At 35.7% G+C, this 71,541-nt stretch overlaps 6 protein-coding genes across 9 annotated transcripts; 2 read left to right on the top strand and 4 right to left on the bottom strand.

Annotated features, from left to right (window-relative positions):
• Positions 1-9,605: 9,605 nt before the first annotated feature.
• Positions 9,606-14,152, bottom strand: LOC110715794. Of its 2 annotated transcripts, none has more exons than XM_021894406.1 (5): positions 13,814-14,152; positions 12,168-12,252; positions 11,254-11,738; positions 10,916-11,096; positions 9,606-10,050 (listed from the first exon to the last, which is right to left on the bottom strand). In XM_021894406.1, the coding sequence occupies exons 1-5, from the start codon at positions 13,829-13,831 to the stop codon at positions 10,031-10,033; spliced, it is 789 nt and encodes a 262-aa protein (XP_021750098.1). In that variant the 5' UTR covers positions 13,832-14,152; the 3' UTR covers positions 9,606-10,030. The 2 variants fall into 2 exon arrangements, with proteins under 2 accessions (XP_021750098.1, XP_021750099.1); XM_021894407.1 differs by lacking the exon at positions 13,814-14,152 and adding an exon at positions 12,392-12,522.
• Positions 14,153-22,693: 8,541 nt separating this feature from the next.
• LOC110715852 (protein LAZ1 homolog 2) lies at positions 22,694-27,820 on the top strand. 2 transcript variants are annotated; one of them, XM_021894470.1, is made up of 9 exons: positions 22,694-22,775; positions 23,977-24,191; positions 24,774-24,830; positions 25,110-25,218; positions 25,590-25,777; positions 25,848-25,936; positions 26,211-26,460; positions 26,679-26,912; positions 27,028-27,820. In XM_021894470.1, exons 2-9 carry the CDS (start codon positions 23,991-23,993, stop codon positions 27,253-27,255), a joined length of 1,356 nt encoding a protein of 451 aa, XP_021750162.1. In that variant the 5' UTR covers positions 22,694-22,775; positions 23,977-23,990; the 3' UTR covers positions 27,256-27,820. The 2 variants fall into 2 exon arrangements, with proteins under 2 accessions (XP_021750162.1, XP_021750163.1); XM_021894471.1 differs by lacking the exon at positions 22,694-22,775 and having other exon boundaries at positions 23,475-24,191.
• Positions 27,821-27,929: 109 nt separating this feature from the next.
• On the bottom strand, positions 27,930-41,951 carry LOC110715851 (inter alpha-trypsin inhibitor, heavy chain 4-like). Of its 2 annotated transcripts, none has more exons than XM_021894469.1 (13): positions 41,359-41,951; positions 39,036-39,185; positions 38,740-38,952; positions 38,574-38,663; positions 38,263-38,379; positions 37,806-38,075; positions 36,696-36,852; positions 35,927-36,004; positions 32,699-32,799; positions 31,723-31,893; positions 30,975-31,049; positions 29,104-29,187; positions 27,930-28,542 (listed from the first exon to the last, which is right to left on the bottom strand). In XM_021894469.1, the coding sequence occupies exons 1-13, from the start codon at positions 41,755-41,757 to the stop codon at positions 28,192-28,194; spliced, it is 2,256 nt and encodes a 751-aa protein (XP_021750161.1). In that variant the 5' UTR covers positions 41,758-41,951; the 3' UTR covers positions 27,930-28,191. The 2 variants fall into 2 exon arrangements, with proteins under 2 accessions (XP_021750161.1, XP_021750160.1); XM_021894468.1 differs by having other exon boundaries at positions 29,083-29,187; positions 41,359-41,950.
• Positions 41,952-45,854: 3,903 nt separating this feature from the next.
• On the bottom strand, positions 45,855-54,205 carry LOC110715752 (protein trichome birefringence-like 14). The gene is made up of 6 exons (XM_021894360.1): positions 53,802-54,205; positions 52,639-52,861; positions 50,598-50,729; positions 49,914-50,036; positions 48,974-49,169; positions 45,855-47,340 (listed from the first exon to the last, which is right to left on the bottom strand). The coding sequence occupies exons 2-6, from the start codon at positions 52,787-52,789 to the stop codon at positions 46,500-46,502; spliced, it is 1,443 nt and encodes a 480-aa protein (XP_021750052.1). The 5' UTR covers positions 52,790-52,861; positions 53,802-54,205; the 3' UTR covers positions 45,855-46,499.
• Positions 54,206-54,855: 650 nt separating this feature from the next.
• LOC110715895 lies at positions 54,856-55,959 on the bottom strand. Its single transcript, XM_021894515.1, has one exon. The coding sequence runs from the start codon at positions 55,957-55,959 to the stop codon at positions 54,856-54,858; it is 1,104 nt and encodes a 367-aa protein (XP_021750207.1).
• A 6,468-nt stretch (positions 55,960-62,427) lies between these two features.
• Positions 62,428-65,882, top strand: LOC110715893 (methylthioribose-1-phosphate isomerase-like). The gene is made up of 10 exons (XM_021894514.1): positions 62,428-62,671; positions 62,787-62,842; positions 63,527-63,685; positions 63,810-63,909; positions 63,991-64,133; positions 64,313-64,451; positions 64,549-64,551; positions 65,011-65,230; positions 65,311-65,579; positions 65,672-65,882. The coding sequence occupies exons 1-10, from the start codon at positions 62,588-62,590 to the stop codon at positions 65,741-65,743; spliced, it is 1,245 nt and encodes a 414-aa protein (XP_021750206.1). The 5' UTR covers positions 62,428-62,587; the 3' UTR covers positions 65,744-65,882.
• The last annotated feature ends 5,659 nt before the right edge of the window (positions 65,883-71,541 follow it).

Here is a 71,541-nt window from a genome sequence, read left to right as displayed (position 1 = left end):
TTTTTTTTTTTAAAAAAAAAAAACAATTTTTCCGGGTTTCAGGTCCGGACCTGAAAACCCCGGGTTTAGACCGGGTCCGGACCGGAACCGGGAACCTTGATTTTTAAGGACCGGGACCGGACCTGAATCAACAGGTCCGGGTCAGGTCCGGTCCGGATCAGGTCGGTTCAGGTCCGGTTTCAGGTCCGGTCCAGTTTTTGTACACCCCTACTCCCATCACAAGGAACGAACTCATGACCTTCATGAGGGACTTCAAGGGAGAAATTCAAGAGTTGATCAACAAGAAGCCGCCTGCTCTGGACAAGGAGCAGTCGGCTAAGAAACCCTCCACTTCACAGAAGAGGAAGCCAGTTCAAGGGCGAGAGGCGACCCCTCATCCTAAATCTAGGAAGTGGGAGCCACCTGCCCTTGATTTCACAAAATACCGTTTTCCTACTCCAGGAAATAGGAAACCTGTTCGTCATATTCAGGCGGACGGGTCGAGGAAAACATACACAGACGCTCGGCTACTGTTAGAGAAGAAGAAGAGTGACCGATTGTCAGAGTCGGCCTCTACTTCAAACTTCCAAGATAGTCTGCGAAATACCTCGATGAGGCATACTCAGTCGTATCATGAGGGCTAGTCAGGCGGCACCTCCCGTCAGTCCGGCTTTCATAGAGACCAGGCGGTACCAAACTTACCGTTTGTACCGCAACAACAGTATTTTTTACAGCCACCTCCGTTTGGTGGACATGCAGCAAAAAATGTCCAACCTATGGACTGGCAGCTACGGTTGCTTAGACTTGGTGAACAGCCGTCGGCCTTCTCTAAGGAAATTATTGAAGCCGCTCAGCCGGCCAAAGTGAAAAATGTATTAGTAGGCGCCTATGACGACACTACTAACCCAGAAGACCATCTAATGGCATTCACCAACCTGATGTACCTTCAAGGGTTGGATGATCCCACTTGGTGCAAGTGTTTCCCAGCGACTCTCAAAGGAATCGCACAACAATGGTTCAGCAACCTGCCGACTGGTTGTGTAAATAACTTCAAGACGCTTTCTTACTCATTCACCTCCAACTTCGCCATGAACATCCCTGCGAAGAAGACGACCCTTGATTTAGGAACAATTCAGCAGGGCGAGAAGGAGGGGCTTCGTTCTTACATCAGGCGATTTAACCTGATGAGAATACAGATTCAAGGGTTACCGGATGAAGTAGCCTATACTGACTTTTTCAGAGGTCTCAAAGACGGGTCGACCTTCAAATTTGATTTGGTCCGAAAGAGGGTGGCGACTCTTCAAGAGGCCTTGATTGAAGCGGAAGCCTATATACAGGCGACTGATCTTTGTAGTACGGTAAAACAGTTAGACGGGAAAAGATCCGACAAAAGAGAAGGACGACAGAAGCAGTCGTCAAACAAAGACAAGAAGAGAAAAGAGGTCTGGGCAACTGATTCCTCTAAACAGCCGTCCCATAAGAAGAAAAAAGAATTCAAACCATACTCCCCAAAGTATGTGTTTAACAAGGATAGCCAATTTATCCTAAAGGAAATCAAGGGACGGATCTCAATTGAGAAGCCGGTCCCCATGAAGGGTTCTGCAAACAATCGGAACCAAGAAAAATTCTGTGATTATCATGAAGATGTTGGTCATCACACCAATGAATGCATCAGTCTCATGCGGTATCTGGACCGCCTGGCTGAGCAAGGTGACCTTGACACTTATGTCAAGAAATCTACGGGGAACACTTCCTCGAAAAAGCAGTCGACCAAAAAGAATCAACAGGCCGACAGCTCCGATACAGATGATGCAGTCGTCTACACCATTGCAGGCGGCTTCTCAGGAGGCGGCCCCACTATTAGGGGCAACAAAGACAATATCAGACGGTTAGATGTAAATTCCGTTCACCAAGAACGACCCTCCAAATATTCATTTCCTGAGATTGTCATCACTGAAGAAGATCTAGGAGGGGTAAGAGGGCCGCATGACGACCCTATCGTTATTGAATGTAAAGTGGCCAACTAGAGAGTTGGCCGAATCCTCATAGATACCGGAAGCTCCTCAGATCTCATCAGTAGAAAAAGTCTGTCGAAACTAAAATATCAGACTGATTTCATACATCCGGCATCCTACCCTTTAGTAGGGTTTGGAGGAGGAGTCGTCCACCCAGTGGGACGAGTGGATTTACCCATCCGCCTGAGCGAAAAAGGGGAAGGACGACACATGGTAGTCCGGTTCCTGGTAGTAGAAGAACTCTCGGCCTACAACATGATTTTGGGACGACCAACCCTGAATAATTCCAAGGCTGTTATAATCTCATCTCTTATGTTGCTCAAGTTTGAGAGGGATAATGGAACAGTCGGGTCCCTAAGGGGAGATCAGAGGATGGCCCGAGAGTGCTATCTCTCGGATGTCAAGCCCACTGTTATGGCCACTATGTCGAGCGGTGGAAAAATAGACCTTGACAATGTCAAGGAGAGTGCGCCTGTTCAAGAAGCAGGCGGCAAGAAGAGAAAGGCATCCCAGACAGGGGCCGCAAGAAAAGACAGAAAATAGCAATCATTGGCAGAGGAGCGGTCGGATGAATTCCGCCCTCAGCCAGCTGGTGAGCATACGGACCTGATCTTAGATGACTCGCGTCCTGACAGAACAATCAAGGTTGGGACGACTGCTCTAAGGGACCTGGGTGACGACTTTCACAAACTATTGAAAGAATACAAGGACATCTTTGCATTCGAAGTCCATGAAATGCCAGGCATTAGTCCTGATCTGGCGGTACATAAACTGGCCGTGGATCCGAAAAAGAAGCCGGTACGGCAGAAGAAGCGGAACCATGGCGAAGAAAGAAGTCACGCGGCAGCCGCCGAAGTTAAAAAATTACTTGATGCAGGGTTCATTCGGCAATGTTACTTCCCAGACTGGGTTGCAAATGTGGTGCTTGTTAAAAAGCCGAATGGCACCTGGCGAATGTGTGTAGACTACACAGACTTAAACAAGGCGTGCCCCAAAGACAGTTACCCTCTGCCTAAAATTGATAACCTGGTCGACTCAACAGCCGGCCATGCTTTGATGAGCTTTATGGACGCCTACTCTGGTTTCCATCAAATTCCTTTATGGAAGAAAGATCAGGAGAAGACGGCCTTCGTCACTGATCAGGGGTTATACTGTTACACGGTCATGCCGTTTGGTCTTAAGAATGCCCCGACCACTTTCCAGCGAATGATAAACACTGTGTTCTTTGATCAGATTGAGAGAAATGTCGAGGCATATATTGATGATATGATTGTCAAGTTTAAACTTCAGAAAGATAATCTGTCGGACCTCCGAGAAACTTTCGCCACACTCAGGCGGCACCATGTCATGCTCAATCCCAGGAAATGTTTCTTTGGAGTTGAGTCTGGGAAATTTCTCGGATTCCTTATCAATCAGAGAGGAATAAAGGCGAACCCTGAGAATGACTAGATCATACAACAAAAAAGTACACAGGCGTCCACTCAAAGTGGGGGACTTTGTACTTAGAAAAATGGAAGCAGTTGGAAGGGCTAATGAGTCTGGCAAACTAACTCCCAACTGGGAAGGACCCTACCGAATCTGTGAAGAGGTCAGGGACGGTACCTACCGTCTAGAAACACCAGACGGCCAACCGTTGCCTCGAACTTGGAATGTAGATAATCTTAAGAAATATTTCTTTTGAATGATATAAATAGTCAAGGGCTACTTAATAAAAGTTTGCATACTTAATATTCAATTTTGTACTAAGAGGGGCACGCCTACTAACAAACACTCGGCTACTCTCCATACTGGATTTTCATTTTTACTTAAGAGGGGCATGCCTACTGACAAACAGTCGGCTACTCTCCATGTTTAATTTTTATTCTTACTTAAGAGGGGCAGGCCGCCTATACATTTACAGTCTCCTACTCTCCATTGAGTATTTCACTTTATCATTAGAGGGGCATGCCGTCTGTACCTTTACAGTCGGCTACTCTCCATTGAGTATTTTACTCTATCATCAGAGGGGCATGCCGTCTGTACCTTTACAGTCGGCTACTCTCCATTGAGTATTTTACTCTATCTTCAGAGGGGCATGCCGTCTGTACCTTTACAGTCGGCTACTCTCCCTTGAGTATTTTACTCTATCTTCAGAGGGGCATGACGCCTGTACCTTTACAGTCGGCTACTCTCCATTGAATATTTTACTCTATCACCATAGGGGCATGCTGTCTGGACATATAGTCGATTCCAAGACAGAAGACCACCCTCCTATACTTAGCTAAAAAATGATGGTGGCCTGGCCGACCCTGTGCCTAAATAGGCAGCTGCCCTCCTCTTACTTAGCATCTGCGTCCACCAAAGGACTAACCAAGGCCACAGACCGAATGATCAGACCAGGCGCCAAGCCAACTGATCCAATCTTCAAAACTAATACGACCTGTCCCAACATCATAACAGGCGTCCGGCGGCATCCCTCCGGATGAAATTCGTCGCAGAGAGCATCTCCCTTTTGGGTGGAACATTGCTCTATAAACTAATTACACGGCACCTATACGACTGTCCCCAAGGGCAACCACGTAGCCGTTTTTGAGACAAGGATAACTCTATCACTAACCAAACCAGTGGTAGCAGTTGACATCTGAGTCAGATGACCGCCTGTATTACTTGGGATAAATGCAGGGGGTACCTCTTGAGTTAATAGCCAACAAACATTGGCGAATCAAAAGGTTCAGCCGGCCTCCGCCGCCTGGTACCTTTACTACTCAAGCAGGAGTGACGGCGACTGAGTAACAACAAAGTTAACTCATAGTCACTCTCTCAAACTTAGTATGGAGCCTAAAAGGTATGAGTCGTCCGCCTGTTTTTAGCAAACACGGGCTCTCAACCACTACTCCTGCTAGGTTAACAACCTATGAGTTAAAAGCCAACAAACATTGGCGAATAAAGGGGAACAACCGGTACCCACCGCTTGATACCTCTACTACTCAGTTACTTGGCGACTAGGTAACAATCATGTTTACTTGGTCACTCCTTAAAAATTTAGTATGAAACTAAAAAGGTGTTCATACAGCACCTGTTCACACTAGATTAAATATGGCGGGGAACAGTCGGCCTAGACGGCCTAAAGTCTCTAGCCTAAAAACATGACAAGTAGGAAACCACTTTCCTACTTGGTTAATTTTACAAATGACAGAACCGCCTGCCTAAAGGGGATCCAGTCTTTAAAATGGTTCGAATACCGATTGGATAAATGGCCGACTGATCGTCTAGCCTGGAAACAGACAACCAGTCGTCCAGGGGCATAGGCGGCGTGACTAACTATCCGTACCTGTCTGCAACTATCGGCCATGTAAAACAATCGGTATAATGTACAATTGGATATCAGAATATTCAATACTTGAACAAATTTGAAGCAAAACAAAAATATTCATTAAAAGGAAGCCGGTCATTAAAGACCGGCAAAATATTCAGAGCCCCGGTCCCCTGGCCGGGTAAATACAAACAAACGGCACGCAGGCCGGGGAAAGAAGACATAAAGCTTATGAAGGGGGCAGATCTTCAATATTAGCAGCTGCCGCCTGGTCAGCACTCTTTTTGCTGGACTTGGCTTCAGCTGCATCCTTCTTCGATGTATTACCCCCAAGCGGCACAAGCGCCACTACCGGCTGCTCCTCCTCCTCCAGCGCCTCTTCCTTAGCAGCCGCCAGGATCTCTTGATTATATCTATCAGAACACTGGCGGTACGTTTTTTCCCAGGAGGCAAAGTCGGCATTGGGGAAGAGGCGGCCCCAAGTCATGCGTTGGATTTGAGCAGAGTCTTCCATCATCTCCCGGACCAGCTCTTTCTTTTCTTGCTCGACCTTTTCCGAGAGCTCCTGAGTAAGACTCTTCTCCTGGGTCACCAGGCGTTCCTTTACGCTCGCCAAGGATTTCTCCAAGGTTTCGTATGAGGACATCTTTTGGCGAAGAGGTCTCAGCTCGGTCTTGAGGTTGTTGATGGTCGCCTCCAGCTCGCTATTCCTCTTCTGGGCCGCCTCTAACTGAGCCCGGATAGCGGCGGTAGCCTGCGCCTGATAATAAAGAATATCAATTGTCAGAACTTCATTTTGGGCAATTTGAAACATTGCCTTATCACAGTCAGAGGCGACCATAGCTTTTGCAGCCTTTACCTCTTTGTTCTTCCGGTCAAGCGGCTTGCGAAGGCCGTTCACTCGGAGCAGGGCCTAAGTAAAAAGGGGAACATGCGTCAATTTCCAAACAAAAAAGAAAACAGGCGTCCTGGAATTCAAATACTCAAAAATATGCTAAGTATACCTCAGCAAGGACCCCTGCAATCCCGTCTAGGTCAAGGGTGCCGACACCCCTGACCGCCTCCCTTTCAGCTGGAGGTACGGCCTTGATCATAGACTTGGCCACTTCGACCAAGTCAGGCTCCTGAGGGCCGGCTGCATCAAGCATAAACAAACGGATTAGACCTAGTAAAGGAGGGAGCAAGTCTAAAATTTACAAGGACAATTTCATACTTCTAGGTGGCCCAGGTGGAGTTTTTGAAGAAGTGGCCGGCTGTTTCTCAGCCGCCGCATGTTTCCTGGCAGAACCAGGAGAGCTCGCAACAGTCGTCCTCCGGGCCTTGGGGTCCGGCTGTTGGGAAGAAGAAGCTCTTGGAGCGCCCGTCTAAAAAAGAAGAAAAGAGTCAGTATATGCATAAACACAACTCCAAAAAGAGGGTGAAAGGTTCGAAGCCCACCAAGGGTGCCCCCTTGTTGGGGGAGTCGGTTGAAGACTGTTACATGATGGAGGCCCGCAACATGGCCGCCGCAGTCTTGGAGGCGGTAATTTTGCTCATGGCGTCCGCTGCAAAAACAAATAGCAAAGTTAATAAAAGTCATAACAAGAAATGCACGGAACAACAGAGTATTCGACAGGCCGGCTACTTCTTGAGCACCGACTGCTGAGGCCACATGCGGCCAAAAATTACTCGTCGTAGAGCCATTTGAAGCTCGGGACGCAGTGCAGGGGTACTTGCTCTCGTACCCCTGAAGTAGAGTTCACCTTCGACTCTACTTTAAAGAGTCCTTTATCTAGGATCTCTTTCTTAGCCTTGGGGGAACAGGCGGCATGCTGCGGCCGCCTGCAAGAAGAGGCGGATTCTTGTTCCACCTGTTGAAGCGCTTGTTCAGCTCTGTGTCTGAACTCTCAATGATAAGGAAGGTGCTCCGCCAGACCTTCCATTTGTTTGCTTTACCTCTCGTCATGAGGTAGCCCCTGTGGCTCGTCAATTGATACCAGCCGGTACCGCCTGCCTTAGGGGTCCGGCTGAGGTAGTTCATGTGGGCGAAAGCCTCGAAGTTCGGCTCCACCCCGTGCAGTTCGCACCCGGCCACATAGCCGAGTACGTTGACCCAGGAGTTCGGGGCTAACTGCCATAACCCCAACTCATACCCATCCAAGATCCGCTGAACAGCCGGATGTAGTGGGAAGCGCAGCCCAGCCTTAATGGCCGCCTCGTAGCAGCCAAAGCAGGCGCCATCATAACTGGTACCAGCCGGCCAGACGACCGTGTCCTCTGGATCTGGCACGAACACTAAAAAGCCGGGGCCCATTGTGTGGTTTGCGATAAAGCTCCCCACTTTCTCTTGCATGGCCGTGATCCGGCCCCGAGGTACCGTGCAGTAGTAGGGGGTATTTTGCTCTCGGTGAGAGGCGGATGGCTCCGCCCAATCGTCCCCCTTCTCAACTGCGTGAGAAAGCCTCGCCTCTTGTAGGCGACTGTTTTTCTCTTCTGTGTCCAGAGAAGCATGGCCAGAAGAGCTAGACTCGGATTCGTCCTCTGACGAGTCCGAAGAGAACGACTCCTCTCCTCTCCCGGAGGGGCCCGCCTCCTCTCCTTTCAAAGGAGCAGGAGAGAATGTAGAATTGTCAACTGTAAAATGGGAAGGGGTCACTTTGACTCCTCCCTCAGAACTGCCGGCTTTCAAGCTGCTTTGTTTCACTTCCACATCTGGCGCCTGGTCAGATGTTTCACTAATCGACACCCTGTGGGAGGAGCCGTCTGAGTTTGAGATCCTGGCAGTCTTTTTTGTTCTGGCCATCATGCTCTGCATAGACACAGATACAGTCGGACTTTGTATAAAGGGCAAAGATGGGTCCAGAAAAGGGCAGGCGGCACTCCTAGTCCTAGATTCAGCCATCCCCGGTGACCGGCTGATCACTAACCTAGGTTGGGTCGTGTGCTTCCGTGGTGCCATTTCAAAAAAGAATAAAGTAAAGAGAAAATTAAGAGTAAGAGAACCGACGGTTACCTGAACGAGTGACGATTGATGAAGTTCTGAAAATCCTTTGCAATCGGCTTGTCAGAGCAGGCGGTAGGCAGAAAGGGTCCAAAATGTCAGAGCAAGTTCAGGGGTCCGAATGTTCTCTCGCAAAGTTTTCAAGTGTGAAAATGACCGAAGTCAACACTCCTTTATATAGGCGAAGTGAGAAGGCGAAGGGTCACTTCCAGAATTCCAAATTTTGGCGGGAGAATCTCTCGGCCTCTCGCCGAGTGACACTTGTAGCAGGTCGTCGCCTGTTACAGGGCGATACCTGTCACAGGTAACACGTGACCAGTCACGTGCCACCTGTGAGGGGCAAATGATTAGGGGATTTTGCTCCCACCAATCGGAATGCGCCACGTGGGCCAATCAGGTCCTGCCAAGTGTCCCCCAGTTGGACCTCTCAGGGCTTGCCACGTGGCACACGCTTATTCGTCCATCCTGGACTTATTATGTCATGACACGTGGCATACTCCATGCCTAATGGAGAAGCCGGTCACCTAGGCCCAACTTCCGAGGGAAGCCCAATCAGCCCAAGGTTAACCTAAACCTAGATTGGCACGTTTCCCGAGGTTATAAATACCTCCCTTAATCCTCATTAAGGGGGAGGACGCAGATTACACACATTAAACACTCTCACCTAGAGAGACCCAATCACTTTAATTTCCGCATTAATTACTCCTTAATCAAGTACTAACTTGACCGTCGGAGGCGGATCTCCAATCATCCGGAGCATCCGTTTGTTTTGCAGGTACAGGCGTCCGGTTCCAGTCTCGGAATTGTAAGTCTCCCGCAGGACATCAGAAAACCCCGAAACAGTAGTGATGGGGTGGGGTGAGAGAGATAAAAAGGAGATGGAATAAAATGTACAAATGATCGGATCATTATCATTAGGCATTAGAAATCTTACATACAACGACAATTTGTGTTACGCTTCTCAATTTATCTTTAACATTCAATTTTAATTCCATACATATTATACTAAGTCTAAACGAGTAATATGAGACATTTTTACTAACAAAATTATGATACTCTTTTCAATTTGCTTGATCCATAACCAATGAATGGAGAAGCTTAGCTCACTCATAACTTTGAAGTGAATTCAGTCTTCATCAACGTAGCTAAATAAGTTCAACCTCAATTAACGTGAAAAAATTAAGGTCAATTGATATAACCTCATTTAGTGTGAAGGAAGCTTAGATTGAATGTTGTACTAATCTATAGGACTTTTTGTTCAAATTTGACTATGGTCAATTTTGTGTTACACGATAATTATTATTTTTTAATCAAAATGATTTAACCTAACAATTTAGAATTAGTCACTACTCAATCATTACACTACGTACTAGTTATTATTACCTTGAGAGGTTCAACTCATTCAAGTTTAGAAATACAATTGTTTGCATTATTTTGCAATACTCAATTTCTCATGTAATATTTGATAAGAATAGATCGAGTTTAATAATAATTCATATACACGAATACTCCTTATTTGCTCTTGAACAACCCCCGTCCTCCAAAAAAACGAAAAGATAAAGAACCTTCTTGTACATATATATATCAATCCCATGCATGGTCAAAATGATGCTTCATAATCCAAGATAAAATGACCAAATTTCATCTTTGCATATGAATGAAAGAACCAAAAGATGTTGCATTTTCTTTTGGTATAAGGTCTCTTCGAATAGAATCAATTGATTCGTTGAAAACGTAAGAATCGCCTTTCATAATATGAATAGGTTAAATTTCTAGAACAATAACTGCAACAAAGAGAAAAATCCAGTCATGGTCACATATTGTAATCATTTGCTTTTGTTCATAAATCTAAGGCAAATTAAAGCAAGGAAGTATAAAGTAAAATACCTATTTTGTCCATAAATAAACAGAAAATTTATAAATTGAATTCCAATTAGTGCATTTAAAATTATTGTGACTATATATATGAGTGGTGTATCATTCATCTTTTGCAAAAAGTTTGAAGCATGTAAAGTTGTAATGTACTGGTCAAGTAACCCTTTAATCAATATAAAGGTGATATTAATTGGCTAAAACACCCCTGTTAACTTGTGATAAGGATTTTTAAAAGCCAAAAATATACGGAGGAATAAAATACATTTAAGGGCTTCATATAAGCATTTAATGCATTTTCTAAATTAGCATTAATTTGAAAATATGACAAAGTTCCTCATAAATTAATGTAGCTACTCCGTAATATTCAATTTAACTTAATTATATTTCAATTTTTTAGGATTCTTATGACCTACATATGTCATTTTTCAATTTTATGTATTAGGGCTTAGGCCTTGTTCTATTCATCTTATTTTTGCTGAATTGAAATTCTTTTTACTAAACTGAAATTATTTTTGTTGAACTATAATTATTTTTATTAAAATGAAATTCTTTTTACCGAACTAAGATAATTATTTTTGTTGAACGAAACTTATTTTTACTGAACTAAAATTATTTTTACCGAACATTATTTATTTAAGGTGAAGTGAACAAGACCTTACATCATTGAGAGAAAAAAAAAGAATAAAAGCCTTTTTATTATCTTAATCATATGTAAAATCTAAAATCTTACTAGATACATTAATGTAATTATACGGAGTATTTAGCAACACTTACATTCTGTATCACTTTTGTCCCACTTGATTCTGTTCTCTCTTTCGATGTCAAGTTCATCTTCTTCTTCTTCTTCATCATAGTTGCTACTTTCTGTTTGTAAATTCCCCAAATACCTCTTTTTTGACATATTTGGACAAGAGCTTTGAGGATATATCTTCTTTCGAAGCATTGCTCTCAAGATCTACAAGATTTATCGAACAATCATTATTCATAAATCCCTAGTCACATAAACGTATTTTACTTTTTATAAAATAGTTTAAACTGACAAGTAATAATACATTGATATTTTTTAATTGACAGATTATAGAATAAATAATAAAAGTGTTGTGTATGGTTACCTTACTAATTCTCGACTTAGGGACCATAAGAGTTGGATCTTTTAGACTACGTGTTGGACCCATCCCTCCAACACCACAAATGAACGCCTTCTTAAGGAGGAATGTCAATGACTTTTTACCAATAAGTTTACTACCATTGTTGTCTATGTACACATCTTTGGCTTTATTGTTGTTAGACACGACCATTGTATCATCATGTTCATAGTCCGGTTTGTCTTCGTCCTCATCTTCGTCGTCCTCTTTTCTATTAGCATCTAAACTAGATAAACAATTGAGATCATTTGAGGACATTAACGCGTTCAACTCCTTTTGAAGCTCTTTAACCTCTTCCAATGTGAAGTCAAGAATAGGGTTTTGAGATGAAGGAGAATTCTCTTTAACATTATCATCTTTTGATGATTTATTAAAAAGTGTACCAATTGATAGAAATCCTTGAGGCCAATCACTAAACTCCTCTTTTTGAGCTCCTAATCGTGGAGTTTGATCTATAGAAATGGGACAATATAATTGGTTAGTGAAGTATTTTTCCCAAAAACATGGCAAAAGATCTAACTATATACTACTAGAAAAGTACATGTAATTAAACAAGGATTAGGACATGAAATTAAATCTAGGACCACCTTAACTATCTACATTGCCCAACACTACTGTACCAGGGAAAAAAATAGAAAAAATAAATAAATAAAATGGATATGTTTGTACAAAAATCTTGTAAATTTCTTATAGATCAGATGTATATGTCAACGCATGTCAGCAATGCAACTCTCTCAGAACCCCTGAAATATGATGGGTTTAATAGATTAAATTATTAGACACGCCTTGATCAAAAGCTAAAAATTGATTACTCGTAACTTGATCCACATAAGATATATACAACAGATACACTAGATATATCCAGGGGTGGAGGAACTCACTTTTGTTAGATGCATGAACCTTTGTATTACTAGTATTGTTGCTTTGTGATCTTCCATTGAACTTGCCATGCATCCAGCCGAAAAGCTACATAAACAAGTAAAACAACAACACAAACAAAAATACTGATTTATAAGAATAAAATCTACACACAATATATAAAATTAATTCAACATTCCAAAATTTGGTACATGCATTTAAATTTATAAATATTTTAACAACATACCTTCATTATTATTAGGACAAATGATATTCTTGAATTGAAGCAATAAGAAATATATAGTTGAAAGTAGGCTTACAAAAGAAAAAAGTGTTTGAAAATAAATATAGAGTTTTGTTAAGCCAATGTGAGCTAAATAAGTAGGACAACATTATATAGAAGTGAGCTTTCATGGGAAAATTCCATAGCCAAATCACTAGTTGCTAATTTGGTTCAAGTTCCCATGTCATGCATTTTGTCGCTTTCCAGCTTTCTCTAAACTCTTTCTTTAATTAATTATCATAATATCATTTTTTTTGTAAAGAAATATCTTTTTTTTTGGAGGAATATATCTTAATATCTTAATTAATTTAACTAGTTCCATCTCAATTGTCTCACCTAAAAAAATAAAATACAAGAAAATTACTAGTATTTGATCACCTCAATCGTCTACATGATCCTTATGGTATTTCATTTTCCAATTATTATAAGTTTTTAATTAATTACCACCATTTTTACAACATTGGATTGGTTGTATTGTGATAAGCCCGGCCCCTTGTATTCTATAACCACTTATAAACTTGTCAACATATAACATAATATATTATTCTATTTGTATCTAATTTTTAATAGTCAATCAAATCACCATCTAAACTAATATAAGTAACTTGAGATATAAGGAGTAAAAGTTTAAATAAAGTTTGGGATATGATCCCTTAGCTTACCATTTACCATCTTCTTTGATTTTTTTTGCTATTTCTATTCTCCTGTACGCAAAAACCCTAATTCCTATTTTTGATAAAATTCTCAATCATAATTGATTGATCATAACTATCATATTTTTTGCTAGAGATACATAATAATATAATTTTGGATCTTGAAATTGGATGCCGGCATCTTAAAATGAATGAGCTATGGCAAAATTATTAAATATATGTCATATCCTTAATTATGAGGGATTGAGCCAATGTTCATTAGCAAGTTTAATTCAAGCCCTTTGTCACATGTATACATTTAAGCATTAATAGTCTAATCTCTCTCGTTTTAAATTATATTTTGGCTATATATTAAGGGTGTGTTCTATCACCTAATTTTCACTTATCTAAACTTATCTTATCTTATCTGAACTTACCTATATAAACTTATGTGAACTTATTAAAACTAAATAGTTTAGTTGTAATTTGAACTTGATAGCCCTTACTAACACTTACTTTATTTTTCCTCAACTAGACTTATATGAACTTAGTTGAGCTTATTAGACCTGAAAGACCGAAATAAATAAGCTAAGTGAAAATAAGATAAACAAAACAGATCCTTACTAGCTAGTAGTCCTTGCTTTTATAACTACCAAACCTAATGCATGCAATCTTTACCATTAGAAAAAATCAATCTTACATTTCCAATATAAAAAAGTATTTGAAAAAAAAAAACTAATTAAATTATTATTACCTTACTATTTGAACCCATGCATTCACAATCCACTTTGCATAGACAATAAACATAAGCTAGCTACTAAGCATTTACTTCCACAGAGTTTCTTGCTAGTTTCCGATCCAAAACTTCAACTTTTTGTTCAAAAAACAATATCTTGCTCATAGTATGAAGACAAACAGAAAGAGTTTGCAAACTAAGGAGAATATTTTTGAGGGAATTTGATTAATTTTGATGAACAAGATGAGGTAACCCTAATGTTTATGGTATGGACAGAAATAAAGGAAGTGGGGGTGTGTACTATTTCACAGCTCATGGGACTTCTAATTTGGGGGGTGCATGCCCCATGCTCAATTATCATGAAAACAACCCTAAGTTGTCCACCAAAAATGCTCAATAATTGTGTGCTACACCTTGCTTTCTATGCATTTTCCTACTCCATCATTTATATGATCTTGTCTATGATCAAGACAAGAATGTAATGTTCATACATATAATAATATACTATTGTGGTCAATTATATCCAAGGGTCCAGGAAACTTTAATTATATAAATTTGTGAATAGCTAGCTAGTAGAGTGAGATGTCAATTCATCTTACGAGTGTTATTGTTGACTTTATTTTACTGATAGATGATACTCCCTCCGTCCCTAAATTAGATTCCTCTTTCTAGCATTTATTCCTCACATAATAGAGAGAAAGAGGAATGTAATTTAGGGACGGAGGGAGTAGCATTGTTTGATTAATGATTTTTAAAAGTGTAATTGGATGAAGACACTTTATTTAATGTGATCAAATAACGAAAATTCATGTTTGGTTACGATTCTCAATTGGGTGGTGATTTGTGTGTGATAGATAGTTATGGATTAGAAGGTGGTTTGTTTTTTATTTGTGTAGAACATAGACAACAAACTACATATAGATGATAACTAAAATTATTTTTTTTGTTCTGCCCATAACCTTGGAAAAGCAGTCGAGTTGAGCACGGAATATAGTCCCAAAAAAGCTAACTAAACCATCCTTTTACAGGCCGGAACGGACTAGATTTGATTAGGTCTAGCTCTAATTAGATAATAAAAAATGAATAAAGGTGAACATGACTTAAAAAAACAGATGAAAACGAAACATGAGTAAAATTCACAAAAAAGAAGGAATTATTTGTTACATTAGTTATAATTACTTTTCTCTTTTAGCCCTATTATTTCTCTTTGACAACTTCATGGATTGTTACATCAATTGATCTAGCTTGTGATTGCTACATTAGAGGTACTTTATTTCTTCTCTATTACTCCCTACGTCCCTTTACTTTTGCTCCATTTCCATTTAATTTTAAGGTCAAACTTTAAAAACTTTGACCATTAATTATTACTGCTAATTTATAAAAGATTATATAGTCATGAATAGTCTTGTTAAATTTGTCTCAATGTAATTTTATTAAATATTATATTTTTTATAATTTTTACGTGTAAGGAAATAAAGATATAGACGTTTTAATACGCGTCTTGTAGATCGTGCACAGTCAAATGGGGCAAAAAAATAGGGACAGGGAGTATTTATTTAACTTTTAATTAATTTCTTACACAAAAATCTTCTAAGAGGGTGTATGGTTCACATGATGGTATGAGTTTGGAATCACGAATGACACTAAGGTGGTGTAGGGCGTGAAACTTGATTTTTAATACCTTGTGTTTGGTTATTATTCGAGAATGTTTTTTTTTTTCCTTTCATTTGGAATCCAGAGGTTTGGTATGAGTAGGGATGGCAATGGATGAGAGGTGGGTCGGTAATGTTTTATCCGCCTCCATCCACCAAAGATCCATCCATCACCCAATCCATCTATCACTTAATTTACCTTTATCCACATGCATCAATCCATGGATAAATCGAGAGGTACTTTGGATGAAATAATATATAATACAATTTTGCACTTTCTTGATTAAAATAAAGATTTTTTAAAAAAATAAAGATTTAAAAAATAAAAAAAAAAGGTGATTTTACATACTAAATACCCTTAAGTACCTTTCAAAGTTGGTTCCCACTGAGAAACTAATTAAAATTCAAAAACTTTAAGAGCTTGTTCGGTATGTCAAAAAACAGGAAACAAGAAAAAGGTGTTTACACTTTTTTTATTGTCAATTTTTATAATTATCATGATTTTAATAAGTTTGACTAATATTTTATTCATTATATGACATGTATCATATGATTTTGAAAATTAAAAAAATGAAAAAACAGAAAACCACAATTATGCCAAATAGACCCTAACATTCTCAATTATTTTACACATAATTTTAAATTCCATCTACTTATCTTAATTTCAATGCAAAATACTGTAAAAAACAGACATATGGTTTTGACACGAACAAAACACTACCTCCGTTTCATTTTTTGCAACTTTGGAATATTTTATATCTCACAAATAATGCTCAAAGTTGCAAAAAAACATAAAATAGAGAAAGTAGTAAATTTTTAATATTTTTTTGTAATATTAAAAAAAAATAGAAACAATAATTTCCTTAATAAGTGAAAATAATTAGAGGAATTGGTGTAAAATCACATGGTGTTCATCCTGTAGTCTAGACAAAGAAGGCCAAGAAACAGTCTAACCATACTATTGGAGGATTAAAAAATTAATAAATGACATCAGCAAATCCAGGTGTTAAACGACAGTACTGTTGATGGATTCTTAATCATGATATCAAATCAACACGTGTGTCCAAGATTTATCTTGCCGTACAATTTGTTAGGTTGTCTGTCTATTCAATACAAATTTAGAAACAACTACCCTACTTTATTCCCTAATTTCTTCATTTTATTTTCTATTTTTAACATTTTTCATTAATTAATTTTTTTACTGTACAATCTACAGTGTTACTCAGGTTTTTAACCACGTTGATTCATGGGATTAGGGTGTGTCTTTACGCAAATGTTTCACTTTATGCTGATACAATTGGTCAATTGACTAATAACATTAGTTTTACAATTCCAATTATCAAAAGAATTTTTATAACATAATTAAATGATTAATAACATTGATCCACTTAAAAATATGTTTCAATTGTACTTTTGAAATTATACTTGACAAGTTTTTACTGTTGCTAATGATTCCACTAACATTTGACTAATTAAAACTATGGTATGCACAAGATTTTAAGGATTATTTTAACAAAATACACAGGTGTATGAATAAGAAGTTGTTAGGTTAGTGTGACCCAAATTCTATAAGGGTTTGTTCTCATTGACTGAACTCAGCTGAATTGAACTTCAACATAAGAGAACAGGCCCTAAGTCTAACTAATTACATCTCAATTCTTCAAAAAAAAAAAAAATAATTACATCTCAAGATTTCTAGAAAATATTACCACGTTGAGAAATGGCGGAAATTTGTGGAAGATTCTAGAATGCTAATGAGATTCTAGATTTATGTTACAATTTTAAAGAGCAAATATGTAGAAGTTTCTACACACTTCATTCACCTATGTATATCATCTATAAATATAAATATTGGACATTTAAATAAAGTATCTCTAACATTTAGTTATATAGGGTAACTTTTATTTATTGTGGGTAATTTTTAATTATTTAAGAGCAACTTTATAATGGATGCACAATTTTTATTGTCTCCCTAATTTTTTAAATGTTTGTAACTGTACGTGATAGTTCAGTGATTTGATCTTGCAAGTATGTTGCCATTTGAATGGCTACTCTATCTATAGAATACAATTCCATATTAAAACTAAGTTAAATCCTAGGATATGAAGCATGGTGCCATTGATAATCTCACAAATTATTAAATGAAACTAGTTCAAACTAATTTATTGTGGATCACTAGTATTATAGAAAATATGGTTATTTTATTAATAAAAAAAGTCACTATAATAAAAACAAGGTCACTATGTTGAAATAAAAGTCATTTGGTAATATATAGGCTATATGAGGTTATTTTTTTTACTGAAATATTTATATACTGGTTAATATGAATCATAAAGGTCACTATGTTCAAATTAGGGTCATAACACTGTATTCAAATTCACAATAATATTAAACGTTATACAACTATACAAGTTTTAATAAAGGTTATTATCTATAAAATAAGGTTACTATGTTAAAAATAAGGGTCATTATGTTCAAGGATGACTTTTGAGTGGCTACAATAAAATTGTGGCTATTATATTAAATCAAATTACAACCGTTTATTTTTATTAACTAATGTAAATCGTTGATCTAGCTTACTTTTTATTTTATTTGTAAAAAAATTAAAAAATAAAAAACTTCCACGTTTATTTTTCAGTTTCTTCTCTATAATCTTTATTCATTGGTTTCTTTGTTTTGAAGTGGATACAAGTAATTTAATCTTCATTGTTCTTTTGCAAACCAGTTGTCTATTTAAATTACTTGCAGTTAAAGTATTTTTAAAGACCAAACTATCCACTGTATCCTTTCAATACCAGTAGATCTCTAATCAAGCAAAAAATTAAAGCAATCTTGAATTCAAGCAACTCTATTTGAATGGTTGGACTTGGAGCCAATTGTTATACTACGTATACATGGATCGCTAACAAAGATTGAAGAGAAGTAATTAAAGAAGAAACTTATAAGACCGTAAATTTTTATTTTTATTATTTTCTTAAAAAAAAATTTTTGTCAAAGTTTTATAAATATAAAATAAAAATAAATCATATCAAAGGTCCACATTAGTCAATAAAAATAAACGCTTGTGATTTGATATAATACAATGGCCACAATTTTATTGTGGCCATTTGAAAGCTGTCCATGTTTAATATAATGTCAGTTGCGTGTGTATAAATCTCGGGTTCACAATAATATTATTGTAGAACAGGTCCACGCAAGTCTTTCTGTGATAAGTTTAGACTTGGATTTGGGAGCTAGTCACAAATTTACTATCAAATTAATCCCATTATATAACCATTGTATTCTTTTATTATTGTTTTAAAAAGGATCTATTAATTTTATTTGACAAACAAATAACTAAACATTATCCAATCTATCTTTTGATCAAAGGTTACGTATCTTGATCAACTCAACCAGTAATTTAAACTAAGAGTTGAAACCCAAAATTTTGTTTTATATATTGTATTATGATATCTCATTATAAGATCTAGATTCCAATGACATTGAATATAATGGAGTGTGGATAAAGAATGAGACCCGTCATATCTAGAATTTATTATATACATCCAGTAGTACCGTACACCAAAGGTCATTTGCTCATTCTACCAACAAATGAGCAAATAATATTTGTATTCGTTTATTGGTTGAATGAGTAAATGACATTGGGTATTCGGTACATCTGGTGTACATAATAGAGTCTCTGTCATACCATATCAAATGACCAAGTTAACCTTAAGTTAAAGTTGATGGTTGGATCTCATGATTAATTTATATATTTTATCAAAAGATATGATACATAGTATCAACGTGTAAGTTTATTGGGATTAATTTGATAGATCAATAGCTCTCTTTTAATGAAGAATTGAAGAAATAAAGAAAAATGAGGATTATTATATACTAGTTTTGTGCCCGTGCAATGCCCGGGTTGTTTATTGAATTTTAAGATAAATTTTTAATCTATATGTCAAATTTTAAAATATATCGTTGATACAAAATTAGTTAGCAATTGATGTGTTTTTGTGACAATTTAAACTATGTAGTAGACATGTAATGATTAATAATAATAATAATATTGGTGAAAAATATTTCTTGACCCGTAACCTGAAATAATGACCCTGTTTGAAATGACTTGTGACCAGATGCGATTGACAATGACTGGTTGACACACAGTAATAAAATTATATTAGATTGTGAAGTATATATTATTTAAATTGATTAGGATATATTATAAATAATGGATGTGGTGCATTTTGAACTAACTCATTCTCTCTAAAAAAAATATTATGATACAAAAAATAAATTTATATGATATTTTATGAAAGTTATAATCTAATTATTTTTTAATAAAATAATAATTCAATTTGTACATATGAAATATTGGTACTTTATCGAAAATAAAAATCTAAATTAACAATTTTATCCTAAAATTCTATCAAAATTTGATTGAAAATAGAATTATAAACTAATTTTTTTTATCCTACAAATTGAATTCTATATAACTCTATCCTACGTGGCGCGACACTTAGCGTAAAGTTGAAACGCCAAGTGTCACTGTCTCGTTGCTTGGCTAAAAGTTTAGCTTTATATATTAGTTATTATTAGAATATATTATAAATAATGGATGTGGTGCATTTTGAACTAATTCCTTCTCTCTAAAAAATATTATGATACGAAAATAAATTTATATGATAATTTATGAGAGTTATAATCTAATTATTTTTGAATAAAATAATAATTCAATTTGTACTTATGAAATATTGGTACTTTATCGACAATAAAACTCTAAATTAACTATTTTATCCTAAAATTCTATCAAAATTTGATTGAAAATAGAATTATAAACTAATTTTTTTTATCCTACAAATTGAATTCTATATAACTCTATCCTACGTGGCGCGACTTGGTGAAAAGTTGAAACACCAAGTGTCATTGTCTCGTCACTTGACTAAAAGTTTAGCTTTATATATTAGTTATATGATTGATATGGTTCATATTTGGACTAATCTCTTGTGTATTCTAGAATTTAATGTGGGATTAAAGAGTATTCATATTGCATTGGCCTCACATTTGGTTAATTTGGGATTAAAGTCAAAACAATATTCTACTATTAGAAACAATATGGAGTAATTAAATAAGCAAAATGAAATAATTTTTGAATTGCAAGTAACCAATACAAAATTTGAGATCTTATTAAACGTTCAAATAATGATAGCCTGTTTAACCTCGTGTACATAAAAAAGCAAAAATTAAAAGGATCTTGCTAACGAGCGCCCCGTGGCGTTAGATAAGGATAAATTATATTGGTTGAAATGATATTAAGTTAGGAATTCATGACAAATCATGCGTCGTTCGGTGTAATTAATGTTAATTTTAGTCTAATATTTGCATTTTAATTCTCCTATGTATCATCATAGTTATCAATACTAGTATTTGTCTTCCTTTTTCTCACTAATTTTAGCAATCTCAAGATGAACCAAAACTTTGGTAAATCTTGATCAATTTTCTATAAAAATAACACTACCTCTTTAGTTTGCCCATCAAGAAAGCAATGAAAGACTCAAAATATCTCGATAAGTACGTTAAATTAGCTTAGCTTGCATCATTCATGCCTTATTTAGAATCATAGGAAGAATAAATAATTTGATACTTTCCAAAATTAGAAGGTTTATCCCTCGGAAATTACCAAGTATAGAAAGTTGGTAATGTCAAAACAACTCACGCCAAATTTAGGTTAATAATTTGAAAATCCTACCGCCCATTTCACTATATTATGGGCATGCATCTCAAAAAAGGAAAGACTTTTCCAATACTATATGCTCCGTACACATAATACGTAAACATTATTCTATAATCTATACTATACCTCTTTCTTAGAAAGAGTGAACCCATTATTTTGCTTAGAACTTCAACTAATGCAAATGATAGGTTGAACTACATAAATATATACGAGTATATAATGTTATGGCTCACCTTTCATTGAAAAAAAAAAGTTTAATTAAATTTGCAAACATTCCGATAGTTTAGAGGTACATGTTGAATTTTTAGGTTTAGGAAGTATGTCACAAAAGATGCGCAAATAAATTCTTTTGCAGAATTATGTATCATAAATATGATGGGCAGAAAATCAAATGGCCCACGTCCATTAGTTGGGCATGGGTCACCCACCTTGATGGGTTACATACACACTCTACTGATCTACTCCACTTCACATTAGTATGATATTGTCCGCTTTGAGCTTAGTCCATTCGGATTTGTTTTTTGAACACCTCTTCAAAATACCTCATATTATTTGGAGTATGCACTTATTGTCCTTTCTTCCATGTGGGACTTGGGATGAACTACCTTAACACCATCATGTGACAATGTGTCATGCAAACGAGCCCTACCAATTTTCATATAACTAGATAATTGGTAAAATATACTTCCTTTGCTCTTTTTTACTTGACCTGTTTCTTTTATCGCGCTTGTCAAAGTTTAACCATCAATAATTTTAATACTCTATAAGTAAAAAATTATACGAAGTAAAAGTTATACATTGTGATAGTACTTATTTAGACGATTCTAACAAGATCATACATGAATATGTTTTTCTTTACCTATAATTCACAAAAGACGGTCAAAGATGGGTTGATGAATAGTGTAAAAGTCAAAGCGAGTCAACTACAAAAAAACGGAGGAAGTAAGTAGAGTAAATTATAGTGCCAATTGTTGAAAAGGTTGCTCATGGCTCATGCACCACCCATGACCCACCGTCGAGCTGAGCCTCTTGTGCCATGACGAGCTTGTGGAACGCCCATGCCCAGTTCGGTCACTCGACCCATGCCCAACTCGTTTTACTCTCGGATAGAAGATGTAAAATAATAATGTACTTTCTCCGTTTCTTTTTAGTTGACACATTTCTCTAGTCACGTTAGCCAATGTAGAAATTCAACCGTTGTTATCTTTAATTACCAATTTTTAAAAGTTATAAAATGTTGATATTTTGAAAATATACATCGTGACGAATCTAATAAGACATCAAATGACTATATTTTTCATTATATATAAATCACAAAATATGGTCAAAGAAAAATGTGTAAATAGTATTAAAGTCAAAACGTGTAACTAAAAAACGGATATTTAGGGGCCTAATTTGTCATATAATGGCGCAAAATGACGTGTGAGAACATAAAGGCAACCTTAAAGAGGTATATTGAAACGTGTCATGCAACGACAGCAACATATATATACGCTTCATAGTCTCTAAACTAAACAAATTAAATTTTGCCTGTTTTTCATGTTTTTGACCCAAACTTATCAGTCACTGATCGAATAAGGTTTCAGAGTTGTTTCTGAGAAGGTTATCCCAGGTTAGGAATCTCCTCTCATCATTTAATCCATGTATTTAACTCGTTCGAATCTCTAAGTGTCTATTATACATCCGAGTGTATCTTGTGGTGCCTATGGGAATGAGAATGTGAAATTGTGTGTCATGTTACATTCAAACACTTGTAGATATTTCAATGAGGAAAATTCTATGATTTGTAGAGCACTTGGGAATAAGAATATGAAAGGATGTAAAATTATGTTCGTGTATAAATGTGCAATGAAAATTGTATTAGAGTAGATTTTTGTAATGTGGATTTGGTATGAAACCAATTTTATCTTTGATTGGTTCAATGATTTTTTAATTAGTTTGCTGCTAAACTTTTCTTGGAAAGGTTTTCTATGGGAATTTGGTCAAAAATTGGGTGCTGCTTCTTACCAATCTTCGAGGCTTAGTTTAACATGATAATTTTATTTTTATTGGACTGGTAATTTGTTGATTGCTTGTAATGGTTTTATTGTTATTTTTGTTTTTCATGAGAAATTATATTTGCTATGAAAATATGTGAAAGAAATGCGTTCAATGAGGAAATTTTGTAGCATTAAAGAACTAGTTACATATGCCCCTTGTTACTTTGCAGATTTAAGGGCTTGTTCTCTTACGTTGAAATTCGATCAGTTCAGTTCAGCTCCTAATTTTCTTCTCTTATAAAATATTCAGTTCAGCTCAGATCAATTCAGTTCAGCTGAGTTCAGTCAATGAGAACAGGCCCTAAGTACCCTTGGTTAAACCGAATTTGTTATTTTTATTATACAACAGGTAGTACCTTGTGCGATGTTTTTTTTTTTTTTTTTTTTTTTTTTTTTTTTTTTTTCTTGTGAAATTTGCTGATTTAGGGAGCTTTGCATGGTACAAGTCTTGGTGATACTATAGTATACGAAAGTACAAAATGAAAACTTGCTAAAGGAAATTGTCTTGGTGTTTAATTTGTTGCATTGGGTTGTTAAGAAGCATCCCAATAGGCAATGGCCATACTTGTTCGATTTATCTCTTCCAATTTGGATACCATAAGACGGGCCTTGAATTTTATTTAGTAATGCAATTGGAACAAACTCGAATACGATAAATAACATATATATTGATAATTACTTCCTTTATCAATGAGCTTTATGTTCATTAGTTAGATACTATGCTAGATTTTCAACTTTTGTTTAGACAAGTTAATTTCTTTTAAGGTTTTGTAGTGGTGAAAAGTTGGATGTGGGAGATGTTCAGCCAAGATATCCACCATTTTCTTGGTGTGCCTGTCGGTCTTGCCAGTGTAATCGAGCATGAAATGACAGAATACAAGGAAATCCGCAAACCAGCAATCATCACTGCAGGATTCTTTGCGTTGCTGGCTTCAATTCTCTCCATCGTTCTGATATTTCAACATCTAAGAGCTTATAATAATCCTGCGGTACACTCTTCAGTCTTCAATGCCTTCATGGCTTCATCTATGACTTACTTTTTTGATGTGATCATCTGTGTATATTTGTGTTGCTGGTATGATTTCTGATATAAACTTGAATGCCTTGAAACAGATAAGTGATACTCAAAATTTGATCGATATGATTATATGAATTTATCATAGCAGCATTACTAGAAATACGCGAAAAGATTACTACAAATGGTGTAAGCAATTAAAATAACTACTTTTATATCTTTTAGGCTAGTTCTTTTCATTTTCATTGACATCTGATGAAGGATAAAGTGTATAAAATGATACAAAATTAATGTCAATGTATCCATAGATAATGGACAACGAGTTTCTAGAACAAGTAAAATAGGCTAAACATTGAGAGGAATCTAATACAAATATGTAGGCTGGTAAATGATAACTTATGGTGTGCAATAAAGAAGCTTATATAGGAATGAATTTACTTGTTCACTAGAAGTTTGTATCATTGCACTGCGTTTACTTCAGCTCGCTTGTTATACTTCACAGCCTTCACTGAAAATGTACTGTAATGACTTTTTTTATATGAAAATTTCTATCCAGGAGCAAAAGTGGATTGTTTCTGTGCTTCTCATAGTTCCTATCTACGCCACTGAATCAGTAAGTGTACTTCTTAGGTTCTGATTTCTGTTTGCTGAGAAATTATAGAGTCAGTAACGGAGGAGGGTAAGCAGCCTAGCAGGAGGCTCTGAGGCTCTGGTCTATTATAGTGCACTTTTCCTCTTTTCTGTTGTTTTTTTGTTGTAAAATTTCAATTATTCTTCCATTCCACCAGATAAGAAGGCGAAAGGTAACTCCTGAAATGAAATTTGTATAAGTGTACTATAAGTGACTGCTACAGAAGTACAGATCATCTGATTTATTACTTCTCTCTCTCAGATTATATCCTTGTCCAATCCTAAGACCTCTCTAGCTTGTGATATTCTGAGAAATTGCTATGAGGCGTATGCATTGTACGCTTTTGGGAGCTATCTGATTTCCTGCCTCGGTAAGTTTCAAGTTTCCTCGCTTTTGGGAACTGTGAAAGGACCAGTTCTTTATATTTCTGTTAGTTGTTATGTTGAGCCTTAGAGTTTCTCAGGTGAAGGTTCTGTTGTAGAAATTGCTTCTTTCTCTGTATTATCAAGTCCTTTATCATTTTGTGCAATTCACTTGTAGTTGTATTTGTAGAGGTAATCTGCCGCTGGAATTTTGTTTACATATTTTGAAATACTTGTTGTGGTTCCTTTATGAGTATTCTGGCTTTAGCATACAATAAAACTTTGGTTTCTCTAGCTGATTGCAAGAACTTTCGATATATATATATTTTTTATAATGACATTTGTGCTGCACTGAAGTATTAATTTCATCTCATGGCAGGCGGAGAAGAAAGAGTTCTAGAACTATTGAGGGATGAATCAAGAAATGTACTTAACAAGTCACTGCTTGAAGAAGGAGACACAGAACCAGCATTGTCACGTCCATCCTCATTTCGTAACTTCTTTCTAAGGCCAACCGAACTTGGAGAACAATTGTTTTCTATAATCAAATTTGGTCTGGTACAATATGTAAGTATCTCTGCAGTTTCTGAAAAATGTGCTAAAGTTATTGTCAAACTAACATCTGCATAGTAACCAGATGATTTTGAAGACAGTTTGTGCGTTCCTAACTTTTGTTCTGGAGGTATGCGGTGTATATGGTGACGGTCAGTTCAAGCTGTATTATGGGTAAGCTAACTATATACAGAAATGTTGACAGTATGCTTATGATACTACTCTAGTTCAGATTTATCCAACTTTAAATAATGCAGGCTTAGTTTCTTTTCTCATAAGTTGCATTTGTTACAAATCTACACTAGATAACAATGAATTTGAATTTACAATTTGGCACGTCAATGGAATAGTTATAGTTGTATGCCATATTAGTGGGCAGCATTTATAATTAGTGATGACAAATTGCTATTGTGTTCGACTCTGATATTAGTCATCAGTGCCTTTTCAGGTATCCATATATTACAATTGTAATGAACTTTAGCCAAATGTGGGCATTATATTGTTTGGTCCAGTTTTATAATGTGACTCATGAGAAACTCAAACCAATAAAACCGCTTGCAAAGTTCATTAGCTTCAAGGCTATTGTGTTTGCTACCTGGTGGCAAGGCGTTGGAATTGTACTCCTGTGTACACTTGGAGTTCTGCCTAAAGACGGGATAGTTCAAACTGGTTTGCAAGATTTTTTGATCTGTATAGAGGTAAGTATCCAGTATCCTGCACCCCCCCCCCCTCCAATTTAAGGATTTTAAGCGAAACTAACCTACATCTTTCATCTTTCATCTTTTTAATGTGAACCGGGAGCAAGTTTTGGTTACATGTCTTATAAAGATCCTAGTCTTGTTTCATATATCATTATTATAGAAGTTGACTTGTTCATAGGCTACATGCACATAGTTATGGTTTGTTATCTGCACAGATGGCAGTAGCTGCTATAGCCCATGTCTATGTCTTTTCTGCAAAGGCCTATCATTTCATACCAATTTCCGAGTATGGAAAAATTAGCACCCGAACTGAGAAAACAGTCGTTGACATAGAAAAAGGAAAGGACAAAGGACCAACTATGATTGAGAAGACAGAAACTGAGGTCAAAGCTCCTGGAACAAGCATCAGTGAGAGTGTGCAAGACATTTTCCGTGAGGGTGGTCAGCAGGTATAAACATATACTGGACTACTAGTTATTGAATGGTTTCGACACCCAGAAATGGGCATTTTATAGTTAAAATGTAATGCTTCAATATTTGCACTACTGAATGAGTACATGGCAGGTGGTTGAGGATGTAAAGCTGACAATAAACCAGGCAATAGAGCCTGTCGAGAAGGGTGTAACGAAAATCCAGGAAAGCTTTCACCAGATAACAGTTGGTTCTGAGGACAAGAAAGAGTCTGATGTGGAGATCGAGGAACGTGTTGAGGATGATCAACAAGGAGTTCACAAGTCTCAAGTAACATCCGAAAAGATGAAGGTCACCAAAACTGTAAATGGAACTTCTTGATACATACTTATTTCTATTTTTTCGTCTTCCTTTTTAGGTATGGTTCACTAGGGAGCTGTAGCAGATTTTTTTTTTTTTTTTTTTTTTTTTTTTTTTTTTTTTTTTTTAATGTTACAGATTTTATTTGGTGCGTAAATGTAATACGTAGTAGGTAGTACATTATGTAGGTAATTTTGTACTAGAAATTTTTAATTTATGAACATGAGCCAATGTACCAATATATTAGTCATTTTAATCAAATCATGATTAAGTTGCACACATCAGAGTGTATTTAATATTACGATCAATGGAGTAATGATTTTTGTTGTAAAGGACAGTGACACAATTTGAAATGATTTGATCTTACGTATGGAGTATAAAACACCCAAGAATTTACGAAGTTATCTCATCCAATTAGCTAGTGCACAATTGAGAAAAGCATCACAAGTTATATTACAGTTCATTCAAGGACAAATTACAATTGATATAGGTCTCATCCATTTTAGTGCATAATCGAGAAAACTATCACAAGTTTAATTACAGTACAGTTCATTCAAGATAAATCACAAATTGATATAAGATGGTTACGTATGCTTAGCAAGGTTTATTTTAAAAATTGAGAGGGGGGGAAAACAAAAAAAAAAAAATAATACAGTTCTGCTGTAAACAAGGATTAAATACAGAATCAGAGGAAATTATCAAAATTTGAATTTGGAATATTTCTATTGATCATTAACAATAGATAGCATTTCTGCTGTATACAATGTTTTTGCTAATGAAAGTTGCATAAATTGAATAAGTCAGCTATTCTCATATAAGTGATACTTATTTACTCACAAAATCTCAACTAAAAATGAAAAGGTAATTTACAGTAAGAATCTAACCTATAACACAAGTCCCTAAAAAGTATAGACATAATTGAAGTGAGAATACCATGAACTGTACGGTCTGTAATATTTAGTTATTGTTTCCTGAGCAGCATATTTCTGTACAGCATGCAATGCAGCCGAAACAAGCGAGGGATGTGAAAAGCTGAGTGAAAACAATTGCACATTGGTTATTGACCTTCGAACATGCCTGTACACAGCACATACAACAGCAGTATCCACACATCGTTGTGCAGCAATCTGAGGCTGCCCTTGCGAACACTTCAGCTGGTTCTGGCATTTTTGGTTCTTTAAAACCTGGAGGGATATTTTCAGCGGTTGCCTTCTTATTTCCGAACCCAATGCCAATATTTCTCAACACTTTTAGTCTCTTGGGCTCAGGGTCTGTCTTTTCTGCTTCTCCTTTGCTCGGTGTTTTCTTCTGCTCACAAACAAACACACTACTATAAGTATAAATCACAAACCTACAACATAAATGCTAGCCCACACCCTCAACATTTAAACATTGAAAAACACCTTAATATTATTAAGATCCCAATCTATTACAAAATCCTTGAACTGATATGTAATTTCAAGTATTATGAGGAATGCCCGAGGCCCTGAGATGTGAGATCAAAAGTCATTGGACAAACAATATGTAGATCTAACACTTTTCCTTCTTGGTTACGGGTTTTTAACCCAAAAAAAAGGTTGTGCCACATACCCCAAATCTCTGATGTTACAAGAGGTAAGGGTATTGGGTCTACAAACTAATGCAGCATTCAAAATGGTTTTCTCTTTTCTGCTAACTGCCTCAGCACTACCAGGTGCTCAGTCAAGATTCCAACAATACTTTGGAGGGTGGACATGGAGCAGGAATTCAAGGTTCTTGAGAGTTTGAGACAATGCCATAATACCAGGATTAACAAGTTTATAAGTGATTGATAATATAGTAAGTGACTAAGTGATGTCTCAACAATACCTGCTTTGCAATTACTTCTACCTCTTTATTCAGGGTCTCGGTCATGAATATGGCCATGGATGTATATTCTGAGACAATGCCATTTTGAATGCTCAGTTTTACAACCTGCCAATCAAAGAACAATTGCAGACAATAATTAGTGTAAATTACAAACTGCTATAAAGTATGAGTAATTTAAGCATTGTAGTAATAAACTGCTGTACAGATGCTACCAAAGGACTAATATGATCTTCCAAGGCCTTCTATATAAACAGATCCAGTTCATACAGCATCAAAGAGTTCACAATCTTCACAGCATCATTGTTTGAATATCTCATCACCATGGTTTATGCAAAACTCTCTTTGCATGTGGGTTTAATTACTTATTTTAGATCATATTTTTAAAAAAAAAAAACAAAAAAAAAAAATTGATCATTCATCATATAACTTTCAATTTTTTATTGTCAAATATCTTTAAATTTGTAATTAATAAAATTACGAAAAATACGTACTTGGAAAATACAAATTTATACAGATCTAATGGAACCTCATTTAATATAATTTTTCCTTATGGATTAGCGTGCATATAAAGGTCAAAGTTAGTCAAATCAAGCAATCATATCAAAGCAGGAAAAAATAAGTTCAGATGAGATAAACAACAATAAAGTGAACTAAAACATAGCAATGTAATACTAACAGTAAATGGCCAATTAAAAGTTCATGTTTTATCAAGTGTTGTTAAATTTTTTTGAATTCAAACCCAAATCAAGTTCTTTTATCCTCCCCATTTATCTCTCTAGAGTAGCAAACCATATTTTCCCTCTGCTTTCTTGAATTCCATCAATTACTTTCCAAGATATCTTATTACCCTCTTGAGCAAACTCACCATTTAGCCAACCTTGAGCAATTTACATAGGATTAGTTGGTTTAATATCTCCAGTGAATGTTTATAGAATTGTAACGACTCTGGTTTCTGATGATAGATCTGTTCTGATGAATAATTAAGAATTTCAACTTTTATTGTTCATAAATTACATGTAAAATTTTCATATTTGTCTTTTTTGAGTTTGAAATTTATGTTAACAGAGCAATATTTGTTACAATACTTACAAAGCATTATTTTCCTGTACTTAAAAATTATTATCTACATACTCGTCTCTCTAAAAATACAAGTCTATGCATAGCCAGAATATTTGTAAAAAAAAAAAGAGATCCAAAATAAATAATATTTGCATGTTCCATGATTTTACATTTCTAAAATAAATAATATTTGCAATTTCTTTTCCACAAGATTGTTAGTAGCATTTCAAATGTTCTAATCACAGTGCACAAGTACATTATTTTCACTAATAAAAAGAATAAATCATACAAATAAGATTTCAACACAGACTTCCACTCAAAAAATATTTTTAAGGTCCCTGTTCTGGACTGGATTTTTCCAGGTATAGAAAACCGGAATCAAGGATTTTCAAGGACCAGAGACTGGGCCCTTGGTCCTATCCGTGTCAGGGTCCAATCCATTCCGGTACTGACCAAACGGTGCATACCTACTAGCAGTGCACGCTTTTTTGTGTGTGTTGAAAGAGCACGTTATTGGACCCAGTTTAAAGAGTACGTTAATTTTTCTGTCTTATGATATTGCAAATTACTCCCTCTGTTTGCGTTCTTGCATTTTCACAACACATGCACATCACATGGCAGGGGAGGGGGTATGCATATTTATACATACATCAATACATGTATTTAGATATAAAAGTATTCATATATATGAGTGTGCTAGATAGACAAAAATGCACTTTATTTTGACAAAACAACAAAAATGCACTTGCAATAACATAATATATATACTTAGTAGAATATACAAAGTGTCCAGGAGACGTACTTCAAAAAGCACCAAAGATAAAGTAAGGTACCTTTGTCTCAAGTTGCTTATCCTCCAGAAACCATGCTTCAGATGTGCACATGGTAATTTGCTGCAAGGCCAATATCTGTTTCATAGAACAATCAGCCAAAAAAAAAAGTTAAAAATGTATGCAATGCTAGTTCATTTTGTCAGAAGTATAAACTATAGAGACACAAAACGCGCGTGCACTTATTCTACGATTGACAATAGCTACTATACTAGTATACTTTTTTTTCATGAAATGGTTTGGTGCCTCAGAACAAAGGGGTCTTATAGTATAACTTAAATGCTTCATACTTATCATCTGGGGAATGTCATTTAATACCAAACTAGATAAGTTGTTCTTTACGTAATTATTCTAAATTAAACATAATAGATTAATGATAAAATTGTGTTGCTTTATTTTCAAATTTAGAATAGAAATGCTATCAGCATGGAGATGAGCAGATCTCACAATGGTGGACTAACAATGATGTCAAGACTCAAGATGAAAAAGTGGAGCAATATTTCAGTTTATGAGGTTTCCATCCTTGAACTGTTTTTAGTTTTAAAGGCAACAGATATAGGTGCATTAATGGTTAGCAGTAAGTATTCAATGAAATATCAAACAGATATATCATCTAAGGTGCATTAATGGTTAGCCAGGTTCCAACAATCCCACAATGCTAATTGACACATATGACATGTACAAAAAATGGCAACGCAAAACCTCCAACAGACTCAAAATCCAGAGAAATAAAACAGGGATGACATCTTACTTTATCAAGAGGGATTGCCTTTGACTTGTAAACCTTCAGATCCAACTCATAGCATGTCATGTCAGCAATAATGCCTCTTGCTTTGAAAACTTCAGGAAACTTCCCACTGTATCTTCCTGATATTGTCAATGGGCTTTGTGATGAAAGATCTGGAACATTTATTGGGTGCACCTGATATTTTGATTGCAAACCAATGCAATGGCATTCAGTAGACTAATAAGCATGTTATCAACTAGGACATAAAAAACATGACATCTTACAGCTAGTCCAACAAATTTGCAGCTATCAAACTAGCTCATTTAGTGTAAATGTTAGCAGAAGAGATTAAATAAAAGAGCTTTTACCCTGATATTACAGCACCTGACCTATCAAATACAATAGTATCAAAGACATGCATAACTGGACCTTTGGGAGATATAAACAAGTCTAACACCAAATTAGTCTAACTCAGGTACATAAAGCAATGTTAAAGCTATAATGCTTATAATTTTAGAAATGAGTGTCAAACTCTGGACTGGACTCAAGAATGTGACAAAGTTTCAATTCATTGATACACCAAATGCATACTTTCCTTTGTTATACTATTCCATAGTTGAGCATGAATGAATCAGTTCAGAACATTATTGCCAAACTTATCAGTTTCATTATCCCTTTTATCTCTATATTTCAATTAAAGGAACAGAACTCCATGTTCTAGTATACTGAATGTCTGAGATATACAGTGATAAAGACGTTATTTGAGACCAAATATAACCCTTTGGCCTTTCCACAACTTGATATCAAAGCATACATATATAGATGTAATAAGCAGGAATAAGTTACATAACTAAAGAATAGAAAAAGATATGAACTCATTTTTTTTAAGTTTCGAAGCATACCATAAAAAACAGTCTATAGTGGGGAGCCTATATAATTAGATATGAGCAATATGATGCAAACAGGTTCTGAAGTCCACAAATAAGAAGATGAGACTAACCTCGGCATTATCAAGTTCATCTAATGTATCGAAAGTTATGTTTGTGAGCACAGTAGATGAGGCTGTAGTAATTAATTTCTGCAAACGAGACTCTATCGAATCTGAATAAACCAAAAACAATAAAATAAGAATCAGAGTCAGAGTTGAAAGGCTCTTACTGCATGAACAACAATAATAAAATATAAATAAATAAAATTGTGTTGCCGATTTTTAGGCAAGTCAACGCCGGACTCCGGGCGTTGACCATCACGTGCCAAGCACGTGACTCATTAATTTCACCAAAAATTAATTTTTTTTTCCTTTTTCCATAATTTTTCTCTGATTTTCCAATTAACCCCAATTTAAACCCTTTTCAATTTCATTCTCTCTCCTCCTTTCTTTCTCTATACTCATCTTGTTTGCCATTGTTAGTGAGGTCAAAGCATCAAGTTAAATGGTTAATGAAATTAACTTCACCACAAGCAGCAAATAAGCACAACATCAACCCGCAACATGCTAACCCTCCTCCTACTTCAGCACCGGCAACAACCAGGCCACAACTCCAACACACCTCCGCACCTCCATCAAACAGCCCAAACAAATACCTAACGAACCCACAACCACCTAAACCCACAATGCTTACCTTGTGCGAATTATCCTCAATTGTAGTGTGGATGAATTCGTTTGGAAATAAATGCGAATTACGGGTAGAATATAATCAAAGGTTACAGAAATGAGGAGAGAGAATGAAGGGAAAAAGGGATAATTGGGGTTAAAGGGAAAAATGGGGGGAAATTGTGGAAAAAGGAAAAAACAAATTTGGTTTATAGTTTAGATTCATGGTTTATGCTTTGAGGAGTGAAAAAGAAGAAGAATGGGAAAAATTGGGGGTAAAGGGGAAATTTTGGGGAATCGGTGGAAAGAGGGAAAAAAAAGGGAAAATAAAAATTTGGCCTCAAAATCGGCTTTGGTCCTCCTCAACAACTCAAACCGTCTTTTGTGGTCCTTTTAAACAACTTTTTCCTTAATAGGTCCTTTTGAACAAAAGAGGCCACTTCAGTGGTCCTTTTGAACAAATTTTCCTAATTCAAAAAAAGGTGTGATTTGGAAGAAATAGAATTGAAATTTATTTTTAATCAATTCCTTATCTAACAATAGTGAAATGAATCTGCTTCATTCAGTTCCGAACCAATACACTACGGAATGCTATTATTCATTCTGATTTTTCCCCAAGTTAACCAGTAACCCACAGGGAGTCCAATATGTTCCAATATCCAGATGCTTAAATGTAACTCTTAGTTAGGCCCTTTATTTTTTTTGAAATCAATATATGATAATATCTCACATTATACTCTAAATGATCATAGAACCCAAAGGACACTCATCACAGAATAGTCCATTGGAAATTTATTTCAGTTTTTTTTAGATATGGTTTAGGATTACCAAATTCTATATCTATTTACTATTACTAAAACAAAACGTTGATGATGTCATCAATTTCTTAAAGTACTTACATGTCAAACTCTCATAAAAAATTTTCCCTCCAAATTTTACATATGATGTAATCGTTTTTTTTATTTTATTTTTTTATTTTTTTTTTTTTGCGGCTAGAAACTAGGATCAATTAGGTGTGAAACTTGAATTTGATATCAATATTGTTAATTATACACATTTTTTTTGAAGGAAAAATTGACAAAAATAATACAACTTTCTTCCATTCGCTCAAAATAATTCCAACTTTGGATTATTTTTAAATAATCCCAACTTTGGGGGTCATTCGCTCAAAATGATCCCAACCGGTTATTTAACCTGTTATAATAGGTTAATGTGACATGTGTCACTATTTAATTTGATGAATAAAAAGAAAAAACTTAAAAAAAAAAAGAAAAAAACCCCAACTGCTGGAACCTCATCCACGACCACCCTCTCTGCCAACTAGCCACGACCCCTCCCACAACCAGCCATGTTCGCCGGCGCTAGACGTTCCTCCTCCACCCTAGCACCGGCAACGCCCCTCCCTTGAGCCACCAAAATGCCCAAAACGCCCATACAACAACCCGATTGAAACCCCAAAAGAACCCTCTGCCACCACATTAAACCTCCAAGTCGACCCTCCCCACCCTAAGAAACCCTGGCGACTAGGGGTTCCGAGGGTAGGGGAGGGCCGATTTGGGGGTTTAATTTGGTGGCGGAGGGTTTTTTTGGGATTTCGGGTTGCCGTTTTGGGTGGTTTAGGAGAGGATTTTTAAGGGAATTCGGGTTGTCGTTTTGGGTGGTTTAGGGGAGGGTGTCGCCGTCGCTAGGGGGGAGGATGTCGCCGGCGGGGTTAGGGGTGGGCGGGACTGTCGGATGGTGGTTGCCGACCGTTAAGATTGAGTGGTTGTCGGCCGTTAAGGTTGAGTGGTTGTAGGTTGTGGGATTTTTTTTTTTAAATAATTTTTAATGTGTTGACACACGTCACTTAAAAGTTAAAACTAAAAATACAAAAAAATCTTTTACAAATTACCAGTCACTTAGGACCGATATAAGCGAATGACCCTTAAAGTTTGGATTATTTAAAAATAATCCAAAGTTGAGATTATTTTGAGCGAATAGGTGAAAGTTGGGATTATTTTTGTCAATTTTTCCTTTTTTGAACAAATTAATACACATTTTTTTTAATAATAAATACACATTTCTTTAGCTTCCACTCTAAACATATAAGCTTAATGAATTATACATTTATACAACATTAATATATTTAATCTAACCATCATTTTAGGTTTTTTTTTTTTTTTTACAGCCATTTTAGTATATTTTTAATAACATAGTAAATGTTACATTATGATGCAGCATTATATAATAACCATTTTTTTTTATGTACATGTTTTTTTAAAAATATTTATATAACAAATTTATTTTAAAAAAAATAACGAGCCTAATCATATTAGAAAGTTATCAACAACAAAAGATAAAAAAAAATATAGAAAAATTGCTAATCAACCACCGTGCAACGCACGGATACTAATCTAGTTATTGTACATTAATTCACTTGCCAATTTCTATCGTCTTCAAATACACACCCCAAAAATTTACAGAAGAAAGGATTTCAAGGGGAGATAATAAAAAAAGGGTTACACAACATAAATTTGATGATTTGGACCAGCAAAAGATGGACACATAGGCTATTTTTTTGTATCATCTGACTGCAAGCAGACTCCATAACTTGGAGAAGTTTCAAATCAAAAACCATGAGAATATGAGACTAACCTGCGTTATAGGCAGCTTCATAATGACCTTGCCCAATCATTGCCAACATTCTTAAAAAGTAATGATTACAATATATACCTGCAATCAGTACCATATATGAGTTTCAGATTCACCCATTTAAGATAAAGGGCTCTTACACCAATTGGAAACAACCTTTCCGAATTTGTTCACTACCAATTTAAGTTATTTATAATTTTGTGTTTCAATAAATAACGAGTTGATGCTGATGCGGAGTAAAAAGAGGGGGCCAAGATTTCTTTGCAGTTTGCACCAACAAAAAACAACACTAACACATAGCATAACTGTGCAAGTCACATAAAATGCAACAAAGTGACGGAACATTTCAACTACATCATGTATAGCATCATAGTCTAGCATTGAAATTCCAATCATAATAAAGATGGGTTCCCTTGTGAAAATCACAGATATAATCAAAGAGACCCAAGATATTGTAGTGAAAATGGGTATTACTAAGCAAGATATCATCATATGCATCAATGCAAGGAGTAAACAAGATGGCACAGCCAATCAAGTTTTCCCACCCCCTGCCATAGTTGATCCAATTGGAGAATTTAATATCTAATCTTTGATATATTTTTGAATCTAAAAGCAAGGAGTATCAAATAGAAATGACATAGAGAATGCAATATACATTTTCAACATTTATGGAACAATGCAGTTTATTTTGTAAGTAAAATGTTTTATCAAAACACAATATCATTACCAAGAGCACCATCTATGCCATAAGGCAAGAAAGAACAGTATTTACCAATTCCAAAGGTGTGTATGCGTGGAGATATGGCTTTTGTATTAGAGAGACGACTCTTTACAACCTTGCATATGCGTCTCTCATCTTCAACAGCCCCATCAGTAATCAGAAAAATCAAAGGTAAGGATTTGTGCGTATCTGATAACATCTCCATCGCCTGAAAACAAAAGGGGGGACATTAATCTTTGTTCCTCAGCGAAAAGTATAAAAGGAACATGATGGATCTGGCAGCATATCTGCAGTAGCTCATATCAATCTCTTTTTATGTATATATGAAAATTGTTTAATTAAAGCAGCAAGAGATGCCCTCACACAGAAATGCAAACAATTAAACAAATTTACAAATTGGTCCAGTGCCTACTGATCTCCCCGATTGAAATTTTATTCAAATCACCAGATGCCTTATCCCGTAAAGATGCTAGTAATGTTAATGCATCCCACAATAAATGACGCAGAATAGAAAATACAAAGTCCATTTCAATCAAATTCCCCACAAGATGCCACCGCCCACCGTAACATTTTTTCTGTAGCAAATTAGTCTCCTTCCCCTCTCCAACCCTACAAAGTGGCCCTGTGACCACTTCTATATTGAAGGACAAACCCAAGCCTCTTTGACTAACACCAAGAGTCTTTTCCAAAGATACCATGCCATTTCACAGTAAAGAATTACATGTGAGCAAAGACTCACTAATGGTTAGGCATAGCAAGCATATGTAGGGTGTGATAGCCATCCCCAGCTAGTGTGCCTTCTCAAAGCTAAACATGTAATTTTAATGCCAATGTCCACAATCACAAGTTCACAACAATCTTGGCAATCTTAACGTCATCTATCCACAATCACATTAATGATTTGGTTTCCACTACTGCCTCAATTGACACATAGTTAAAAACACAACTAAACCTTGACAAGCAGGAACATGCAAGGCCCAAGCAGACTTGTATTGGTCACACACAATGCAGATATATGAAACTGAATGAGAGTCAAGTATACAACACCAGAGTCCAAATTTAATGACAAGATGCATAAGCAAACCCAGAGGTTTCAGTCTGTTGACAATAAATCCCTTCTAGTCGAGAGAGAAACTCATTCATGAAAGAGAAAAGAACAACCTTGTCAAGAGCAAGAGAAATCTCGGTGCCATCCCCGACCAGTAGAGTGTCATCCATCCACTGTATGGCTCTTTCAATGGTCTCCTGGCTAGCATGCTTCATAGATGATGAAAACGAAAAGGTCGTTGCATTAAAAGCTATTATGTTGAACATATCTTCAGGAGTAAGCTCAGAGAGTGCTGCACCCAATGATTTTTTGGTAGCCTCAAGTGGCCTCCCTTGCATGCTACTACTTATGTCAACAACATAAATGATATTTCTGGCAAAAACCTGGCAAAAAGGAAACATCATATTAGACAATATACATCCTAGAGAATAGTTGCAAATTTCAGTGCATATTTTCTCAAGATTAATCTAGACAGATGGAAGCCAAAATGATGCAAAGAAATTAACTGATCTTTTTTCTCTCCTCATTAGGCTTAAATGTTGTAAATTACATATACATAGCAAATCAAACCTTTTTTCCTTGCTGGGTTCCTGGGAGAAGATGCACACAGAACATCTCTCTTTGATCTGTATCTTCAATTGATGGTGACTGCAAAAGCACACTTCCAGATATACGGCTTGTAGGAACCTAGAAAGAGAGAAAGTAGAAAGGGTATTAGAATATAAATCTTATACTAATCACAAGTTTGCATCAAAAGATGTTTCTGCTAAGTGCATCCATTTCTCGTAACTTCAAGATATACTTCTGCTATCTATGGAAGCACCCAGGCAGTACTATTATATAGAATAATAGGCACAAATTGACAATGATATATAACTCACGCTGTAGGAGAAGCTAAAATCTGTATTTGACCAAGAGAGAACATCTGACTCATACTTGAATGACAGAGAGTCCACTTGTCGTTTTCGTTCCTGAATGATACTAAAAATATTTCAGAAATACAATCTCATATATCATCAAACTCTATATAATATATAAAAAGATTACCTTTAAAGGGTGACTAATAGTCTTACACAAGACTTCACTTCCATCACCTGGATGGACATTTAGTTTCATCTTCTCTTTTCTGGGAATCTTTTTGCTTGCAGGATTCACATACTCGGGAAAGTAGAATGGTATGCTCAGAGAGAATTCACCATCATGATACAACAACTTTTGCGACCAGCTTATTGTGATATTAAGGTTGGATCCACCATCAACCTAAAGGTTAGAACGCACATGAGATCCAATTCTTCATAAACAAAAATAACTGATTACAAACATACTAGGAGATGACAACTCACCTCGGGAATTGTTAAGAAAAATATGTCAGGCCTCAAAAATCCTCCATCATCCCCACCTAATGCCTTTTCATCCTTTGTGTCTTCCCTGGAAACTAGTTGAGTATGATAAGACTTTTTAGGAGCATTAATCTCAACACCTAGAATTGAACCCTGTTAGAATGACAGATTGTTTGAGAACACATGGATGGAGAAATCACAGCAATAATAAGCAATAGAGATCACAGCTATTATATGATGTTAACTTGTTAAGGGGAAAGAGGGGGAGATTATTCACAATTTTATAGACCAACTACATTAACTTGTTAAGGACCAGGTTGGGACAGTATTGAGAATTTAAGGTTCAAAAACAACCTATGGCTAAAATGCTAAATGATAAAAAACTATTATAATGTTAAAAAGCAACAGTGTTGAATCTCAGAGGTGAGGCTATACATAAGAGTTAGTCTTCTTCGATGCTCAAAGTGAGCATTGAATACAGTTTCGAAATGGAAATTTACAAATAATCCAACTAAATTAAGTCTAAGATCTACTACTTGTATAATAGTCAATGAGAGAAGTCTAGCTATTGAGCGTGTAATACCCCCACTATTCATTTATGCATAAAAAGATTTAAATTTGTTCATATACTATAGGTGATCACACTGATCAGAAAGGATAAACAAAATCAAAAGAGAAGGGGGGGGGGGGGGGGGGGTAAAAACCTTGTACACAGAGAAAAGAAAATTATTACTATTAACATAGGGATACTAGTGAAGAGATCTCATGATCCTAAAGCAAGGAAGAAAATGCTCACTTGGTTTATGACAGACAAGCATCAAACACATTCACACCTTCACATACTAAAATCATACAAAACCATTGTAAGCAATTGAGATTTAATCAGTTCAGCATTGACAAACTAACATATACTCCTGTGTATTTTTCCTAAAGAACATTAAAACTAAATTAGTTTGAGAGGAGATGCAGCTGACATTTTAATTTTTAGCATTTGATGAAATTCGGGAAAATAGTGAAGTATATTCTAGCTGTCAGAGATTTACACCAATCAACTCAGAAAGAAAACTCACTAATGGTTTATACAAGTATAACTTATTAATGACAGTTATTTAACTAATTCAGGAGTCAGTAGTTAGTCACAATAAGAGACCATGAATACAACTGGAAAAAATAAAATCATAAACTCATAAGTGCTCTATCTCAGCAGTGATGAATGTAGATAATAAATACTTGTGTTCATTGTCAGTTATTTGTCACCCTCAATTATAAACACAAACTTTTGGAAGAAAATTGGCTAATAGGTGGGGCCTAGAACACCAATCAGCATAATTTCTCCCTGCCAAAAAATAATTCTCCATTGGTTAACTATATAGATTATAGGATGGGCCCCTTTCTCGAATCTTTGGATAGGAAAGATAAAATTGTTTAGACATTAATATCATTATATAGTATAATATGGACGATGTGGTAGAGTAAGGAATAAGACGGGATAAAAGTAATACAGCAAAAGTAGGAAGAAAAAAAACAGAGGGAGGGAGTAACACCCTTTAATAGATACTTGAATTTTCTCCTTCTAATTTTCAAACAAATTTGGCAAATGGCCAGTGTAACATTATGCTCTGGATTTCGAGCGTACAAGTAACAGCTTTTCATAACAGATTTGTATAATACATCTAGAACACTCCTATAGTTTCCCTATCATGCATTTGCCTCAACTCCATGCATCATATGAGCTCTATAAATGTCTTATTTGATAGGCATGTTCCCTAGTATACATAATTGTTTCAATCATTCCAAAATAAAGCAATCCATTTCTCTTGAATTGTCAAACTACCTATAAACAATTACATCATTGCCCCCAAAATAAATTCACTGTTACTGTTCCAAAGAAAAAAAAAAAAAAACTTGCTTACTTCCTACTTATAGCAGTTTCTGATATAGTAACAACTTAGTTGCAGCTACTTTTTCTTCATAAGACTCTAACAAAATTCATGTCTAAGAAATTTCGCCTTCAAACACAACATAACATATTTCTTGGTACAAAAACTCTTAAACGTGAAGGAATAGAGTTGTCAAAAACTGACCCGACCTAAGATTATATCATTGTACACGACTAACATAACTCATACTAACACGACCTGACCTGATCTGATATAACCCCAATACTCGAATTGACAGCTCTAAATTTATATTCTCTCACAGTCAGACCAATTCATACCACTCCAAATATTTGTTTTTTCTCAGAATAAAAAAAACATCAATCAATCAAAATACAATCAATCGAAAAAATCGAAAGAGATAAAAATAAAATAAAATCGAAGATCACCTGCTCACCCATAGGAACAGCAAGACGGCAATCAGAGACCTTACTTCCCATAACACAATGAACACGCCATTGACCAGAAACCCTAACAAAAACGGTATCCAAATAACAATCAACCTCCAATGAAACACTATTCATCTGAAGCGGAATCAACGCCGGAGGATCACATCTACCATAGACATACGGCTGATAGCTCGGAATATCAGGATTATCGACGATTCCAGGGTCGGTGATTACGGCGTACACCATTGGAGCTGTCGGAAGGTAAAAGGTCGGATTCTTCGACATCGATGGCGGAGGTTTTGGCGGTGCTACTGACCTATCTTTGCCGAAGTATAATCTCTTTGAGAGCTTCAATCCTTCTTCTACCGCCTCCATGAAAGCTTCTTCGGCTGCTGCCATTGATGAGAGTAGTGGATTTCTAGGGTTTGGTGATCGAAGAAGAAAGAGGGGAGAGAAAATGAGAGGAGAGAGAAAGAGAGTTGTTATGGAGCTGAGAATAAGTTCTGGAAAGAGAGAGGAATGGAAGGTGTGTTAGATTGGAGAAAAAGTTAACAGAGAAATACAGTTAGGCATTCATGATTAAATGAATGGACTGTTGTAGTATAAGATAAAGTAATTATTTTTCTTTTTTGAAGAAGTAATTATTTTTCTAATAATATCATAATTAATACCTTATACTTTGTATTTAAAGTAATGATCATTCATCTCAATATCTACTTTTCAGATATCAATAACTAATAATTTTTTATTTCATATTCCGTAATAATCAATATTAATCATTATGTCTCTTTATTGACAGTCCCTTATGGCTTAATTAAAGTTTTAATTTTTTTTAAAACAAGTCCTAAAATAATATTCCCTCTGTACCTTAATACAACGCCTCTTTTGAGCATTTATTCCTCACATAATAAAGAGATAGAATTATTGTATTAAGGAACGGAGGGAGTAGTTTATATTTGTTTTCCAACTACTATTAATATTAATTTTTTATCAAAATTTTCTCCAATTTACAACAATATTCGTGCAAATTAGCTTCCCTAGGTAAATTTTGCATTTTCATATGTTTTATTACTTTCGCTCTACTTTTTTGTCTATCCTATATAAATTTATCTTTCTAATGTACTTTTACTACTTCTAATTTAAGTTTCTTAATTCCCGTGAAATTTCACCATAAAAGACTATCAATAAGAGACAAAGGAAATAGTCGTTAAAATAATACATTGATAAGTGTGAAATCACCGTGTTATTAAAAAAGGAGAAACATTTATTTGGGGGTTATTTTACATTTATTTATTGATTTTGGGGGTAAATTTGTTGAGTTGGTCTACCATATGGGGCTAATAAGCTTTAACTTTTAGGTTAGATACAATAAAATTGTACTCGATGTTAGTTAGAATGTGTGTTAATGGTTTTGATGATGATTATAATAATTAATGATGTGTTAACCAGAGTAAAAAGGAGAGAGAGAATAGGTAAGATAATGATAATGACATTATACACTATCTAAGAATAATATTATTCTACTCCGTAACTTTTTCTTCTACCTTTATTTGTGATTGAATTGATTGCTATTAAAAAACTCTTTGTAGGAATTAAACTAATTGAATTATTAGAGATTACTTGGTATGGAGTACTTGCTATTAATCATTCGTCCATGACAATTAATCATTCGTCCATGACAACAATTAAATAGATTGATTAATAATATTAGTATTAATATACGAGTAAATATACAACACTTAATTTATGTTAATATGTTAGATATTTGCTTTTTTAAAAAAATAAAGACATCAGTTTAATGTTGTTTTTTCTGAGTGATATAATAATAAAATTTTTAATTTTCCTTTCTCTATGCCATTAATTTTCAAAATAAGATTTTGTTCATTTTACCTTATTTCTGTTGAAGTAAAATTAATTTCACTGAATCAAAATTATTTTACTGATTTTTTATTGTAATTTTGTCAAATAAAAAAATAAAAATTACATGAAATTAATTAATAAAAAATTTAATGGTCAAAGTTAGAAAAACAAATCTAAAAATCAAAATAGTTTAACGGTAGAGTAGAAGTATTGGTTAAACATTTACCCCAAAGCAAAATAAAGTATCTTCCAATCTTAGAAAGGCCACTAATTTTAATTTAATTGCAGGTCCAATTTCCAAAATGAACACATATACTTTGTCAAAATGAAGATAGAAAAGCAAAGAATGAGCAAAACAAAGAGGTGACCGTTGGAAAAGAGTAACGTTATGGTCACGTGAGAAGAGGTGAGGTATCTTTTTCAAAATGACGTTAACGCATAACGGTAACTTGATCAATGGAACAGTCATGTGAAAACGCGGGGATTGTGAATACCGGTAAATTTATTAAACTAATGGCGCGCTGCCCACATGTGGATGTTATCGTTGATTAACACGTCGCCAAATTATATTTGTATTTATACTCGTGTCCAATAATAATACCGAGTATTATGCTATTTCCAACCATCAAATTAACAACGAGTCTTTATTAATTTCTCTTTTTTTTTTTAGTTGAGATAATTTCACTTTTACATATTTATAAACTATACTTTAATTGACTTTGTAATTTATAGCTATGATAAATCATAGTTTAATGGGATCTTATTTGAATCGTCTCAATTTATATACGTAGTATTTTATTAATATTTAGATTTTATAATTTTACATGTCAAATTAGAGATATTAATTGTTAAAATAGTGCGTTGGCAAGCATGATGAAAAAAAATGTCAACTAAAAAAATGGAGATAGTATATAGTATACTAGGGAGTCTTATATTATACAAAGTATATTCATTGGATAAAAATAAATTAAAGTTAATGCATAATGTACTCTCTCCATTAGATATTATTTATGAGACATAAACTATTTTTTTTTTTTTTTTGTAATTAATAGTTAACACTTAATAGTAGGGATGGAAACGGGTCGAACTCGAAACGGATTATGCTAAATCCGACTCCGACCCGCCAGGAAGTCGGAGGCTAAATCCGACTCCGAGACTCCGACTTCATTGGCAACGGGTCAGACTCGAAGCGGATTATGCTAAATCCGACTCCGACCCGCCAGGAAGTCGGAGGCTAAATCCGACTCCGAGACTCCGACTTCATTCTCCGACCCATGACCTCCGACTCCGATCCAACTCGACTTCGAGTTTTTTTTTCGTTATTCAATATACTTTGAGAAATTGGGATATTTGGGCCTTTACAACCCACACTCAATGCCACCATGACCCACACAAAAATCTACTATTCATTGGAGTTGGAGTCGGATAATCCGTTAGAGTCGGACATTTGTCAGAGTCGGATTTTTTTCTCGGATTTTTTGTAGGATCCGACTCGGAGTCGGATTATTTTAACGCAGTTGAACTCGAATTACTTTTTTCTCGGAGTCGAAGTGAATTTTTTTACCTCAGATCGGGGAGGAGTAGGGACGGATCCGGACTGAATTGCCATCCCTACTTAGAGGAAGTAATAGGAACAAAAGGGTTATTTTACCTCGGGTCTAATAACCCTTTTGTTTGGGGCAATGCTGTTTTTGTCGTTAATTGACATTTTAGTGGGGCACTAACTTCTTTGTTTTAGAATAAGATATTTTTTCATTAATTTGGATGTTGATTGAACTTAAATGGCCTACTATTGGATGATTTGGTTGTCCTCACTCTAATTGTATAAATGGAAGTTGGTGGTGTTTGTACATCATGGGCCAATGACACAGATCACACAATCCATCATTCCAATGTCAATCTCTATATTATACGGAGTATTTAAAATTGTCTCATGCTGTTTATACGTAGTATGTTACTTCGTGTATTAAGGAATTGTATTGATCGAATGAATATGTAACTTTTTTTTTTTTCCTTTTGTAAGTAAGGTTAGAAATGAAATAGAAAGAACAGGGTTCAATTATTGGGGAAGTTGTTTTATTGTTCCAATTTCCATTATCAAACATTTCATTTAATTTTTTTAAAAATGCAATACTTATCTTTTAAGAGTCAAGTTTCACAACTTATGACCATGGCTTTAATGTTTAGTCCATGAAAATTCACAAAAGCCATGTAGATATCTTGTTATGTTAATTTATATGAAATATTTTTTATGAATCTGGCAACTAATTTTTTACTCAGTCTGATTTAATCATGGCTTTAATTTTTAATTCATGAAAATTCACAAAAGCCTTTCTAAAGCGTATCCCAAAAAAAAAGATAGACCAAAATACCTTATTAAAAAAAGGTTCAGCATCCATAAATCCATAATAGATTATTCGAAATAAAATAAAATAGATTATTCGAAAAGCCAAGTGTAAAGTTTAAAACTTAAAAGTCCACACAATTATTTTACTTTACTTTCCAAAAGTGGGATCATCAGTCATCACCCTCCTGAAGACATTCCTTTGGCTATAAATAAAACAAAGGTGGCACAAACTGATCAGCTAGAAAAAAATATTGAATACTCTAATAAATTTAAAATATCCGTAAGATAATTGCAGGAAAAATGGCTATCATGGCGATTTTTTTCAATTAACCAAAGAATAAGAACATAAATCAAGATCTATGTGTTAGTATACATGTCGAAACTGAAATGAGGGGAAGAGGAGCTGGAGCAAATGAGCAATAGATGCCACTAAAAAGAATCTGCAAATCACATTTATCCAGCACAAACTAGCATTATCAAGTATACAGCAGCATCTTCCACCATATTGCTGTTACTTCATTCCTAGTCACCCAAATACTGCCTTATCCGAACATTTAAAGTGCAAACTCGAGCTGCTTCTCTCCATGCAATGCTTCATCCTCGGGTACTCACGGATCCACCAAACATTCATTGAAGATGAGAGTGACACAGAAGTACAAAGAGCCTCAGAGGAAACCACTTTGGCTGTGTGGGCGTATACTCATGCATGCCTTATGTTAAAACCCAGAAGCTCTCATAAAGCTGAAGGACGTATTTCCGGTACTGACCTCTGTTAGGGTAGTTATGTCAAATAGAATTATGTGTCAGAATGTCACTCGACTATCTTGTGAAAAAGTTCCATGTATTTGGTCCAAAATGAAGTGTGAATTCAAGTGTTGAGGGTTCAACACGAGTATTTGAGGTCAATTGAAGAATCTGTGTAACCCATCATACTCTAAAATCTGCCTAATGCTGAAAGCTGGCCAAAAAGGATTTCATTCCACGCATCAGGAATCCCAGGCAAACACCAATGCAAGCAATCTTGTCCAGATGCCTGCCTAGGTTTGATAGTATACCTAGATATATGACCTTCGTCTCTAAGCTCGGAAAGAGCTGTAATATCTAAATATCTCACATTTGTCCCCTTCACTGCCGAAGCAGCTATTGGATCACCACTCTCCTCTTTTAGAACCTCTTTACCCTTAGAAAGCGGATTAATATTATCACAAGTCCCACCCGAATTCCAATCTCCATTGAAGAAATGTCGTGGGGACAGAGAACGATAAAACACCCTCAATTTTGGACGCTGCGGGAGCTGAGAGTCCACCCACTTGACTATACTGTGGACAGTGAAATTTTTCGCCTCTGCCACATTCTTGTTCGGGTTGGGTACACCTCCCACATGCATGACCCAGTGATTTCCATCAAACTTGCCCTTATTCCAGTGGTGTCCAGTATTAAGAACTATAACATCGAATTTATCAAGGTAGCGGCTAAGAAAAGATGGAGGGCGATCAAGGTGCATGGCAACTTCAGAATTTTTGTCAGATGGGTTCACAGGCTGCAAGTCACAAAGACATGCTGACCAGTAAAAAAGGATAGTTGTATTCGTGCGTGTGAAACGATGAGCCCATCCATCAGGCCGTATGGCACCCCGGGCTTTCACTAGACCATATTCCTTACCCACATCAACGACATCATGCCTTAACCTACCACCTGATACCATGCACATTAAAGACTGATATTGCTGTCGGCCAAGCGAATCCCCAATAAAAGCCAAGGTTTTATTCCGCATCCTGGAGTACAGAATAAAACAGGTTCAAGATAAGATGGTAAAACCATAGTATTCTAGTAATATCAATTGGGCATTTAGTCCACAGCCAAAGGAACAAACCATGAGAAAGAACGAACAAGGAACGCACAGAGATGACTTTAAAATATAGACATGGATATTTAATGAAATGACTAAAACCAATTCCTGGGATTGGGAATGATGGTATTGGGGGTATTCAGGAAAGGGAAATGGAATCAACAAGGACGATTACCTTAGTTGATATTTGTTAGGTCAATATGATCATTCCCATTCCCCACTCAATCACCCCAAAGTCATCTACTCTCATTCCCCCTGCCCCATGGTATTTGGATTCCCTTTCCCTAAGTCACCAACACCTACGCCCCACCAGCCACCTTTCTCACCACCACAACACCCAACCCACGCCCGAAACCACCATCACCTATCCCAAAACCACCAAATCCGCTCAAAACCGCACCCGCCCTGCCGAAGCCACCCTAACAACGCCTAAACCACCATCATCTAGCCCAAAACTACCCCCACCCACCCAAAATAGCCTTACCACCTTGAATTCAGCCCTCACCTACTCAACAACCACCACTGACCATCCAAAAGCACAACCCTAAATATTTGGGGGAAAGTCCAAGAGAAAAAAAAAAACCTCATTTATCATCAATTTTATGGCTTTAGATGATCAAATTCGACCATGAAAGCTTCAGACTGGGAGCTTTTATATTCGAATTTGACCTTTAATACCTTATAAATTACCATCAATGGTGGTTAATATATAAAAGGAGAGAATGTGATGACAAAGACATGAAAGAGGGTGCTAGTGATGGAGGTGTAGCAAGAAACATCAAGGGCGGGAAACTGACGATGGAGGAAGTGGTGGAGCATGGATGAGAAGTGGAAGAAAATAATAATGTCATCCAAACAACATGTTATATTAAAGGGCGTTGCTTTCTTTTTCCACTCTATCCCTTTCTTGATTCCATTCCCTTTACCTTATGTTAACCAAACGCCCCCTAAATGTCTAAATGCTGGATTACATTTTGTCATTTCTACACTTAATCAAAACACTTGTTGAGAAAGAATATCCATATTTTAATCTATTATTATAAGCTTACGAGAAGACATTGAGGAGAAAAATCCTAATCCATAGTTTACAAGTATTATCACACATCATCAAAAAACTTCAGTTACCTATTTTTTCAAAAAGAGGACAATACAAAAATAAATATTAAGTAACTTTCACGTTCAGAGGGCAAAGTCATACTATGGTGATTGAAACCGCATTAAATACCACCTTTTACCCAAAATTAAACGAAAAATTATACAAGCACCTTAGTATTTATATACTAGTTGTTCAAAAAGTAGTAAAAGTAGCACCAAAATAATTTGGTCTCAAAACGTTTCATACTAGAGAGAAGAGACATGTGAATGGAGAAAGCTTCCAATTGATGACAAATAAAGAATTACACGATGACAAGATTGCCAACCTTCCACAGACATTCCCACCCCAACCTTCAATAGAGATAATAAAAGATATTTTTAAAAAAATAAAAAGAAAAATCAGACTACTTAACTTTTTATTGAGAGAGTATTGCATTACAGGAAAAATATGAAGAGGATGATACCTTCTCAAAAACTTTTTTCCGTTAAATTCTTCCATTTCACAATCTTTTGGTTGCCAGCGGAACTTTTCAAATGAAAAATCTGTTCGATCTGTCAGCCTACATGCCCACATCTCTGACAGCCATTGCAGACAACGACCTCCAGAATAGAAAGGGCGATTATCATCTGCAATCCAATTCCCTTTGGAAAAATCGCAGGCTGAAATTTGAATACACAAACGTTCAAGAAATAATTGATTTGGAGATACTACTGGAAGCAAATGGTAACATCAGAGGACACAGAAGCAAATTTTCCTAATCATTTTCTTCCTGAAAGCTTCTTTTATTTAATGTATAGTTCTCTTACAGTTGTTCGCAAGAGAAGGAAAATCAGAAAGCTGAAGGGTAACCCATCTGGACGCTCAAGATCAGAACTCTTTTTCTTATAAAAAAACTAAATAATTAAATTTTTTAAAAAAATAATATTAAAAAAAATGAAAATTTGAAACTTCTTCTTGCCCAAAAGGGTTAGCAGTTAGCCTTGTGGGTCAAATCATAAACAAGTCCCACAAGCAAATGAGCATTTCACGAAGTCAATTTCAAAATTGACCAGTTAAACTTAATAGACTGGACTGTTGAAATTACAAAAATTGTAGCTTTAAACTAGGTGACAGCCCAATAAGCTTTACATACGCATGGTATGAATGAAATATCTCAAAAATCAAATATCAAATGCTATCTTTAGCAGTCTAAAATCTAAACCAGGTATACAACACCAAGTCACCAACTAAGAAATAAATATAATTTTGGATACCTTTTTCAATGTTAATTATTAGGTAACTATTCAATTCTAGTGAGAACTTGCACAAATATAAAATGAAATAAATGATATGACTAGAAGATTTGCATCCAGAAAAAAAAAAAAAAAAAGAAAAAAGAAAAAAAAAAAAGATTTGCATCATACTTTGGTTTTTAACTTGATATGATACATTGCCTTTCTTCTTGCCGGTAACCACAGAACTAGTATTCACAGAGTCCACTGGCACTGATGCGTCCCTGAGTTTTTCTTTAAAATTTTCTCCATCCTCTGTACAAGTGTATACAATTATAAAGATTAATTCCTTTGAAATATTATCTAAATAAAGAGAAACATCCAATGTGTCAGTCCCAAAACAAATACGAAATATAAAACACCAACAAAAAGAGCTCATGTACATCCAAAAGAAAAATATACTAACCATAATTTTTTTATTTGTTCTTATTACCTCCTATTTTTTTCTACTCACTGTAATCCTTTCCGTGTTGGAATAACCCCTTTACCATCTTACCCCTCTCACCACACAATGTGTAAACCTTTACCCACAACCTTTCTTTATTCACCTTTGCCTTACACTCACTTATGTTTTTATTTACACTCACACACTCTCTATATTTTTTTACAGTCTTCATCCTTTAATATGGAAGGTGCACATTGATGTAAACATATAAGATATAAGTAGAAACTAGAAAAATAGTCAATTTTATGCTTTACTAACAAAACCAAAAGAAGATGTATTCTTACCACATTAATTTCTCAACAGAAATCCTAAACAAAGTGTTCTACCAACTATAAATATGTGATATCTAAGCAACTCCTTGATTACATTACCTCTTCTGCTTCTTTTGTCATATTCTTCATGCTTATTTGATGTCTCATTTTTTGCAGGAAAGGGCAATTTGTCGGCATCCTTCTTCTTTGGCTCCGAAGAAATGTTTTTCATAGGGAAACCAATTAATATATCTGTGCAACAAGGGCCAAAAAGAAATAATAAGTCAACCAAAGACAATAAAAAGAAGATCAATCAGTCTAAATCAAGCGATAGGTCTAAGCTAAGGAGGTAGAAATGTATTGTAACATTGATATAAATAAGATTAGCAGACAGGAGTTTCCAGAAGTTACAAAAAGAAACAAAACAGAAAATGGATGGGTGTAAAGAAGTAACACGAAGTGTTAATCATACCAAAATTAGTAAGTGGACATATTTTAAAACTAATACTGAGGAGTTGTAGCAGAGAATTAAAAATATCATTATGAAAATTACATAAAATATTGCAATATGACTTATAAGATAAATAAAAACATAAGCAATTACGCAGAAAAAAAAAAGAAAAAAGAAAAGAAAAGAAAGTATTAACAATAAGATATAAATGATATGCAAGAGTTAAAGCAATGTAAAAAGATTAATGCGAGTTTATAGGTAGAATGGTGCAGGAAGGAAAAGGCCAATAACCAAGCTAATGATTAAGCTATTAGCTTTGAAATAAGAAAGATAATAAAAAAAAAATTTGAGGAAAGAAAAAAATATAACACTCATGACTCATTCCACAAAGTTCCATTAATCACTAACAATCTAACATATACTTGTATCAATCTCACTTGTGTAAAATTTCAATTAAATAATATGTAAAATATGACCTTATAGGACATCTAATGTTAGAAAAGTTCACAACCTTTTGGGAATCAAGGAGTATATGGGACCTTTCTCATAAGAAGGGTATCACAGTAAACTAGAAAAGAAATGACTAATCCCATTTTTCATAGTCCTTCCAATTTTTACAAATGTAACAACCTCTTCTCATCCCATTTTTAGTTGATTTAAATTCAGCAAATAACTTGTTTTATTCCATACTCTCTGCAATTACCTTTATCTTCAATTATAAATGACTAAAAAATATCACGTTTGGCTCATTAACAGCAATGCAGTGTTGTCGCCTAAACAATCAATCACATACGCCGTACAGATCCACCAATCCCAGTGGAGTTACCCCTGTTTTAAAAGGAAGACTGTTGGAAGGTGGCTTATGAACAAGAGATAGAAAAGGACGAGGCAATCAGCTGATTCAGCTCCATGCTGCTGCTGGGTGTTGCTGCAGCAGTGCAACATACAAGCCAACAGTTGATGCCTCATCTGGGAAGTCACAGTTAATATGTAACATATGATAGATAATCATATTTTGAGGGAGATAAGGAGACAGGTACTGCTCCTACACAAGAAGCACCTAGTAGCTAAAGCAATCTGTATACTGAATATGTATTTGTTTCACCCTCTCATTGAAGCATTTGAATAGTAGCTCTAAATGGCTCGCATACCCTGAGATTGCTAAGCACATAGCCACATACTAACCAAATAAGGTGTTCATACAGTAAGACAATTAGGTCCCAGATTTTATAGGCCTACATATATAGCCCTACAATTTCTCCTTAATCTTATATTGGCAACTACATGTTAACACCAGCATGACACGCTGATGAGATATATAGTATCAATGTTTGCTGATGTTTAACAAAATACAGAGTAATTTTGTAATTTTCATGTAGTTTTGGACCTACATGCCATGTAAGTTGAGCTTTATCGTCCTTATATCATGAAACCCGACAAGCTAGTGCACATGAAGTCGATAATAATATTGCTATATGAGATTTTGTAAGAGAAACCCAAATACATAGCATAAAAATAGCAATGAACAAATGAAGTTAACTGATTTAAAAATGCATTTAGAGAATCTTAACAGTCCACTCAAGCAGTTAAAGATAGCTTGCATTCCACAACTTTCATAGTGATATACTGATATAAACAGAGTGAGAACATAAAAATGAAAGAATGTGTCATAAAGAAACGCCAATTAATATAAAAGTAGCAGAATCAAACCTGGAGAGAGTTTGAGGCTTTGGCTCTTGGGAAGTAATGAAACAAGGAAAGGAGTTTTGTCCCATCCCCACAAAAGAAACGTTGTGCAAACTACAGTAATGAGGATGAGAGAGAGTTTTGTAGCCCTCAGCCTCAAAATACTCCCCTTCATCCTCGTGTCACTTAACCTTTTTGCCAAGATCAAAATTGACCCATCAACTAACTAGGATCACCCAGATGAAATCTGAAACAACAAATGTATCCCTAATCATTATTATTGTTATCATACACAATGACACCATTACCATTCAATTTGACCATTTTGACATATTCAATTGGAAAAGAAATTTGAAAATGCACAACACACCTAAGTAACTAAACCTTACAAAATTAAGATCCCAATCCATTAGTTAGGAAATGTTCATTATCATTGCGAGTGTTCAGTACTTATCTTGAAAACAAATTCATGGTTTCTAGTTTATGTTGCCGGTATTCAAGATTAACATGATCAGTATGAATAGTATGACTAGTTTCAACTTCATAATACACCTTACATCATTATATAATCTAAGCAAGTAAGCAAGTTCTAAAACCTCAAAACTTGAAAACGCGCAGAAATACCGAACAAACCCTAAACATCGAATTCTTGTTACAACATTTTACTAATTCTGTATTCAAGTAATGTATGGCATTGTATGCAGTATGCTTTCATGAATTGCATCATATAGCATAGAATACTTCCAAGTGTACAACAACAAATTTAAAAGCTTATGACCAACTAATTATAATGATAAACTCAACATTTGCATAGTAAACACCAAATTAATCTTCACTCGATTTTTTTTCTAACTTAGCACCTTGATTAGTGAACTAATCAAAAACCACCTTAACTTCCATGATTCAAAAAACGAAAAAAAACAAGGGTCTATTAAAAAAAACCCCAAATCACCAGAAAATTAACAAAGAAGTTAAAAAAAAAAACATACAAATCAAAGAAAAATTAAAACTAATGAAGTAAATCAATTTAGGATCTACTGATTCAAAAAGAAATCAAATTAAACTGAAAAAATCAATACAAATCGTTACAATTAGCATGTAAAACAACTACATTCATCATCTAGATATAATCGGCAAAATCAAAGTAAAAGCAATACAAACTAACTAAGATTAAGAGAGTGAAATACCTAAAAGCGAGGAATTCTGGGAGATCGAAAATAAAGAAGTAAGGAGCAAAGAGAATTGAAGGAGGAGAGAGAAAATGCGGGATGTCAGAAATTGAAAGTTTCCTTTGAGTTTCGACCATAGAAGATTAGAAAGCAACAGAAAGATTCAAATAAAGATCATTTTTCTTCTCATTTTTATTGTTCATTATCTTTGTCATCGTACTAGTACTTAATTAGGATTAAAATCTGAGTATTTAATTAGTGGATTGCTAAACACCGCCAACAAAAATGATCACCACCGCCAACATTTGGTGTGAATGGACAATCATACCCTTACTACTTCACCATCCCTTCATCCTTCCGGCAACTCACAACCCCTTCCAACCGGCGATCACAACCCCTTTTGACCGACGACCCACCACACCCCCCTCTATGACAACCCACCACCTTCCCTGGTCGGCGTGAAGGTGGTAGTTTTTTTTTTATTTTAGGCAACCGTGGTAACCGGAGCCCAAAACCGGTTACCGTGCGTGGTAACCGGAGCCCAAAATCGGTTACTGTGGGTGGTAACCGGCTTTGAGCTCCGGTTACCATGCACGGTAACCAGTTTTGGGCTCCGGTTACCGTGCACCTTAATCGATTTTATGGTAACTGATTTTGGGCTCCGTTTACCATACACGGTAATTGATTTTAGGCTTTGGTTACCGCGATTGCCTGAAAATCTGAAATTTAAAAATAAAAAAGATACAAAAAAAGAGGGAAGGTGGTGGGTCACTAGTGCGGTGGTGATCGTCGCTGGTCAGTGTGGTGGGGGTGGTGGGGGTGTTAGTCGTCAATTAGGGTGGTGGTGTCAAGGTGTTATTAGTGATTAATGGCAAGTGGGAAGATAGTAGTGAAGTACTAAGGACTTAATTGTCCATTCACACTAAATGTTGGCGGTTTTGATAATTTTGAATGGCGGTACTTAACACCCCCCTTTAATTATTCAGATTGTGTAGTTGGTAATTTTGGTGTATTAGGTAGTTTTTTTTTTTTTTTGACAAGAAGACCCGAAAAAAGAAAATACACACTAAAACTAGAAGGTCCAACTAAGTAATTGTCGACGACGAGCCTGAGTAGCCAACCAGTGAGCAGGGGCAACCCACTGACGAGGAACCTTGCGAAGTTTGCAGATAGAGAACTGCAAGACATAAAGCCGAATCTCGTAAAGCAACCAGTGGCAAAAAATATCTCCGTTACCACCATCTCGCAGAAGAGAAAAAAGATTCGAACAATCAAAGTAGATAAGAAGACGACGAAAGCCCCGACGACCGGCAGCCCGAAGAGCCCACAAACATGCCTGTAACTCAGACTGAAGGGCCGAAGAGGAGTGACAGGCTCTCGAGCCACCTCCCAACGCGGAATCTGAAAACACTTCCCTAAAAATCCAACCTGCTCCTGCACTAAGATTCTGAGCATTCCAGGCCCCATCAAAAAGAAGGCAAACATCAAAGGTAGAGGAAAAATCACCCTGTATATAACATGAATTAGAAGCTACCGAACTAGTGAGAGATGAATTCCTTAACGAGCGAACAAGGGACCTGAACCCTTGCGCTAAAACACTCCTAGAGATCCAGTCCTGCATCAAATGGAAAATCACGCCAGGAGACAATACTGCTTGTCTAAAAATTTTGTGGTTACGTGCAATCCAAACTGCCCAACAAAAGGATACAAAGGAGACCAAACCATCCCAATTTTGAAAGGAACGAAGCTCAGAGATCGTATCAACAAACCAGTCAGTAAAAGGCTTTTCATGCAAAAGTGGAGATGAAAAGGCAATCGGAGCACTGGCCCAGAGATGAGAAGTGATTGAACAATCACGAAATAGGTGGTCTGTTGTTTCACGTTCTTGGTAACAAAACACGCAAGTAGGATCAATCGGAATCCCTCGGAGCTGCAGAGTCCCAGAGAGAGGCAGAGCATTGTGAAGCAATTTCCAACAAAAACACTGGAGTTTTGGCAGTAGAGGCAACCCCCAGAAGTGCTTCCACCAAGAGGCCGGAATTGTACCCGAGATCCTGGAAGACACCGAATGACTTAGCAACATTGCGTAAGAAGACTTAGTAGTGAAAGATCCATTCTTAGAAAACTTCCAGTAAACGAAATCGTCCATTGGCTGAAGAGGGCGATCCAAAGCCATGATGCGAAGTGCTGTAGAAGTATCAAAAAGCCGATGACCTAAAGTCGAATCCCACGCGTAAGAACGCGGATTAATAATAGAAGAAACATGTGTCGGAGGATCCGACACACCAGAACCATCACGAAAACAACAGGCCCCTTTGGGACCCAATCATCCTCAAGTATCCGAACCTTAGAACCCGAACCAACCTTCCAAGCAATACCCCGATCAAGAGTGGACATGCCCATTAAAAGGCTGCGACAACCCCAAGAAGACCGAGGAATCGTCCGAGTCTTAAAAGAACGAAGGGAAGGATACTTAGCAGTAAGCAACCTCGAAACCAAAAGCTGGGGATGTTGATGAATGCGCCAACATTGCCGAGCGAAGAGCGCAGAGTTAAAGCTTTCCAATTGACGTATACCTAAACCTCCCAGCCCTTTAGGCAAATGAAGAAGAGCTTTCAAACGCATCGCTAAACCTCGAGATTGAGAATCTGGTTTCCACCAAAATCGAGCCAACAAGTTATCAATGCGAGAACAGATTGAAGGAGGAACTTTAAACACCGATAAAATACGATTGAAAGAAACGACCAAAATCGAATTAATGATTACTAATTTAGCAGCAGAAGACAAACCAACATCCACAAAATTAGAAAGTCGCTTAACCACTTTGTCAATCAGAAAGCCAAAGTCAGCCACCTTACTGCGACCGAACTCAACCGGTAACCCCAAATAAGAACCAAGAGAGGGCTTGCAATGAAGTTTCAAGCTACTAGAAAGATAATCCCGATAATCTTCCGGCGTATTCGGGCTAAACTTAACGAATGACTTTTGTAAGTTAATCACCTGCCCCGATAACCCGCAAAACTCAATTAGGAGAGCCATAAGATTGTCACATGATGTAGGAGACACCTGTAAAAACAACAAGGAATCATCCGCGAAAAATAAATGAGAAATTGAGGGGGCACCCCTGGAAATACGGACTCCCTGAATAAGAGAATCTCTTTCGGCCTTCCTAAGCATCGCAGAAAGGACTTCCATACAGAGGACAAACAAATAGGATGAAAGCGGATCCCTCTGACGAAGCCCACACTGAGGCTGGAAAGCTGGGGAAGGATTTCCATTGACTAGCACCTGATAAGAAACTGTCGAAACACATTGACTAATTATATGAATCCAATAAGGTGGGAAGCCGTAAGCCTGTAGAACCCGAAGTAAAAAATCCCACTGAACCCGATCATAAGCTTTATTCATATCCAACTTGAGAGCTGCATAGAGCCTCTTCTTGGCCTTTGAATTGTTCATAAAAGAAATTACCTCATGAGCAATCAACGCGTTATCCGATAAAAGACGACCTGGAACAAACGCGTTCTGGTAATCAACCACCAAACTAGGCAAGATCAAGCGAAGCCGACCTGTGAGACACTTAGCAACACACTTATAAATCACATTGCAGAGACCAATCGGCCGAAACTGAGAAATTAGTTCAAGATTTTCTACTTTCGGAAGCAGAACAAGGAAGGTACGATTCCATTCTTTTAACATATACCCATGAGAAAAGAAGTGCTGAACCGCCGAAGCAACAGACGAACCAACGTCAGACCAGTGGGCTTTAAAGAAAGCTGAAGAAAATCCATCAGGTCCTGGAGATTTGTTGTCATCGATACCAAAAATAGCACTCTGAATTTCCTGAGCAGAAAAAGGAGCCATAAGAAGTTGTTGCTGAGCTGAAGAGGGAGATGGTAATTGCAACTGATCCCACCAATCAGAATCTTGAGTAGAAGCATCGCTTGAGACTGAATAAAGATCTTTATAAAAATTCAATGATATAGAGGCGATGCACTCAGAATCTCTTTGCCAGACACCAGCCGAGTCTCTCAAACCACAAATCTTATTTTGACGACGTCGAGATTGCACCAAGGAAAAAAGGAGACGAGAATGAGAATCCCCTAATGCATCCCATTTCATTTTCGCACGTTGACGCCAGAAGAGAAAAGCTGCTTGTGCCTCTGCAACTTTCTCGTCCTTAGTAATGATAAAAAGACAACGATTAATGCGGGAGGACAATGCCAAAGAAGCTTGTTGAACTTCCAAACCAGAGTCTTCCAATAATCCTCCACGCCTTCTTATGAGAAATGCACCAAGCTAGCAATCGTTCTCTAACAACTGATAATTTCCGAGATAGAGAAAACATTGGAGAGCCCGGGAAGAACAAGGTGATAGCAGTGTGTACTATTTCACGAACCTCAGAGGCCGACAAACACCAGTTTTCCACCCTGTAAGGATGCTTTACATATCCTGATTCCACTTTATCCGAGAGAATAATAACAGCGTGATCCGAAAACAAAATAGGTTGGTGTAAAACTCTTTTGACAAGATAATCTAGCAACCAAGCGGAATAGGCGTAGGCCCTATCTAGCCTTTCAAAAATCGGATCTGAATCAGTCCTATTATTAGTCCAGGTAAACTTTGGACCAGAATACGGAACATCAACCAAATTCAGCCCCATGCGCCAACTAATAAAATCCATCTGTCCTGGAATAGATGAGCTACCCCCCAATTTATCCGAAAGGTATTCAACTTGGTTAAAGTCGCCGATCAAGACGACATTAGGAATGGTTTCAAGAATATTTGTAATCAAATTCCAAACCTCCGAGCGAAAAGAAATGTGAGGCGAACCATACACAAACATTATATGCTTAATTTCATCTCCTTGCTCCAATTTACATAGAAACACATTCTGAGAAATATACACAGGAACCAAACCCAACGGAGTAAACCAAAACACAAACAGGCCACCACTAAGGCCAACAACATCCACACCACTACAACCCAAAAAGGACAAAGGAGCTAACTTTTGTGCAACATTATCAACAGACACCATAGTTTCTAAAAGACAAACAATATCCAAACCATGAGAGCGGACTAGAGAAGAAATATAAGGAATTTTAGGGGAGTCCGCTGATCCCAAGCCCCTACAATTCCAAACACCGACTTTCATTTAGACTTTGGTGACCCAGTACGGGAGGTCACCGATCCCTCAGAAGTTGTTGTAGATGCTGAAACCGAAACTCCTTTGCGTTTCTTATAAGGTAGTAAGCACGAAAAACAACCAGTTTCCTGCAAATTCTGAAGTTGTAACTCAGCTAAAAGTGGTGTAGAAGGTTCAACCTCACTACTCAACCGTTTCTTGGTACCGTGATGTGTAACCCATTCCCACATCTTGTCTCCTCTCCTCCGCTTCTTCAAACCATAACATGCTATTTTCCTAAAAGGAGGTTTTGGTTGTTTGAGAGGTTGTGATTTTTGTGAGGAAGTGGACACATTAAACACCCTAGACTTAAAATTAGGTAGGAATTTTCTAGTAGGTGAGAAAGTAGGAAGAGTTGGTGTGTCGCTGGTTGTTGTAGGAATATGATGGATATAAGCTGTGGAGTTGGAGCACAATTTCCTCTTTTTCGAAGGGGAGAAAGATTGAGTAGCAAACATAAGAGGCCTCTTCTTTGATTGGCTACTCTGGGATTGGTGTAGGACAATGTCCTTAAAAATACTCCGAAGATTAACTCGAGTAGTTTTGAATTTTTCAGTCCTTTTTAGGCCAATGTTCGAGTTGGAGAGCTTATGGTCAAGATCAAAAGTAGAATTACAACATCCAAATTTGTCATACACCAAAGGAATAGTCTTATCAGAAGACGAAACACAAGAATTCTTCCTGTGACCAACTCTATTACACTTAGAGCACAAAATAAACAAGTTCTCATATTTGATATTAATCCATTTAAACTCAGAGTTTCCGAGGTCCAAGAAGAAACCTGGTAATAACGGTTCAAAAACATGAATTTGGAGCTTTACTCTAAGCAAGCATCTAATTGAACCCGAAGAGTGTTTATCAGTACACAAAATATTTCCAGCCAAAGAAAGCATCGGTTGTACAACATCATACGCGCATAAATTCAGAGGTACCTCATCAAGGTGTACACATATAGCAGCCTCATTAAAACTAATATCTTTTGTAGAATCACCTGGAGTCCATGGTTTGAAGACAAGAAGAGCCGCCTGGTACGCTGCAGATCCCTGCTCCAACATGGCGTCTCTGTCTCGAACGTCTTCACACAAAAACAAAAAAGTATTATTGAATTTTTGAACAGTGATATCCCCAAATTTTATCCACTGCTCTGACACCCATTCTTGGATGCGTTGCTCTGAATATCGACGATAGTCTACAAACTTGCCGAAAACCAGGTGACGATGGAAATTGGAATTTTGGGGTGGATAAAAAGACGGATTCAGACTTGTGTTGTCGGAAAATTGAGATGAAGCCATATCTACTGATAAAGGGGAAGATGAAAACAGGGTACTCGTAATCGAAACCCAAGAAACTCGAACAGAGTATCGAAACCTAGGGAACACGAACAAAGTATATATATAAAAAAAAAAAAAAAAAAAACCCACTAATTAAAGAGCTTGTGTTGAAGAAAATTGAACTGAATTTTTAAAAAACCTAGCTACAAAGAACAAGATGGTGGAAACAGGGAGTAAACTATGAGGACGAGCGACTCCAACTGTATAGCACAAAAAAAAAACGAAAAAAAACTAGAAGTACAAGTACAACAACTAATGTTCAAAGCAAACTTCTTTTGGTAGTGAGGGGGATCAGAAATGGGGGATGAATAATCTTCCTCTTCTTACTAATCTGAGACCTGCAATTAGAAAACATGTTAGTAGAAATGATAGAGGCAGCACTACTCGGAAACATCCTTCTTCTCTTCCCTGCATTCCGTTGTCGAAAATCCTTCCTTGTAACTGAACATCGACTTATCCTCCTCGAATTGCCCTTGGATTTGCAGAAGAAATTGAAATTGATGGGGAAAGTAGAAGATAAATTAAATGAGACAGTAGTGATTTCTATAGAAGAGTGGACCTCTTCTTTGCGCTCAACATCACTTGGATTTCCATATAGGGTAGTTGTAGAACACCTCTCATTTGTCACATCTGTAATCTCATGATCCTCCTCTTGGTTTCCCGCGCCTTTTTCAAAGCTCGAATTTGAGTTGGTTGGTTCATCAATTGGAGGCCTCACTGCCTTTACCACTATGAAAGAGCCTGATCTTGGGTCAAAGTAATGAATGGGTTTTCCACGAGCCAACCGTTCATAATCCTTCTCGGAGGTTGAAATAATGGAGCTCTCAGTCGGTTTTGAAACCGAAATTTAGGCTCCGCAAAATCGGTAACATTGCCGTGATTTGAAAAATCGTGACAATGGGAGCTCATAGAGGGAGCCCAAATTCCTCTTGTCTACTAACTTCTTTAACCAAGTAAGCAGCCTCTGTAGTATGTTTCTTTTGCTTACTACTCATATCACCTTGCCCATTTACCTCGTCACCATCGACTATATCATTGCTCCTAAGATCCTCAACGCGGCTTTTTATGGGATGTAGTCCCACACCCAATCCAATTGGAGAACTAGAACCTTCACTCAACAAAGCACGAGTAGAACAAGAGCTATCCTGAAAAGAAGATTTGACTCTCTTTCCCTTGTTGTTCATCGACCCACACAACTCTCTTGCCTTGACCTTTCCATTTGGCTTGATCCTTAATAACTCTTTCACGGTGTCAATCTCCCTTAAAATATTGGGGGTTTTGGATCGGCCCTTGATGCACAACTCAAATCTTTCATGGCCTCCTCCAACCTAATCATCCCCTTCCAACTAAGAGCTCTTCTATATAGCGCTTTCACATTATTTGGATCAAATTCCAAAGCAAGAGAACATATATCCTTGGAGCAAACAAATTAATATTAAGTGAACAAAGAGCAAGATTGAGATTCAAGGAAGTAGCAAGCTCATATTAGAACCCTCTAACTTTCTGTTTTCTACGATGAGCCCCCCCTTTTGAGAAATCCACATTGTAATCCCAAGATATCCCCCAAAACCTTTAATAGAACCATTTCCAACACGCAAATCGATAAAAAAATATTATTAAGTGGTGAGTGGGCCCACTAATGAAATTTGTTAACGGCGGGATAACGACAAGGTTACCGTATAGAAACTAAACGTATTTTGGGGTTACAATGTGGGTTTCCCAAAAAAGAGGAGCACATCGTATAAAACGAAAAGTTAAAGGGTTATAATGTAGAAAAACCCTTGTATATTTGTATGGACGGCTGAGCACACTAAAACGATGCTATTCATATTACTTCCTCCATTTTATTTTTGTTGACACGTTTCCTTAGTCACATTTGCCAATGCACAAATTCAACTATTAATATCTTTAATTACCGATAAGTAAAAATTATGAAAGTTAATTTTTTGAAAATATATATTGCGACAAATCTAATAGAATCCCACATGATGACTATGCTTTTCATTACCTATAAAGCACAAAACACGGTCAAATAAGAGTGTGTGTGGATAATGCTAAAGTCAAAACATGTCAACTAGATTAAACAGAGCTAGTATTAGCCCGGGAGCTGGACAAAATTAGCCCATCACTAACATTTGAGAGTTGAGACGACGAATATATTGAATTATTGTCTGCTTTTTCGGCAAAGTTTAATACAGTATAAATCAACTCAAAACCCCATTACTATAGGAAAACACTTCAATTTTCTGGGTTTCTTACATTCTTCGGAATTATAATTCCATTAAAAAATGGCGAATAATTCCAATCACAGCGAAATTCATGCTCTTCAATCAATCTGCTACAAGCGTGGTTCACTTCAGCTTCTCGATCAGGTTCACTTTCTCTCTCCTGCAAATTCACATACTTTATCAATTTCTTCTAATTATTGTATCATATAATTTGTGAAAATCCCTAATTATGCTGTAAATTGCTGTTGATTTTTAACAGAGGAAGCTTCCTTTGGAAACTGTCTACTTGGATATTAAAAATGCTTCTGATGGATGGTATTTCTGTTAATCTTTGTATTTAATTATACTCGTATTAATTATCTATTGACTTTGATTGAATTTGATATTGGAACTTTGTTACCATGTTTGTAAGATGCACAAATGGTAGAAATTAGCATGTATTATGGGGTTGCATAAATTTATGTTTAACTATGTACTGTATTGTATATGAAGATGAGCAACACTTTATGGCCTGGTTGTAGAGACATTACCCCAACTCCGAATCATAGACTTGTCGAGTTCGAGTCTCATCGCGGTGTACTATATGTCTATCTGGTTGGTTGAATGTGAGAAATTCGAATTTCTAGGAAGGGTTTTTGATTGCTCTCAATAGTATTTATTCTACTTGAGAGCAAAAGATGTGAATCAATTGTATACATAGCTTGAGCTGCTTGACTATTAGCTTATTAAGTGATATAGCCGCCCGAGTGAAGAAATTTCCAAATTTATAGTGGAAAACCTATCTCAAGTAGCAATGTGCAATATATATAGCTTCTTTTCATGAACTTAGATAATTCCTGAGAACCTCAATTTATTGGATAAATTCAGTACTATTGCCAATCATCATTACTACTCGCTGTTTAGATGCCACTAAGCTTTAGGAAAAACTGATTGTCATTCTTTCTTCAATTATTATAGGATATACTTGTCATTCTTACGCAATGTCTTCTTCTAATTCAGGTTTGCAATTAAAGAAATGGTGGTTCGTGGAGCACCAGCAATTGCAATTGCAGCTGCCCTCTCTCTGGCCGTGGAAGCTGTTAACTTAGAAAAATTCCAAGGGACTGCTGATGATGCTGTTTCATTTCTTGCACAGAAATTGGATTATTTAGTCTCTAGGTTTGTTGCAAGTTGATCATATAAACCAAATCTTTGTTTGAATCAAATTTTTCTGTGTTTGCCTTCTCAAATTGGTGTGTTACTGTATATGCTGATTTTGCATTCATCGTTTATGTATGTATAGCCGTCCAACTGCTGTAAACCTTTCGGATGCTGCCACAAAACTTAAAGAAATCATTGTCAAAGCTGCTTCCACGAGTTCAGAAGCAAATGTTGTATTTCAGGTAGGATAGCTTTTTCCTCTTGTACTTTAGATTCGCTTATAATATCTTAAATTCATTAAATTCTCTATAATGGTGTCCCAGGCTTACATAGAAGCTGCTGAAATAATGCTTGAGGATGATGTTGCCTCAAACAAAGCAATTGGTTCTTATGGAGCTAGTTGCTTTGAAAGTCAGTTGAAAGATGCTAAGAAAATATCCATATTGACTCATTGCAACTCTGGGAGGTATGTTGTTTCTCAGACATCATGATCCCTGATTATATTTGTATCAAGCTATCTAAGCATGTTCCATCAGTTAGTTATCCAAAAATGTTGCAATATTGCAACATAAACTTTCCTATAATTTCTATTGGATGTCATTTTTATTTGATTTTGTTGAGATTGCTATGGCTTTTTCTTAACAGCCTTGCAACCGCTGGATATGGTACTGCATTGGGGGTAATTCGTGCAGTCCATGCCCAAGGAATCCTTGAGAAGGCCTATTGCACAGAGACTCGGCCATTCAACCAAGTAAGTTCATGTGATGTACCACACTCAAAATGTTAATGGCTATCAACTATCATACACATTACAAAAGCACAGGCCAAAAGAAAAAATGTTGACCCTGGAACAGTTGATGCTGTCTAACAATTTTGGACAGGAGGTATCTTATGCTTCCAAACACCTTTTAGCTTTTGGAAATCATAAGTGTGTGATAATATCATAACAGCCTGCTCGTGTTTTGAGCTTGTTTGCATCATTATCTAATTTCCATATAGAATTTATTTTGTATTAGAAATATGTGAGCATCCAGCAAATTATGTCAAGCCTAATAGCACAGTATGAAGTAGTGAGGAAAACTCAGTTTCTCCATGAAGGTTGCTCCTATGCTGTAGAAGGAGTGTCGATGGGTGAATAGGTCTAAGTGAATAAGTAAAATAATTGAATAGGCCAGTTTAAATTTCTGATTAATTGTTTTTTAAAATATGGGCAAAAGTTTAGTCATATTATGTGAAATAACAATTGTAACATTGTATCATTGTTTTTTAAAATATGGGCAAAAGAATAAGCATATTATGTGAAATAACAATTGTAACATTGTAAGTCTAACAGAATTGTATAGCAAGTCAGAGAAGAGTCAAAGCAAGTAGTTCGATTTTCATTATGTCATTTCACAATTGTTAGGCTCTTGTGTCTATTGCCCCCCCCCCCACCCCGCGGTTTATATGGTCCCACCCATTTTCTCCCAGCTACGCTGATAGCAGATTCTGCAGCAGCAGCCTTGATGAAGGCTGGACGTGTTCAAGGAGTCATTGTAGGAGCAGATCGTGTGGCTGCGAATGGTACTCAGGATTGTTGAAATTTATTGTGGCATGGAGGGCAGTGGGTAGTGTCATTTATTGATTTTATATGCTCTTTGCAGGAGATACTGCCAATAAAATTGGAACTTACAGCCTTGCTGTGTGTGCAAAGCATCATGGTATTCCATTTTATGTTGCTGCACCTCTTACTTCAGTCGATTTGTCCTTGCCTTCTGGAGAATCCATTATCATTGAGGAAAGATCCCCAAAGGAATTATTGAATTCTCGTGGAGGACTTGGAGAGCAAGTTGCTGCATCTGGAATCTCTGTTTGGAATCCAGCCTTTGATGTTACTCCAGCAAATTTAATATCTGGTATCATCACAGAAAAGGTTGATATTTAACCCCTACACTTTAGAGGCGTGGTGGTTTGGATGTTTTGTGATGTTGCTTATATTAATGTAATTTTGTATCATTTCATCAGGGTGTAATTACAAAAAGCAAGGACGAGGATTTTGACATCAGAGGTTTTGTGCAAAAAATGATAGCCCAATGAGAATTTTTGGAGACCAGAGCCAGCTGCTAGTTAGAAGGAGCTGTGAGAAACGATATATTGAATAGGTTTGTAACCCTGATACTTTTTCTCATAAGGAGTAATATCCATTTTCCCAAAAATGGAAATAATTGCATCATAATATGAGTTTATTCTTGTGATTGTACGGCAGCTATAAACAGTTTGAGTAGTTCGTATTATATATATATACAATTATATATTGTGAAGGAATATATTAAAAAATATTTTAATGATGTCTATATTCTTGAATCTATGTATATATGCTCATGTGCTGCATTATATTTTGATTAGCAAGCTAAATAAAAAATTATGCTCACTGGAGGTGGTGGTAAGACTGGTAACTCAAGCCACTGAGATGATTTTTTTTCGATTATTAATGCTCTTAATTTGGCTTTTTACTTTCTGAAGACTTTATTTCTGTTGGAATTTGGCTTTTGGAAAACACATCCAACAGTGAACAACTCGCAACCACTCTATAGAACTTTTCCTTAATGTTAGGCTTGCATTCTAGTCCTGTGTTATTCAATCTCTTGAACACCCTGAAATGGTACTCTGCATGATCACTATGGATGAAAACTATGTTGTTGAATGAATGCAGAGTACTATGTATACAGTACAAAAAATTGTTGTAAACAGAAAATATGTGTAAATGTTGTACACTGATGTTAGGAAAATCAATGCGTGTTAACCTTAAAGTGGATGATTATTGGAAGTGCTCATAATTTAATTTTGATTTTGATTTTTTTATTTTTTGAATTTTTTTTTTTTTTTCCAATGAAGTATTATGGTCATTATGGATGAAAATTATGATAGATGGAGTCATGGATGTAAGTCATGAGGGGGGTAAAACTCTAATTCTCACAAGAACATAAGGTCTCTTTGTAGTTGCAACTAGGCCTGTTCACGGATCGGATATCCGAAGACTCGGATATCAAAAATTGATATCCAAATCCGATTTGAAAAATTCGGATCCAAAATTTTCGGATCGGATGCTTCAGATATCCATTATCCAATATTACGTAAAATTGTTATGATTACTTTCGAAATTTCACTAATTTTACCGTTTTTTTATCGCTAAGTTGTACAAAATATTTTAACAAAAATAGTAGTCCTTTTGCAATTAATATTATCATCAAATATATTAAGAATATTACAATAAGTTAATAATACAGGGTTAGTTTTATATGAACAATTTAAAAATTATATTATTTTAGGCTTTATATTTCGGATATCTTTCGGATATCGGATATCCGAAATTTTGAAAATTAATATCCAAACCGCATCCGATATCCGCTTTTTCGGATCGGATATTCGATCCGAAATGAAAACTCGGATCGGATATCCAAAAATTCGAATCGGTTGCGGATCAGATTATCGGATTCTCGGATAGTTTTGTACAGGCCTAGTTGCAACGAGTGATGTTATTGGTTAACAACCAAGCTAAGAAACACTCAAATTAAATTTAATTACAAAAAAAAATTCATTAATAATTAATGAACCTCCATGGTATTTATAGGCCAATCTCCAACCTATAAAAGTAAGAATGAAGATCAACAAAAGAAAATATAACATTCACCTATATAATAAAACTCCTTAGTCAACTAAGATTCGACCAAGTCAAGCCTTGATCAAATATGAAAATTACACTAAACCAAGAAGCAATCTCACGGCTAAAATGAAAATAATTGAAGACAAATAAATTAAAATCCTGAGTTCCTTTCTTAAACAAGAAATTTTTTTAAGTGAAAGGCAATAATAAAAAATCTATACTTAAACTTTAAGAAACTTCCAAGAACCTTCTAGAAACTTCAAAAATCATGCATTTCCTGATAGGGAATCCGGATCCCTGTAGAATGACCGATGGATTGGTGATGATGGAGGTTGTACTACTTGTAGAATGACAGAAGATGGATTGGTGTTGGTAGTTTTGTTTCCCTTTCCCCTTCTTATGTCTATAAGAACATTTTCAGACCCTTATTTTCTATCTCCTTGTATCCTTTTCTTCATTCCTTCTTGAAATGACCTCTAAAATATTTCTTTTTTATTTTTCATTGTTTTAATAGAATTGTACTAAAGATGACGCCCAATGATAAAGAATACTATCTTAATCAGAATTGCCCTGCACTTTTATATCCTGACAAAAGCATACTATATATAGTCTTGCAATCTACAATCATAACAATTAGAAATGAAAATAAAAAAAATAACAATGTGTCTATCCTAGACTAATAAAGCAGGGTCTTCTTCTTCATCTTGATGTGGCTGCGGTGAGGATGGGATGATAGGCAAACCCATGGAGAGAAAGACAGAGAGAGCGGCATAAAGGCGGATGAAAAGATGTCTGAGAAAGCTGCGAGAAACAGAGGGCCAAAGAGAGAGGAGCAGGATCCATGGGTGGAGATACAAAAAAACAGGGGTTGGACATAAGACAGAGAAAACGAATGCAATAGTAATGAGTAAGGACCATCCATCTTGGAATCCAATTCGTAAGAGGGTGAGAAGGTGACCATTGTCATCTTTAGTAAAACAAATCTTCAAGGAAGTGGAGAGATAGGCAAGCGTTGTAAAACAATTCTGAAGGAAAGCTTTGAGGAGAATTTGTGGGCAGGGATTGATGTGATCATAGAAAATGTATGCTAAATAAGGTCTCAAAAATTGGTTGACAAGAAGTAAAAGAACCCATCTTAGATCATAGTAGTATAAGGATTCCAAAGAATGTTCAAGCTGGGGTGCTTGGTTTTGCCTATTGTTGGTCCTGTTGCAGCAAAAAACCCGACAGATTAAGATCTTGAAGGAAGGCCAAATACAGAGGAGTATGATAGAAGGGTAAAAGTAGTGAAATATAGGAGCTGGACAGATGAAAGAGAATACGAGGGTGGTAATGAGGGGGAAGTGCTGCCTTTGCCCATACTGCACTACCAATTCGATCCATAGAATAATGAGGTAGCAATTATCAAGCTTATATAAGTACGTCTTGAAGGATAATACAAGGAAAAGGATCAATGCTGCAGTAAGCAAGGTAAGTTTGAAGAGGCTTTGTAAGGAGGGATAAGAGGAAAAGAAGAGGAAAACTTCTGGCCTAGACATATTGATGATAATTAAGAGGATCCATTTTAGTTCAAAATAATTAACTTCTTGATTTGACTGTTTTCAGGCATATTTTAGTGGTTTTTTTTAGAAGAATGATGATTTTTTTTTTTTAGAATGCGAGGCTGTTGAGTTTACGGTTTCCCTGCTATCCGCCTTTTAAATGCAAGTGCTGAAACATGTTATTACCTATGACCTTCAGCTGGTGTCATCCCTTTTAAAAGTTAAAAACATTATCAATTGGCATCGAAGAAATTCCTATGTGGATCCTATATGACGTAATATGCCACTAAGTGCACATTTTCAACCGAACTCAACTTTAGTTTTCTACCTAACTTTATTTTTCCAGTTTGTAGTAGTTTAGTTTAAAACCTACAAGTTTTTTGTTTGTAGTTGTTTGTTCTTTTGTTTTGGTTTGAGATAAAATGTTTTCCTGGAAAATAATTTTCTCATCTTTTCCATTTTTCTTTGTTTGGTTTGTGAATGGTGGAAAACAATTTTTCCCAATGTTAAAATGCATCATTAATGATGAAAAACATTTTTCTTTATAATACAAATGTAGTCAGAATTTATCTTCTTTTTATTTTCCTTTCATCCATCCTCACATTCTTACTCTTATATATATATATATATATATAGATACTTTTTTTTTTTTTTTTTGTACTTTTCTTTAACTTTATTTGTATTGTATGCAACTAATAAACAAAGAAAAAATAAATTGCAATTGTACTTTTACTTGAAAAAATGTTTTACATCAAATTAAATTAAACCGTGCCTCAATGTGAGCTCTATCTTTCATTCTATAATAAAAGCAACTTCCACTTTGAATTTTACATCGTAAGTATGTTTAAAAAAAATTTATTTATGTTGGTCATTTAAAAGAATGATCTAACCGAAATCCAAAAACCTACTATATAAGATTTATCTTAATGCATGCTTGTTTTCAAAGCATCAACTTTTTGGATTTGTATATTTTTCTTGCCTTTAATTAATATCTCTTTAGTTTATTGTTGTAAATTCCATTTAAAATCTTCATTTTGAGGAGTGAAAAATTTGGACTATGAACATTCTTTGATAAAGATACCATAAATTGTGAGATTAATTTTCACTCTAAGAGTCTAAGGTTCTTTGGGATAGAAATTCTCTTACCCTGTCCCTTAACTTCTAGAGAAACATACCTTTAACTTAGACTATATTGATTTGTGAGAGATTTCGGATTGATGGAAACTCTCATTACCACTTTTTAAATTTTTTTTTTCAATTCTTCCTTGTGCCCAAAGGAGTATTAGTGGAATATCAAAGTATTCATTTTGGTTAAAGAGTTGATGAATAGTTGATTACTTGACTACACAGTAGTAAATTTTTTCCTTTTTTAGAGGATAACTTGATTACGTAAGTTCAAATAAGAAGATTGATTACGTGCCATAAAGTCGTTTCTTTTGAATAAAAAGGAGTAAAGGGGAGAGCTCGTACAGGGTTCAATGGTTTGATTACAAAGATTGCATAAAATATTTCTTTCTTGTGTTTGAAAGAGTGGGCCAATCAGTGGGGTCTATTGTATGGACTGCACTACATTACAACATTCACCAATGAGTCAATGACTAATGACATGTAAATTTAAGATTTTTCTTTCTTCTTACTCCGTATTATTGCGACTTTGCGAGTCTAATAAAATTAAATGAGAAAATAGACTTATAAGTTGTGATAAAATTAAATTAAGGTTAATTAACTTTAAAATTAGGGCTAATCCGTAGTAAGTTCCAATAGGGTCTAGCAATATCTTGGGTGATTTCCATAGAAAATGCTCAAAATACTGAAATTTCCTAATTAAACCCTTTTTACAAAAAAATTCCCTCCATACTGTTCATATATATATATATATATATATATATATATATATATATATATATATATATATATATATATATAGGAAGGCTCATGTAAGAACCCTCCTCTATATAAGAACCCAATCTTATATAAGAACCAATCTCAGCCCTTTATTAGTTTTGATCTAACCACCTAAAATGATCCTTTAGTAATGGCATTTCTGTAATTCTTCTTTTATGTTCTAAATTTTTTTGTCTACTCCTATGTTCTAAATTTAGTCTATTTATGTTCTAATTTTTTTTTTCCTATGTTCTAAATTTAGTTTACTTATGTTCTAAAGTTTTGTTTCCTATGTTCTAAATTTTTTCTACCTATGTTCTAAAGTTTTTTTTTCCTATGTTCTAAATATTCTTTTACCTTTTGCCTATGTTCTAAATTCAGTCTACTTATGTTCTAAAGTTTTTTTTTTCCTATGTTCTAAATTTTTACTACCTATGTTTAAAAGTTTTTTTTTTCCTATGTTCTAAATATTCTTTTACCTATGTTCTAATTTTTTTTTTCCTATGTTCTAAATTTAGTCTACTTATATTCTAAAGTTTTTTTTTCCTATATTCTAAATTTAGTCTACTTATTTTCTGCTCATATAACTTAGTGCTAATTTAATTTGTTTTATTGGATTTTTTTTTTTAAAAAAAAAACATTTGAAGTTTTTTTAGTTATTTATAAAGATAACCTATGTAGGAATTGAACCTACATCCTCTATGCATTTGCATAGTGCTCTTCCAATTGAGCTAATAGGTTTTATCATATGTTCTAAATATTATTTGCATATGTTCTATAATTTATTGCTTAAGCTCTAAATTTTT

Source organism: Chenopodium quinoa, unplaced genomic scaffold (genome assembly GCF_001683475.1).
Source record: "Chenopodium quinoa cultivar QQ74 unplaced genomic scaffold, ASM168347v1, whole genome shotgun sequence".
Taxonomy (NCBI): domain Eukaryota; kingdom Viridiplantae; phylum Streptophyta; class Magnoliopsida; order Caryophyllales; family Amaranthaceae; genus Chenopodium; species Chenopodium quinoa.
The sequence above is the reverse complement of the archived record's forward strand: the minus strand, read 5'-3'. Positions and strand labels throughout refer to the sequence as shown.

Bases quoted from the DNA above. Each gene is read 5' to 3' on its own strand.
- LOC110715794 (XM_021894406.1), bottom strand. The intron at 11,097-11,253 runs GTAACCATACAC...TAAATCTTGTAG, and splicing joins CTAAGTCGAGAATTAGTAAG to ATCTTGAGAGCAATGCTTCG. The intron at 10,051-10,915 runs GTAAGTGTTGCT...TCTTTGTTGCAG, and splicing joins GGACAAAAGTGATACAGAAT to TTATTGTTCTAGAAATTTAA.
- LOC110715852 (XM_021894470.1), top strand. From the start codon at position 23,991: ATGTGGGAGATGTTCAGCCAAGATATCCACCATTTTCTTGGTGTGCCT. The intron at 24,831-25,109 runs GTAAGTGTACTT...TCTCTCTCTCAG, and splicing joins CTATCTACGCCACTGAATCA to ATTATATCCTTGTCCAATCC. The intron at 25,937-26,210 runs GTAAGCTAACTA...GTGCCTTTTCAG, and splicing joins CAGTTCAAGCTGTATTATGG to GTATCCATATATTACAATTG.
- LOC110715851 (XM_021894468.1), bottom strand. From the start codon at position 41,757: ATGGCAGCAGCCGAAGAAGCTTTCATGGAGGCGGTAGAAGAAGGATTG. The intron at 29,188-30,974 runs GTACCTTACTTT...TTTGATTGGCAG, and splicing joins ATAAGCAACTTGAGACAAAG to GTTGTAAAACTGAGCATTCA. The intron at 28,543-29,082 runs GTATTGTTGAGA...GTTTGTGAGCAG, and splicing joins TAGAAGTAATTGCAAAGCAG to AAGAAAACACCGAGCAAAGG.
- LOC110715752 (XM_021894360.1), bottom strand. From the start codon at position 52,789: ATGAAGGGGAGTATTTTGAGGCTGAGGGCTACAAAACTCTCTCTCATC. The intron at 50,730-52,638 runs GTTTGATTCTGC...CTTGTTGCACAG, and splicing joins AAGCCTCAAACTCTCTCCAG to ATATATTAATTGGTTTCCCT. The intron at 50,037-50,597 runs GTAATGTAATCA...ACACTTGTACAG, and splicing joins TGACAAAAGAAGCAGAAGAG to AGGATGGAGAAAATTTTAAA.
- LOC110715895 (XM_021894515.1), bottom strand. From the start codon at position 55,959: ATGGCTTTGGATCGCCCTCTTCAGCCAATGGACGATTTCGTTTACTGG.
- LOC110715893 (XM_021894514.1), top strand. From the start codon at position 62,588: ATGGCGAATAATTCCAATCACAGCGAAATTCATGCTCTTCAATCAATC. The intron at 64,134-64,312 runs GTATGTTGTTTC...TTTTCTTAACAG, and splicing joins ACTCATTGCAACTCTGGGAG to CCTTGCAACCGCTGGATATG. The intron at 65,231-65,310 runs GTACTCAGGATT...TGCTCTTTGCAG, and splicing joins AGATCGTGTGGCTGCGAATG to GAGATACTGCCAATAAAATT.